General features: G+C 41.6%; 7 protein-coding genes across 9 annotated transcripts; 5 read left to right on the top strand and 2 right to left on the bottom strand.

The window, feature by feature from the left end:
* Positions 1–981: 981 nt before the first annotated feature.
* LOC138609140 (ras-related protein Rab-25-like) lies at positions 982–5650 on the top strand. The gene is made up of 5 exons (XM_069681775.1): positions 982–1238; positions 1766–1961; positions 2065–2258; positions 2703–2783; positions 2865–5650. The coding sequence occupies exons 1-5, from the start codon at positions 1202–1204 to the stop codon at positions 2990–2992; spliced, it is 636 nt and encodes a 211-aa protein (XP_069537876.1). The 5' UTR covers positions 982–1201; the 3' UTR covers positions 2993–5650.
* A 7040-nt stretch (positions 5651–12690) lies between these two features.
* Positions 12691–29493, top strand: LOC138608953 (zinc finger protein 385D-like). The gene is made up of 8 exons (XM_069681550.1): positions 12691–12798; positions 16768–16883; positions 22792–22899; positions 23239–23407; positions 24354–24602; positions 24683–24864; positions 26952–27053; positions 27360–29493. The coding sequence occupies exons 1-8, from the start codon at positions 12789–12791 to the stop codon at positions 27603–27605; spliced, it is 1182 nt and encodes a 393-aa protein (XP_069537651.1). The 5' UTR covers positions 12691–12788; the 3' UTR covers positions 27606–29493.
* Positions 29494–35126: 5633 nt separating this feature from the next.
* On the top strand, positions 35127–38642 carry sgo1 (shugoshin 1). The gene is made up of 9 exons (XM_069681856.1): positions 35127–35311; positions 35643–35851; positions 35979–36031; positions 36119–36183; positions 36302–37171; positions 37257–37385; positions 37654–37815; positions 37977–38166; positions 38250–38642. Exons 1-9 carry the CDS (start codon positions 35167–35169, stop codon positions 38404–38406), a joined length of 1980 nt encoding a protein of 659 aa, XP_069537957.1. The 5' UTR covers positions 35127–35166; the 3' UTR covers positions 38407–38642.
* Positions 38643–39592: 950 nt separating this feature from the next.
* kat2b (K(lysine) acetyltransferase 2B) lies at positions 39593–49831 on the bottom strand. Its single transcript, XM_069681180.1, has 18 exons — positions 49528–49831; positions 48444–48570; positions 48157–48302; positions 47972–48058; positions 47700–47881; positions 47424–47615; positions 47139–47242; positions 46890–47015; positions 45280–45413; positions 44911–45119; positions 44706–44832; positions 44501–44611; positions 43120–43263; positions 42885–42999; positions 42762–42792; positions 42549–42612; positions 41560–41644; positions 39593–41012 (listed from the first exon to the last, which is right to left on the bottom strand). Exons 1-18 carry the CDS (start codon positions 49726–49728, stop codon positions 40819–40821), a joined length of 2379 nt encoding a protein of 792 aa, XP_069537281.1. The 5' UTR covers positions 49729–49831; the 3' UTR covers positions 39593–40818.
* Positions 49832–50355: 524 nt separating this feature from the next.
* On the bottom strand, positions 50356–57649 carry LOC138608560 (ras-related protein Rab-5A). Of its 3 annotated transcripts, none has more exons than XM_069681165.1 (6): positions 57477–57649; positions 54080–54300; positions 53456–53607; positions 53141–53263; positions 52908–53001; positions 50356–52722 (listed from the first exon to the last, which is right to left on the bottom strand). In XM_069681165.1, exons 2-6 carry the CDS (start codon positions 54243–54245, stop codon positions 52607–52609), a joined length of 651 nt encoding a protein of 216 aa, XP_069537266.1. In that variant the 5' UTR covers positions 54246–54300; positions 57477–57649; the 3' UTR covers positions 50356–52606. The 3 variants fall into 3 exon arrangements, with proteins under 3 accessions (XP_069537266.1, XP_069537267.1, XP_069537268.1); XM_069681166.1 differs by having other exon boundaries at positions 54080–54297; XM_069681167.1 differs by lacking the exon at positions 57477–57649 and adding an exon at positions 57173–57465.
* Positions 57650–58643: 994 nt separating this feature from the next.
* On the top strand, positions 58644–62550 carry otud6b (OTU deubiquitinase 6B). Its single transcript, XM_069681636.1, has 8 exons — positions 58644–58902; positions 59260–59408; positions 59633–59728; positions 60064–60264; positions 60369–60483; positions 60569–60630; positions 60722–60828; positions 62016–62550. The coding sequence occupies exons 1-8, from the start codon at positions 58827–58829 to the stop codon at positions 62098–62100; spliced, it is 891 nt and encodes a 296-aa protein (XP_069537737.1). The 5' UTR covers positions 58644–58826; the 3' UTR covers positions 62101–62550.
* A 1266-nt stretch (positions 62551–63816) lies between these two features.
* lrrc69 (leucine rich repeat containing 69) lies at positions 63817–65694 on the top strand. Its single transcript, XM_069680880.1, has 8 exons — positions 63817–63990; positions 64121–64247; positions 64330–64402; positions 64510–64705; positions 64849–64920; positions 65025–65126; positions 65240–65419; positions 65587–65694. Exons 1-8 carry the CDS (start codon positions 63817–63819, stop codon positions 65692–65694), a joined length of 1032 nt encoding a protein of 343 aa, XP_069536981.1.
* The last annotated feature ends 3773 nt before the right edge of the window (positions 65695–69467 follow it).

Below are 69467 nucleotides of genomic sequence, written 5' to 3'. Positions count from 1 at the left end.
AGAGAGAATTGCTACATCGCAATGGCGGATCATGGAGCATATTGGACCTCCACTGATGTGACTCTCTGTCTATATGGCTCTGGATACTTTAGACAGAAGGACGCTTTTTTTGTTTTTTTAGAGAATACTAAACACACATGTAGAAGACAGTATCGTCAAAGAAATTACATGTACTGCTTTGTCTACAGGGGTCGCCAAATCGACACATAAAGGTTCACAGTTCCTCTTTTATAAAAAATGCTGAAATGTAACATTTAGCCTCTGTTCTTTGAGGAACATGGTAATAATGAAGTATATACAAGACCCAGTTCGTTGGGTGCAATGATGGGAAACACTTTATTTAACACATATTTACCTATATATATAGATATATATATATATATAGAATTGGTATTCATTTCAGAAAACTTTACAGAACCATAAAAAATGCAAAAAAACCAAAGAAAAAATGTCTTCAGGGGAAGAGCTACAAAGTCTTGATTTAAACAACCAGTTCGTCGAAGGTTATTCCTTTGGAAATAAACAACCAAATAAACTCAAACAGCTGGAACTGTAAAATCAACAGTTAACCAGTTTTATATTAAACAATAATGTAACAGGATTAATTAGTCAGTATAACAATGGTGTAGTATGTTATCCTTGAAATAACCAATATCCTTGAAGCTGCAGCAGCTGTTTTGTATTCATACATTCATTTTTGGGCTTAATGATGTTTACATGTACCTTCACCCCTATAGGCATCAGACAGGTGGCAAAATGGCGTTCACGCATCCACCTGTTTGGTCTGCTTTATTGTCATACAAATGAACCGCGTCTCTGAGTTAAAAGGAGACTGTAGGAGAGGGTGGAGTCACTTCCCGGTGACACCCTGCCAGTGGTTCTACCTGTTCCACCTGCTCTCCTCCCCCTCCAGCCCTCCCTCGGGTGTCAGCTGACGAGGGATCGGCAGGCCACAGGACTGCTGCCCTGCCTGCCTGTCTGTCCTCAATCAAGAGTCACCACTGTCCACAGATAAAGAAGCGAGCCGGTGGGTGCAGCTCGACCTGTTCTCTTCCTCTCCATTTTCACCTTTTTACTCTCCCTCTCTCCACACTGGGGAGAGAGAAAGAAGAGTGAAGTTTTTTCCCAGTTTTTCCTGCTCTTTGCTTAATGTGGCTTTAGGATATTTTCTAAAGAAGAAACATTCGCCCCTGAGTGCAGCATGGCGTCGGACGAGTCGTATAATTATGTCTACAAAGGTGAGTCCTGTTTGCTTAAACTGTGATTGTGTGAGAAGGTGTAAAACATACATAGTGTGTAATGCTGTCAGTGTAACCTGCTGCAATTTCCAAAGAAGACAAAGAAGGAAATAAAGCAGGAAGTGATAGCTTTCTGTTAATTTGGCTGTAAAAGATTTGACCTTTGACCTGTTATCTTACCTTAACTGCTTCGATAAGTTACTGTCTGTAGTTTGTATACTTATTTTTCTTTGTTAAAATAAACCACGTATGATTTTCCATTCCATTCATTCCAAAGTGAAGTCAGGCACAGGGTAGATCTGCTGTTTGTGTGATGTCACGGTGTCTGGCGTCTCGTGAGGGGGACAGGAAGTCTACACGTGCTCAAGGAAATAAAGGATAACTGATTGATTTTAAGAAAATTACAGTTTTGACTAAGTAAAAGTTTCGTTTTTGGACTTGATTTGTCGAAAAACTGTCATTAAAAACCCATAATGAGGTGCTGCAGTATTTATAATGATGAACTTGTCTCGTCTGTGCCTGTCTAGTCGTATTGATCGGGGAGTCTGGTGTAGGAAAGAGCAACCTTCTGTCTCGCTTCACTAAGAATGAGTTCAATCACGACAGTCGCACCACCATCGGTGTGGAGTTCAGCACGCGGACTGTTCAGATGAACAACTTCACTATCAAAGCCCAAATCTGGGACACGGCGGGGCTGGAGCGCTACAGGGCCATCACCTCAGCGTGAGTGCACACACATATCAGTCACACCTTCTCCACACACATCATAAGCAAGCCCTCCCAGTTTGAATTCAGATCTTAAATCTTTGGTGTTTGGTGGACTCAGGTATTACAGGGGAGCAGTTGGAGCACTGTTGGTCTATGACATCACCAAGCACCTGACCTATGAGAGCGCAGACCGGTGGTTAAAAGAGTTGTTCGAACATGGAGACCCTCATATTGTCATCATGCTGGTGGGAAACAAGACGGACCTGGATACCCTCAGGACGGTGCCCACAGAGGAGGCGAAGGACTTTGCAGGTCGGTTCAGCAATAACACCTGAGAGGGAGTGCTGTTGTACTGAATATTAGAACGGCTGTGATTCGGTTATTGGCCAGCTGCCAAAGATAACTAAACCCGTGCTGATATTCAGAACAACAGCATGGCCTTGAGTGTGATATTGCTTTTATACAACGGGTCTACAAGCCACATATAGTTGTGATCATCAGCTTTGTTATTTTTTGAGTCTTAAAAGTAAAAAGTCCCAGTGCTGTTGTACTCTATATCAGCACTCGTGGAATGTCTCTTGTCCAATCAAATAACTCGGCCATTACTAACTGTTGTATATAGTCCTTGTTTTACAGCTATAATCCCCACTTTATTGACAAAGCATTTCTTCCCCCTACTTCTATTAATGAAAATGTATTTATGCCCTGTATGTTCATGTTTGTCAAATGTGATTGTTGTCATTTCTTCCAACCCAGAGAAGAGAGGTCTTATGTTTATCGAGACATCAGCTTTGGACTCCACAAACGTTGAAGAGGCATTCAATGATATCCTCACAGGTACACAGCCTCTTTCAGAGAGTCTAAACACACATCCTCAGTTCAACTACCTTCTGATCTATGCGTCTCTTTTCTCTCCAGCGATCCACAAGAAGGTTAACAGCAGGGAGGTGACCCGCGGCTCCATCAGTGCCGTCACCCTGTCCAGCCCCATCGGACCCATTGGGGAGGCGCAGCAGGAGAGCAGCGGCTGCTGCAAGGGCTCCTAACCGACCGCTGCCCTGCAAACATCTGCACTGTCCAATCTGACTGCACTGTCACACCTGACTGTCGCTCAAGCTTAAGCACGACATCATTCAAACCTCATGTGAGGAGTGAGGTACTCGACACTTGAGAAGACAATTTATAACCTTCTTTTATTGTAAAAGATGTACAGTATATAACAAAAAAACATTAAGAGAAAAAATCTACATAATATATTTTTCTTTTGGTGGCTTATTGGCACTTTTTTTTTAACTTAAGTTAGCTGTGTTTGTTCTTTCCCTTTATCTTCAGGTTTTTAAAAAGGAATTGTAAAAGTTTTATTGTTTTTATAAAGGAAAACGTGGGATTCACTTGGAATAAATTATTTATATTATTTTGTCTGCATGTAATTACAGCACAAATACCTGAATTTATTGTTACCTTAGATGTACTGTCTAAGCATGAGGAGGGAATAAGAGAGAGGCCATGTCTGCCCACAGATATGTCAGGGCCCCTGACAGGTCAAGTAAATCCTAAATTGTCTTTATACAAACTCATGTGCCTTCTCTCTTAAGATGACCCCAAACATAAACACATGCATGTAAGACTCATGTGAGGAAAAGGTGTTAACATTCTAAAACAAACTACATTTTTTTTAAGCAACAATAATAATAATCAAGGGTGAGTATTGAGGTTTGAATTAAAAGGTTATTGTCGTTCCTATCATTGAACAAGTTGTTGCTGTATTGCTGGCCTTTATGGGCCCCAGAGGGCTTTCTCCCTTTTCCCCCCTTTTGGGCGGCCCTCACTGAAAGCATGCTAAAGGGTTTTAGTCTCAACGGATCTGACACCTCCAAGAACTGATTCTTTGACCACTTGGGGCATTCTATAATTTAGGCTGTTAAAATAAAACTGAAATATTCACTTTATAAAGTCCATATTGTTAAATGATTTATAACAGAAGTTGCAAAATCACCAGCAGCAAATAAAGAAGATGTTTCTCTTTTAATCCAACACTGTTCCTGCTTTTAAACCCTTGAATTTCAATGATTTCTTTTCCAGTGTGATAACAGTTTGTTCCACTGATTCATAGAGGTGACACATAGTACAGTATGTGTGAATATCTGAGGGGTTTGAGAGAGAAAGACAAGAGATCAGAACAGCGACAGAGGAGAGTGATAGAGCTCTGATGGTCATATCCGGATCAGCCACGAACATGCCACGGTCTTTCACGTTTACTGGGTAAAATTCAAATGATATAATCTATAATATACCATACACAGCATACAGACAGTGTTGGGATCTCTTGGCAGGAGGATTAACGGTGTAAGAAGAGAGTTCCTGCAGCATCATGTCACAGTTTTCCTTTTGCACAGAGATAAAAAACAGCTAGATCCTTTTAAAACGTGCCCTGAAATACAGAAGATCACAACTACATCTCCTGAACTCGACTCTGTCATGAAACCGTCTGCTGTTTATTAGAGGAGCTGCTGTGATTGAAGCTCCGAGGCGTCACTCACCTCCTGCTGTTCTCAGCAACATTTCCTCATTATGGCACAGGATTTGTTAGGATATCATTATTTGATTTCAGTGTGTATTTCCACCCCGTCCCTCTAAACCCATCAAAGCATTGCAAATACGCACCAATGCAAACTGAGTAATGTTCAGTGCTGAAGCTTTTTACTAATTGAATTAGTCAAGTATGAAATGAGGTTAAATAAGAGCTTGTAGATGCACTGCAGGTACTTGTTACTAATGAGGTGTGTGATCAACACATAGTGTCACTTTGTAGTTACACAGTGAACCTCATGCTGAGCATGCTGACAAATGAAAGGCCCCTTTGGAACGACCATTCTGTATGTGTCTTTGCAACCATCTAAAATTACACGAACTTCATACTGATATTGTCTGAATTACCAAAAAAACTAGTGATATCCCAAAAAACTGCTCTGTTATGAGTAGAAGTTCACAGAGCATTATTAGCACTACTGCTAACTCACATTACAGCAGACCCTGCATGTCTACATTGATCAAGCTGGCACCCCTGTTTCACACAGCAGACTCTTATTTTACTGGTTGATGATAAATTAAAACAAACAGATAAATGTACATGATAAAACAAACAGCTGATCTGTGGTAACCTGTAGACTAGGCAGTAGAATGTTTGGGTTGCTTGGCAACAAAAGTTCAGTTTCAGTTAAGTTGTGGAACCAGTTGAGTTGGTGGAGCAAAAATAATCTGTTGTTGATTGTTAGTTTTTCCTACTATTTGCCGCTTGTATAACTGTTGTATAAAAGCACACTCGAGGTTATGATGTTATACTGAATATCAGCACTGCTGTGATTATCTGTGACCGAATCCCAGCCTGGGACGATATTCAGTACAAATCTCCCTCTCTTAAATAAAATGCCCATTTTCAGGGTATGATTCAAGATTCAAGAACGTTATATGTCACATACACATTTGGGATGTGCAGTAAAATGAGAAACAAAACTCTGAAAGGAAATGATAAAATCTTACTAATGCATGTATTTCAGTCCAACACTGTGATGTTATTATTGATGCATACACATATAAAAAGCACATATAATGAGTTGGAGTTGGGCAGAATTTTAACTAATAAAAATGCAGTATTTCTAAGTTTATTTGTTCATCATAATTTTTGTATATGGACCCGCAAAGTAACCAGCAGTTAGATACTGATATAGAAGAATATAGTGTTGTATATAATTAAAATATTACTTCAAGACTGTGTTTATTCTTATGGTGGTTCTCTAACTGGGGATTAGGACGCCCTCTGGTATTATCATGATGTAAAACACAACAAAAACTTTGCTACACGATATTTGAATAGTTTTTTGTTCTTCTTTAATATAGCATAGAAAAAAAGTTTTAAATAATGAATCAATTTCTCCTCTCATAATACTTAGACGAGGGCCCTGTTGAGGTTTCTTAGTAGACATTGCTTCATATTTTGGTTCTAAGTGGTGTGAACATGATGTGAAGGTGTTGTGACTCTTCTCGGCCTGTAGGTGGCAGCGCTGATGTTGCAAGTTGAATTTCAAACTACAGTTGTGTTTAGTATAATGCCTTTCCCCCCCTCTTTCATTGCATTATTAACTCCAGTACGACTCATAGCGGCGTCTTGTCTTAATGTTCTGTCATTAATGATCATATTAAGCTCATGTGGTGCTGCAGTGTTGTTACCATGGCAGCGACCTCTGATGACCTCTTCAGGAGCTAATCAGCGAGCACATGAAGTGGGGAATTAATTTAGACTTTTCTCGCAAATAGTGAATTCATCCACAAATCTTATGATTTATGTGTGTGTGTGTGTGTGTGTGTGTGTGTGTGTGTGTGTGTGTGTGTGTGAGCAATGATCTCCAGACTATGTCTGTAATTAGACAGGCTCATATGGCTCGACAGAGAGAATATAAATCCACAGCAGAGGTAGTTAATGACATTCTGGACAGATAGTGCTCTATCTCTGGCTCACAGATGTGCAGAAGCAGCTTTTACTGAGGTGTGTCTTTGCATGTGTATGTGTGTGTGTGTGTGTGTGTGCGTGTGTATGGTGTCCTCAAGCAAGATTTCTCTGCCAGAGATCATTTTTGGTACAAATGGCCACAAATGCGTTTATTAAGTTTCTCTCCTGAAAATATGATAGGGAAGACTGTGCAGCGGGCAGTAAATGTTTCATTATTTCCTGTGAATGAGGAGATTTTTATGGGCTGAGTAAAAGCATCTGGTGTAATAATCCACGCAGGCTGAGCAGGCAGCACAGGTTGAAAGCTTGGTCATGGTATCTGTAAATCTCCTCCTGTCCTGGGAGAAGAAATGAGCGTTATGTTTGCAAAAAAGAAATTAAAAAGTTACAGGCCCTCTGTTTTGCCAGCATGAGGACAGTTTTGTGTCTGACCTCACCGTCGAGGTAAAGCTCTCACAGGGGCTGGAAAGACTCGGATTTAGCGCCTACATGTGGTGGCTATTACCCACCCGCTACTTGACATGTGTAGCCTGTAAAGCGTGTCTGAAAGCCGGCCTCATGTCTGCTAAAGTGATGAACGGTGACCTTTGACCCCAACGTGGAGCTGTTTATCTCCCCTTTACGAGACCCCATCCTCCTGCTCTTTGTGGGGAATCTTGTCCTCCAAGAATTTACAGTGACAGCATCACATCTGCGTGGGGATAATTGCAAACTTTGTAGTCTTATGACCTTTGACCCCATGGATCTTTCCAAAAAGCCATATTAATGGAATCCATCATCCCTGCAGCCTCGCTGTTTTTCCTCCCCTCTAAGATTCCTGATTTCTCTGTCTCCCATTTTCCGACTTTGTGTCCCGCTTTTAATTTGCTGTTTTTCTTCAGTTTTTTCTTATTCCTATGTTTTTTTTACTTCCCATATCTGTGATTTCAAGAGACTGACGTAAGGTTTATCATCTAGTACAATGGTTTTCAAGTTGTTTATTTAGCTTAAAGAGTGGGAACACTTTCCCGCAATCCCAAAAACTGCAAGCAAAATCCCACACACTGTCTAACTTGCAAAAATACAATTATTAGCAACCTTTTATTACTTGACCTTCATCAGGAAAATAATTCATTAAAAAGCCAAACTGCAACCAATCAACACCATCATATCAGAGCTGAAAGTAAATTAATAAATACATTAATAAACAACTAACATCAGCTTCCTGACTGAGAGTTACCATACCAAAGCTAAAGAAGTAATCCAGAACAATTGTAAATTCATAAATCCAAGTTAAAGGGACACTGAAGCGGGGAGCTGGGCTGCTCCCTTCCTTAGGTTGTGCAGTGGTTAGTGCTGTCGCCTCACACAGCTAGAACGTTCCTGGCTCGAATCCCGGTTCGGACCAAGTGGGCCTTTCTGTGTGGAGTTTCCATGTTCAATCGGAAGGTTGTTTTTTTTCCCCGACTGCTACACTCACATGTCGAAGTGTCCTTGGGCAATAGACTGAACCCCAAATTGCTCCCAAAGGCATCGCCTTCTGTGTGTGAATGGGCATAGGTCCTGATTGTAGATTGGCACTGAATGTGACACGTGGTGTAAAAGCGCTTTGAGTGGTCAGAAGAAAAGTGCTATATAAGTGCAGTCCATGTACCATTTGATTGGTGTCTCTAAATTGCCCGTTGGTGTGAATGTGAGTGTGTATGGTTGGTTCTATGTGTCAGCCCTGTGATCGACTGGCGATCAGTCCAGGGTGTACCTCACCTCTCGGCCAATGACAGCTGGGATGGGCTCCAGCCTCCAGGATGAGCGGTAAAGCTAATGGATGGATGGAAAGAGGACACTACGGGCTTAATTACAATCAAAAGCAAAAACGTGACGATAAATCCTGTGTCCAAAATAATAACAGCTTTGTCCACTCTAGTAAAGAATAAGTCCCCACACACGCAGTAAAAAAACAAAACAATGCAGAGGTACAGCAGGTCATTGGTGGATGAACCGGACCCACCTCTGTGTCTTTAAGTATATTTCTAATCAAAACTAGATAATCGCCATCTAGACTAAAAAAACATGTCAAACACATATATGACAACATAGAGAAATACATTAAATATACATCAAATGTTCAACAACAAGGAATCACAGTAAAATATTAATAACCCACAATCCCAACAAAATCTGGAGGCACAGAGAATTCATTGGACCATAAATAAATGTGGTGCATATTAAAAGATTATGTTAAAATACAGACGTCTTAAACCTCCACCTGTCATTCAAAGAATTATGGTTTGCTCCTATTGTGTCAGATTGGGCGACGTGTCATGTGTGGGCGTGTGTAATTGTGTGTGTGTGTGCGTGTGTGTGCCTTCATGCAAAAAGATAAAAAACACCAAAGTGTGTAATAGCCTACATTCCTCCATCACCTTGAATCTGTCAGAGCTACTCAGCGGAGAACACCAAACTTGAGATTTCCACGTCAGCCAACAAACACATAAATAGACTCCAAATCAATGCACGCTGATTACCATGGTGATGTTGTTATGGCGACCAATCAAAGGGAGAGGTGAGCTGATGGGTGTTTAGACTCTCTACTCCCCAAAATGCGCAGTGAGAGAGAGAGAGAGAGAGAGGGAGGGAGAGAGAGAGAGAGAGGGAGATGGCTTATCGCCTGCAGGTGATTGTAGAGGAAATGTTAAGAGTGTTTATCGCTCCTGCATGAAGACTTGAGCTGTTTAGTTTCAGCTCAGCTTGTTAGGAGATTAAAACTGTTTTTATAATTGTGTGTGTGTTTGTGTGTGTGTGTTTATCTATAGCTCCTCCCAATACACAAAATAGTCAATTAACTCCTTTAACAGCTTCTAATTTCATAACAGAACCTGCTGCTCTCAGCCGCCCGTGCTCAAGGCCCAGCTGGGGTCACAGGACTCCTTTTCCAATGTGCAATTAAAACAGGAAACTGAGCCAAGAGCCTCACTTAAAATAATATCACACACCTCAGTTTCCATGACAGCCGCAGTGTTTGCCTGTGAGGCTGTGATGCTAAACGGCTGCAGGTGTAAAGTGATGCAGGGAGTTATTATACAAGCTGCAACCTGAGAGCAGGAACAAGTGTGAAGTGGGACGGTCAGTAAGGTATTATCCGCAGAGTGACAGGTGAGCTTCCTGCTGAGGGCGCTCAGGTGATGACATCTGCAGAGTAGGAGGAGGCAGGTCATGTTTTAGTCAGTGATTGGCAACTTTTTACTGAACACATTAGCTTAACAAAGTCTGTAATTTGTGACAGCTGTCGTAACATTTTACCCATCCGATAAAGTTTCACTCCATCAGCTGGATTGAGAAAGAAAGAAGACACCGAGCTGCAACGAGAACATGAAACCCAGCAGCTCCCAAACGTCTCACTCTGAGAGAAACTTTTCAGTCAGTCAACTGATCTTTAATTATAGCGCCAAAATGACTTGTATAAAATCGCTAATATTAGCAATAACAACTATGATAATAATTAAATATGAATAAGTGACTTTTCAGCTGCTGCGTCCAGAGGAAGGAGGGGAACAGGCCTTAATACCACCGATCCTCTAAAACCGTTCTGCTCTTTCTCATGGGAACTCAAAACGTCTGGCAGTACAGTAAGCGACAAAAGCAGCGTTAAATTGAGTTTATCATGAGTAGATATTTCCATGTGTGTATTTTTCCCTCCTCGTGCAGCTGTTGTGCCACGTGGCTCGTGGATGGAGGTAGAGTCCAGATGAAGAGCTAGACCAGGAGATTTGCTCTGAGTATGAAGATACCGTAGTTATTCTAATAGATGAACTTTATAGTATATATATAATAGATGAAATTTTACCACATTATTTAATTACACTGTATTGTTTTATTGTGTATGGGTCCTTTAAGAGAGCAGGGGTGTCTCTAAAGGGTGGCCTGGGGTTGCAAAGGTCCCCCCTGAAATCTGATCTGCCACACAGGTGCCACCACATAGTCCTAAACCGTGATTGGCTATCGGCCTGGTCAAGGCAGGACTTAAGTTCACACCAATTAGTTGCAACAAGCTGATTTCAGGCACATTTTCTTTTTCTTTTTCTGTATACCATGATTTTCTGTGATACATCTTCTTTTATGAGACCTTAAAGAATTAAGCATGGGGGATTTATATGTTGCCACCATCCTGTGTAATTATATGCTTCGACTGATTAAAGCCTTAGCTTGACGCTCTGGCGTTTCCCTCGTTCATATTCCATACCATAAAATTGTGCAAGTTTTCCGGAAAAAGAGAGCGAGAAAGACCATAAAACTGTGTTGCTCCACTCCGCTTGCTGCCTTATTATCCCCAACCTCCCTCCTCTCCCCAGATCAGAACCACTTAAAGGGGCGGTTACTAGCAACAATAAACTACTAGTGACATTTTACGTATTTATATGCTCCATGTACATTAGAAATGTAAGGAATCAAACACTTCACTTAATGAATCTGTAAATACAGTACATAATGTCAATATTCCTTCCAAATTCTTTCAAATGAATTAACCATGTAAGTTACTGTTTTAAAGACCAGCTCCAGTCATGTTTTAAGACAAATAATACATTTTGTCTGATACGCAAAATACATTTAATTACCTGTAAAAATCCTCCCAAGGCATCTCCTCCTTCTCCCTCATTAAAAATTCCTGAATCTGCATAGGCCCTGCCCACTATGCACAACTACCATTGCCCCCTCTGTCTCAAAAACAAAACACGTCTCTGCCATCGTTTAGTAGTAACTAGTTGAAACTTAGCTAGCTTGAAATGTAGTCATTAGTAGTAGTAACGTTAACGTTAGTAGTCAGTAGTGAGTTTGCAAAAATGACGATTGACGGTTACAGCTGGCTCAAGCATCGCCGAAGTGGTTGCCATCGGTCACACAAAATGATGTGCTTAGGGTCACCCCATCCATCAACGGGATCGGCTCCTTAGGTTTGTGACGTCTCAAACCTGCCAATCTGAAAACGTGTTGTTCAGCCTGTCGTTGGTAAACTGCAGTTTAATAGCAGACAGGCCCAGCCATGGAGATGACTGCTTATGTCTTGTAGCACATGAAGAACACCACATGGAGATGTTTACAAGGTTAAACACCTGTTAATATTAACTTGAATTATTGCTCGCTGTTTAACGCTTGTTTAAAGTAGAGACAGAAATGGTTAATAAATGCTATTTGGACATGCGTCTGAGCGCACACTTCATGCCCCCCCCTTCATAAGTCAGTGCCCCAGTAAGGCCACCCAAGTCAAAAACATGGATACGCCCCTGTTAGAAAGGGCTTCACCTCTAATCTGTCCTGATTCTTGTGCACAGCTGATTGAAACACTTCTTAGCTCAAGTAGAAAAGCACACACAGACACAGTTGTTGAATTGATAGCCTTCCTGAGCAAAATCTCCCTGGAGTTTTGGACTGTGGGAAAACACATGCTGTTGTCTGCTTTCCTGACACAGCGGAGGGAAACATGCTCTGGCTGCAGGAAGAAAGTTGAGCCAAGGTCGCTGCAGAGAGATTAAGGAATGTGTAAACTCTCTGCAGATACAGACATGAACAAGCTCAAATCCTCCTCGGTGTGGGTGAGGGCATGCATATATGCATCAGGCTGCAGAAATGCGTGACAGTGTGTGATGTTTTTAGCTGGACTGTGAATTATGTGTCGTGTGTACTTGTCCTCTCCATGCAGTGAAGAGCTCCGGGATGCATCTAAAAATATCAGGCAGGCCCCGGAGGAAAGTGAGGATGGGAAAACATTTAGAGAAGAGGAAGAAGTGGGGGGTCCTTCCTAAGACAGCAGCCACAGAGGGAAACCCACAGTCAGCAGCCAGAATGTGCTCTGATGGGGAGGATATCCCCTAATTTTGTGTCTTATATTGATTTGTATGTTCCCTGAGAGGATCAATTTGTTGCTTTGTAAAATATAAGCTGACTTTCTGTCTATGTTGTGGTTTTATTTTGAAATACACACTTTGTGAAACCCACCCTCTGTGTATGTTGGCGTTCAGGTTTGTTGCACTAATCCAGGGTGGTGCTTTACACTCATTACAGCCATTTCCGTCTATTTACTGACTTAAAAACTGATTTCTGGGAGATGTAGATACAGGGGAAGACTTCATGTACACGAATCGTGAATAGATAAGGAGTACATGAGGAGGAGGAGGGGGCGGGTAGTTAGGAGGAGGAGGGAATCCAGATGGGAAGGAAGGAGCAGCCTCGTCGCCGCAGGAGAGAGATAGAGAGGAGAGACTGACTGAGGAGGAGAAGACCCAAAGCTTCGCCTCCGCCTGGAGATGAAAGACACTTTGATCTCACGCTGAACACGAGGATTTTCTCTTCTTGTTGCCGCCATGTATTTCGGTAGGTAAACAACGCGTTTTGATCTCAAAGAGTTCTTTTGTTGTTGATATTAGCGCAGAGGACTCACTTGTTGCTACGTTGAGATGAGCTTTTTGAAGTCAGACACCTGCTCAGTGCTCAGACAGAGGCGGGAATACAGCAAATTATTCTATGTGTATTTTAGAATTAAAAGCCTGCATTTTTGCATGTGTAGATTTTAGTTTAGAGCGTTTTAATCACTCGACTGTCCAAAAATCCTCGTGTAAAATAACTAAAGCATGCAGAGAGAAAGACAGATAACACTACTACTGCAGTACATTACAGGCTCCATGCATGCTTGTACGTCAGTGCGTGATTTCTTACAAGTTAACAAGGCTGTAGGGAAAAACTGTTCATAGACTGAGTGTTATATCTGATTATTAAATACAACTTACGGAAATTATATTTCATGATGATCAACTCTAATTTTATTTTAAGAAGAGTCCAAACATTTTCATGGCATTAAATCTCTGAGGAAAACTATTATTATTAACCGTCTCTGTACAACCGATTGTAGATCGATTATTCTGAAGTGGTTCAAGCATGAAATGGTGTTTATCTGAAGGATTAATTAGTCATGGTTTCCTGTCCTGACATGCAGCTCATCCTTAAAGTTTAGAGAAGTTGCATAACATGATTAGTCATAGTACACTGATGGCAATAATGAGGCTATAACCAGATAGAGTAGCTTTACTAAAACATGCGCATCTATACTGCTTTGAACTGTCTGCAGGCTTTTATTCTTTATTCCAGTGTTTTCTTGTTATTTTGTTACAACTGAACCTCTTGCTCTATTTTGGTGTCGGCGCACGCGCACCACCTAACTGGCATTTTCCTGGGGCGCACTGAGGTGACATCCTGCATTTGGTGACTCGCCGTGCGCCCCCGTAGGATGAGGAGGAGGGCGGGGTGGAGGGTGTGACGATGCCAATCCAGCGGTGTACTGTTATGTTGATGCCAAGTGTGACCTTGTTTCCCGCGCTCTCAGCAGGTCGACAATCCAGCCCACACGAGGGTCATAATACAACATTTATACACGTTTTTGCTCGCTTTTTCCACTTTCACTTTACAAGGCTCTTCCAGCTGACATGAGATCACACACTAAAAGTCTTTTTCCGATTATGGCATCACAGTCATGCGAGCCAGACCGAGTTATGACTGTTAGGTCTGCGATGCCCGACAGCCATAGTCTTTTCCTTTACTTGACTCTCTTTCGAGCCATCTGAGAACAGCAGGTATCGATCCCCTCCGCCGACTCTAACTGGAAGTATGTTGCGCAGCAGTCAGACAACAATTACGCACCAGATCTGCTGGTTAGATCTTGTGCACCACGCTGTAGCAAAATAGCCGCAGAAACCTCCGTGCATATGTGCAATGGGTAAATATGATAAAGTTTCTTCTACAAATTCACACTTTCCCAAGAGGAAATGTGGATCACTTACAACTTCTTCGATAACTCAAACATAATCTGTTATACGCGTGCTCTTGGCAGTAGGCATGTGTGAGCTGCTGAATTCATCTGTACAACTCTGCAGGTTCCAGTCAACAACACTCGCCATGTTAGTCAGTCTCTAACACACAAATATATGTGGTGAGTTATTCTTTCTGCTCCTAACCCGGATCCAAGTGTGCCGCAGGTGCGCTACACGAACCGTTTGACACAACCCAGACTCATTACGCAGAGCGCACCTGGCTGCGATCTGCAAAGGGTTTAAGAAAATAGGTCCCCATGTGTCCACAGATCAGAACTAACCCACTGTTGACTTGCGGAGGAAATTAGTTAAACCGAATGGTCAACGCAGAGGAAGTGCTGACAGCTGACAGACGAACAGTCCCTTAAACGCACCATTAGCTGCATGTTCAATACAAAACCGCAGAATAAGTACGATTTAATTAGGATTTCATGCAGTTTTGTCCAAGTCAGCATCAGCACGTGCACGGAAGATCTGAGCATTCACATATCCATGGAAACCTTACCTTTCTGCAAATGCTTTCTTTATGTGCATGTAAAAGCAAATAGTCAGGTCAGACACACGCAACAATACGCGCACACACTCACGAGTTCAGCTGGTTAAAGGCAATCAGAGTAATGGCAGAGCGGATGGGTGTGTTGTGATTTTGATTATGATGATTACTCACGCGCGCTGGTCCTGAATCAGTCTGTAATCAAGCTCAGAGAACATGCAGAGAACAAAACAAGCGACCGTAATCAGGACCCAGCAACACAAACATGATGCTTATAACAGCACTTTAAGTAATGGCCTCATTGAACCAGAAATGTTTATGTGTGTGTGTGAGTGTGTGTGTTCTTGCACCGTGCTCATAGCTTCTGCACCTGTGGAGTATTTGATTAACCTTCTGTGTCGCCCTGAGTGTGTGGAAAAGCACATTTGGCCCCATCAGTACACCAGACGCACTCCGGAGGACCTATATTTAAAGAAAGCACACATTCATGTCAAGGTGGTCACAAGAGCACAGCTTCATGCTCATTAAGATGTAAATACCCATAATAAGTTCTACATCGGGAACCATGTACCAATTCACCCAGCAGTCGATCTTTAGAAAACTAACCAGGAAGCAACTCTGATAGTTGATTAAAAATTGTAATCCTATTTTTTAGAGCAAAAAAAGGTCAAATTTAACAGGTTACAGCTTCTTAAATGTGATTTTATTTTAAATCTTAGTCTTAGTCTAATCTTAGATTTTTAGTTAAATAAATGTTAAGTCACCATCTATAGCCGAATGAGGTAACAGAATGATGACTGAGCCTATGGTCCACTGATGAAAGCCTTTGCATTTGCAGTGTATAGTATTATTACAGACTGGGTGTCTGTGGCGACATTCGCAGAAAAAATCCCAAGCAGCAGCGACCTGTTTTCCATCAGCCAGCAGTGGTTGGTCTGCCAGAGAGGGTAGGCGGAGCTAAGCAGCTGCTTTTCCGGTCTCTGCAAGTGTTGCGAGTAAACAGTAATCTACTATGGCTGAACAAACAAAGAAAAGATGGATGACTACAGATACAACTTCTAAAAACAAGTGAATATCCAAAGAAAAAGAAACAAATTCGACGCTCAGATGAAGGCAAACAGTCTAAAAAGGAAAGCGACCGTCAGCGAGGAAAATCAAGAGTTAAAACCGGAGCCAACCGTGGACGTCCCACATGCAACACTGTGTGGATATCTGGGAAGTGTGCTCCCGCAATTACCGTTTATCGCCATAGGCGCCGCCAAAGAGAACGAAACTGAGATCTTTGAGATTATGCTCTGACAGCCAGGTTTCTTTTGCGGAGTGTACAGTATATGTGTGTACAGTATGTGCGAGTGTAGTGGATAATTATTACTGATAGATTAGCTCGATGCAGTTTTACTTGTTAGATCTATGCTCCGTCTAAGTTTTCATGTTTTATGAAAAAAAACAGATATGAGACGACTATTTATAAGGAGGAAGCTCAGATTTTGTGCTTTAGTAGAGAATTAAGTTTGTAATACAAGTTTCACATTTTTTTCACTGTTTGTGTGGTTGAGTGGGTGTTATACTGTCATTAAATAATAGCTATACTAATAATACTGCCGACAAAAATAATCCACTCGGGTTTAACATCATTTTACTGTATGTTTTAACACTTAAGATTTGTGTCTAATATGCTGCAGGTTACGTTTTTTATTTACTTCATGAGACCAAATTTTTGTTCAATTTCTTTTTTATATGGAAAAACAAAACGATTATTAATAATGTTAATGTAAAGTGCATGGGTTAGCTCCTGATACAAGTAAAAAGTAATGGTAAAATTCAAAGGGAGAACAACACTGAAGAAAATGTAAATAATATTAGGCTTCATCAGCATATTATTATTATTATTATACTATTTTGAGGTATCACCTCACCTCTCTTGAGTCACTTCTCCATATGCTTATGCATCTACCTGTCTCCCCCCCTCGCTGTGCTGTCTCTTAGGTAACATGTGTCACAACACACTGCCGCCGCTGGCTCGTCCCACGCTGGGCAGGACCCCGCCCTCCCCCGACGCCAAGCCCCTCCTCCCCTTCCACCTCCTGCCTGGATTCAATGACGTGAGTACTGTCAATCATCATAGCTGTCATGGGAAACCCACTGTACTCTGCTGCCTTTAAATATCAACAACCCAAATCGTTCAATTTGTCGTGCTGATTTCTGCTGCGAGTGGAGGAGTTTATTTCATGCTACAGTTTCAACGCACAGATGCATGAGCTAAAGCTGCCCACTGCTTTCCAAATATATCACCTCTGATGCACAGAGCGGTGACATTTCCACACAACCTGGGGGGTGCAGCTGATTCTTTGGTATTCCTCGCACGGCTTTTCTTGACGCTGTCTGCTCCCGGCGTTTGTGAAAGGTGAAGACGGAGAGAGGAAGTCCAGGCCCTGAGGAGGGTGGAGGTGTCAGGGAGGGCGGAGGGCTGACGTTTGCTTTGGACAAGGATCGTGCTGTATGTCTTTATATAGTCCTGGCTGTATGATGTATGACACCATCTTTTGTGCCTTATTCGATGTACTTTACACAGCCGGGATGCAATCACTGTAAATACAAAACAGTTTCTTACACCTCTTCTGTCCCCACACTTTCTCTGATACCAAACCCTTTATAAAACCTTAACTTGAATTGAAGTAAAAACAACTCTAAGGCCCATTTTTGGTCATATTTTAAAATCACTTTCCTCTTAAATATCATAACCTTCTCCCTGCTGAGTCACATCCCCTCTCACCTATTTATAACCATGTCCTTTCTTTTATTTTATTCCATCTCCAACACTTCTCGCACTCTGCAGCTGCAGGAATATTGTCACCCCGGTAAAAACTCGCTGACCTTTACAATCCCTGCAATTGGCCCAGTGTAGTTACAGAGATTTATGCCTTTTACTCTATTTTCTATATGCTGAAGAAGTGCAGCAGTAAAATAAAAATGCAACATCGAAAGCTCCTTCTGAGATCTTAAGGCTTAAGAGTTGCAACTGGCAATCAGTTAGTTATCAATAACTTTGTATTGTGTTTTTTAATGTAATAGTTAAAAGCTTTTATTCTGGTATGATTTACCAGAGCCCAGTGTAATCTCTGGGATATCTTGCTTTATCTTACCAACAGCCCAAAACCAAAAGATATTCACTTTAAGAAACCCAAAAGCACTCTTTTTCAGGAGCTTTAAAGGTTTGATTTAAATAATGGAAACCTATGGTAGCACTTATATACCAAAAACAATTAGTGTGAAGTAGATAGCGCTCCATGCTGTAAAGAGAATCTTCTCCCTCCTCTGATTTGAACCCGTGGGTGTTCAGTCAGTGAGCACCCAGCTGAACTCGTCCTCCAGGAGTGTTTCTATGTGTGTGCGAATACACAGCAGATGCTATGCACGTTGACCTCTGTAAAGCGCTCCACTACAGTTTGTTTGGTGCCCACATGTGGGTTGTCACGGTTACAACAAGGTTGCATATGTGTGGATGTTGGTCGTGAGCCAGGGTTTCAGAGTGGCACAGTGGGACTCATTGGTTTGTACTTTGACAGAGCTTTCTTTGTTCTGCTTTTGTTCCCAATCAAATAATAATTTAAATGACAAAGAACCAAAAGCAACAGCTCATTCATCACAACCGACCGCCTTCATAGGTGCTTTACGTCATGTGCTCGCATGTCGCGCTGGTACACGATAAATCCAGGAACATTCATCATCATCACTGTTGACTCTGCTCCAGGTAATTGTCTGTTTTACTTCACACAGCCATATGTTTCTGCCTTAACTCACTCCGGGGAGCTGAGTATAGGCTGAGTATGTCTGTCTCACACAGCTGCTGTGTGCAAGGAGGAGAGAGAACATGTACAGATGAATATTAAATCTATGAGTGTTTTATGTCTTTGTTTATGGTGTTGTCCACTGAATTTACTGCTTTATTCAACATATTCACAAGGCGGACATTTTCCTCTGATGTCAGGCTCGGTGTTGGAAACTCAAGGTCGTGATAATGTCATACAGCTGGGTTATAATCATATTGAATTAAATCATTATCATTTCAAGACAGTCGATCAGCAACTGAAAAGGAAATAAATATTGCAAACATTATTTCAAATTAAAACAACATAATTTATCACCCATTACCATTTGACAACAGCTAATGTTAGCATTCAATCTTGTAGCTCACGTTAGCATTTAACTACTTCCTACCTAAAGTTACCATTTGACAGTTTCAAGATACAATGGAAAAGATGTATATTTCTAGCTAATAGCTAGCTACAGGTTAGGTATGAATTAGATTAATTATAACGTTAGCTGATTTACTGTCTAATGAGTTTTCAATATGTTGTTTGAGATCTCATGGACAACCTACAGTTAAGTCACAACAACTAAAGCTAGCATTACATCAATTCTAAGATGACACTACTGTTTATAGCTTATAATACATGATAACCCATTAGCTACCATTTGACAACAGCTGACGTTAGCATTTAACCACTTTCTAGCTAAAGGTTTAATTTGTGTTTTTTGTGTATGTTACAACAATGGGAAAGGCGTAAAACTCCAAACTAATGAACGTAGCTATCTAAATGTTATGTTAGCTAGGATTGGTTAAGTTCTAACAGTGTCTTGTGGCTTAGCTGTCCTAATAGGCCTATGTTTATGAGAACTTATGACCTACAGTTAAGTCACAACATCTTATGTTAGCATTCCATCAACTCCCAGCTGACATTACTGTTAGAGCTTACTTTATCTATCAAATATAGGATTGATCAGCAACTGAAAGTAAAATAAATAGGAAAATCTGGAGGGCCATCAGGCCATATTTCAAGAAGTAAAACATCTATTTCACAACCCATTAGTTAACGTTTAACAGCAGCTAACATTAGCACCCAACCACTTCCTAGCTAGACACAATTTGACAGAGTAGTGTTACAGAATACATAGGGAAAGGCGTAAATTTGTTGCTAATGAACCTAGCTAGCTTAAAGTTAGCCATGAATTGGTTGAATTTTAACAGAAGGAAACACGTTTTTGGAACTTATGAGCTACCCACAGCTAAGTCACAACAGCAAACATTAGCATTCAGTCAATAAGACATTACTGTTAATAGCTAATCCTAACTATCAAATGTACAATATCAAATTATAATCTTTTTTTGGTCGAATGTTAACTTAAGCATTTTTTTAAGTTAGCTTATGGGTTGTAAAATGTGTTGTTTCACATGAAATATGGTCAATGTCCCGAGAGATTGTCTTTTCAGTTGCTGATAAAGTGAAAAGCAGTGAATTCATAATGATTTGTCTGATTCTCCACGTTTATACAACGAGAACACAGTAACAGCATATGAGCTTTCTACCCAGAGAGTGATGGTGAATTGTTTTTTAATGTCACACTAAGCAGTGTACGTGTAGTGGTAAATAAGAGGAGGGAGACGAACCACTTTGATTTAGCAGTTGGTGTGTATACAATTAAAGAAACAAGAAGCAATGAGTATGAAGGGCAGTATGACTTTGCCACAGGTGCTTGTCCACCCCGGAGTGCAGAGTAGGAGTCCTGTGGGAGGCAGCAAGGTGACTTTGATCAGACGGAGAAGAAGGGGGAGGCAGAGGGTTCAGAGGGGAGCAGATGGAGGGTTGAAGGGAGGATGTTTGATGGAAGGTCAGACATGGACCCTTGGGTGCTGAGGAGGGAGGGAGACAGCCTTTTAGCGATGCTAAAATGTTCCGGCTCATTCAGAGAAACTCACATTTTCATAAATCTTTTTTTACACTTGGCCTTTTCACATGTATTTCCAGGATTATTACAGACTTTCTTAAATTTGATAATTAAATTAGAATACGATACACACAAGACCTATGTTTTTTTTCATGTGTTTGCTTGCTTGAGTTTTGTATACACAAACAGCTGCAGGGAAACATAGAGATAAGAGACTGCAGAGATATATTTCAGCAGAGCCGCCTGGAGTGATGATCAAAGAAAATGACCAAAAACACACTCACACACTCACGCACACTTACAGATTCTGTTGCTCCTGTTACATTTGAGGAGCAAATAATTCATCTTTGGCACTACAGAAACGTGCAAAATCTCCAGTGCTGTGCTACGCTATGTGAGTAGGGCCTACAGCGCTAGTTGGCTGAGCCATAATAACATAAATCTTTACGTCACCTGCAGCCACATTTCCATAAAGCCTCCCTGGTTGTGGCTGGTTATATGGCACCCTACATTTCATCACAGGTAATAGGTTTGTTGTGCTCCACATAGGCCAGTATTGTTTGACTGGGCTGAGTATGTGTGCTCATTAAACATCCAGGAGGTAATGTCCAGAGATGCACAATGCTGTGTGGTCAGACTCTGGGAGAGTTATTACACAAACGGACACACACATGCAAAGACATGGGGAGGTTTACTGTCTGTTTCCTACACTCATAAAGAAAGAGAGTGTGGTGGAGAAAGCTCCCTAGTTTTCTCCTTAGTTTGTTCATGTTTCAGAACAAAACAGGATTTCCGACTAATATGTTTCCTATGGAGTGTAAAATGCATTCATTGAAGTGATTGACACCGTTTAGGGAGCGTTTCTTATCGTCTTTATGGGAAGACCTCCGCAAGGACAAAAGGACAGAAGCCCTGTGTGAGGTTATGTTTTCAGTGCTCGCTCCCCCTGTATGTTTGAAAGGTGGCTGTAAAATGTTTATAGTTTTAGCACCATCTTGGAGAGCGGAGGATGCGGTCAGGTGGGATTCATGGTGGTCAAATTGACCTCAGGTGTTTAGTGTGGAAAACAAAAGCATTAGAGCATTCATGGTAGCTTGTCAATTCTGTCTCGTTGCCCACAACACATTCTCACTCTCAACCCGTCAAATAAGGCGGCTTGGTCTGTCATCCGTAAGCTTCATCATATGACAATTGAGTTGCTTCACTAGCATCACTTCGGCTTGTGCAGGGCTCCGCAGTCAAGTTCGCATTAAAAAGTGTACAGCGTCTGGGTAGACTTTTGAAATAATGCACTTATGTTAGCGATAATAAATAAGCTCCATCCAGTTAGATTTTCAAAATAAAAAATGCTGACAAATATTTCACACTCTACGACTCATTTACATATGGTCAATGTTGCAAAACAGTCCAGGTTTGGTTATGTTAAGGAAACAAAACTACTTTAATTAACCACAAACTTACGCTCTGTATATGACGTAACTAATGCATGTTATGTCCTATCGTAAAAGCAGTCAACAATGACTTTTTGTTTCACACTGGAATCAAACCCAGTCCTGTGTTTGTTTGACCCATGCACCAACCTCAACCACCAGCTCAAACAGACTTTTGTGAAACTTAATACTGCAGCAGCTGGTTGTAAAGCCAGAGAACAGCATCTGCTAGCTCTTTGGCCACTGACCATGCTACCATATTTCACAATCTGGGAGTTCTGTTGTCCTTTGTTTATTTGTGCCAAGATGCTACTGTTCACTTATGTAGCATCAAGCTAGCCAATTAGAAAGCTAGTAATAAATGGTTCTGGTGAATTGAAGAGTAGAAGGCTCTAACCAGTGAAAAAAACAAATGCTAGCTAGCTTGAGTAAAGGCTAGTCACTATTAGCATGTTCTACTGTAAATCTAAGCTAAACCTAAGCTAACCACAGAATTTCTACCTTTGACAGCCACATTTCAAACATGCAGTGGTCAATAAATCAAAAGATTTAAGGAGTGTTTCTTTAATCCCTACAGGGTACGTCTGGGTTTAGCCTCTCTGGGGTGCAGTACAGGATATATACACTGTCTTTGTCTGTAGTGAACATGTGTATGTGCTACATGTGCTGTTGTTTTCATGCATGGCTGAGTGCCAGACTAAACTCCTCGTACAGCCTCCACCTCTAACCTGAGATACTATTAATCTGTGTTTCCTTGAGTGACGCGTATTATCTTGCTGACAGCCCGTCATGTACACCATAGGTGATCACTTTCCCTCCACAACCTCACCGTTACGCTTTCCGTTTGTTGCAGATGGATCCCGTCCACAAAGCACTGATTGGCCCCAGCTTCGGTCTGATCTCACCGCTGAAGAGGAAGCCGAGCGCCTGCGGAGTTTGTCGGCTGAGGTTCAACTCTGAGGTGGGTGTTGTCCTGTGGGAAAGAAACACTTGTAATTGTTTTTCATTCAGGTTGCTTTTGTTTCTCACACACACCCATGACATGACAGTTAAGCAACCTTTGAGACCTGCCCTTGTTTTTTTGTCTGTCTTGAGCTGCTTCACACACCTCCTATGGCCTTTGTAAAGCATACATTTCCAAGCATTGGAAGGTGGAGCAGGATTCAGTCAGAAAAAAAGCCTGGAAATCATTAAAATTCAAGTCATGTTTTGTGTCTGAATATATAAAATACAGTCAAGTTCGCCAAGCTGAATAATTGTGTGCATGAAATTCATACATTCTTGTTTGCTGTGTACACAGGCGCAGGCTACTTCCCATTACAGCGGCACCAAACACGCTAAAAGGCTGAAATATCAGGACGCCCCCGAATCAAAGATCAAGACCTCTGAACCGGCTGCCAAGGAAACCACAGCGCAAATCCTCCCGTCACTCTGCTCACAGCCCTCCAGCTCTGACACAACATCAGGAGGTGTGTCTCTCTGCAGGCACGCATACCTTCCCTGTGTGTGTGTGTGTGTGTGCAGACATGAAATGTATGACAGCTTTAGATACGGTGCAGGAATTTGCGGCTCAGACCGTCTCTCTCCAGTCACGACTTTACCTCTTTGATGTGATAAGCCTCCTGCTGCTCCGGGTTTCACAGTGCAGAGATTAAAGGTTGAGCTCCCTGCTTCTTCTTCATGTCTACATTTACTGACCTCCTTAGTGGCTCAGGAGATCCCAAACCGCATTAGCAACGCTTGGAACATGATCCATGGGTAACATGTCGACATAGGTGTGTGTGTGTCAATCCATCAACAGCTTCCCAACGTGTGTGCTAGCCCCGATGTGCTACTTCTGCACGCGTGTGGGCGTTAGGGAATGAAAATAATACATTCTGCTGCAAGCTAAAGAGCAGAAAAGACAGGAGGATTGTACTTGTCGACACTAATATGAGAGTTTGTTTGTAAGAGGAAAAGCATAAGTGATCATTTCCAGTTTGAGCTCTCGAAGGATTACTTCAGCAAACGGCCTCATTGGCCTCTAAAGTGTCAGGAATCAATGGTACCAAACAGACACCCACTCAACAAGGCAGAGCTAATCATTGTTATTAGCAAAGAGTGGATCCTTAAATCGACACGTGCTCCTCCAGGGAAGCTCTTCAAGTCAAGTCTCACAAAAGATAATAGAGCCAAATCATCTCGGTACAAAACTGTTCGTTTAAGTGCAGGGAAGCAGATCCTCAGGGGAAATCATTGATTATTAGTCCAATTAGAGAGGCTCATAATCACCTGTGGCCTGGTGAGTTTTTATTCCATTTCTGAGCATGTTGTGAAATCGCTCGCTCTTATTGTGGAAAAAGTTGTGGAATTTTAGAAGTGGCAAAATCACTCTTGCTTGCTTCATATTTTTTTGTTTGACTTTTATTTCTTCAGAACAATCAGCCTCGAACTCTTCGTCAGAGGTCGCACCGTCGAGCAGCAGCCTCACCGAAAACGTCAGAGCACCCTCCGAGCCTTCCCTGTCACCCAGCTCGACGCCAGAGAGGGAGACAAAAAGAGACGGGGAGGCGGAGGTTGCTCCAGATGAAGAAACAGAAGAGGAGAAAGCTAAACGTCTTCTCTACTGCTCCCTCTGCAAGGTGGCCGTCAACTCGGCCTCCCAGCTGCAGGCCCACAACAGCGGTGAGAAAGACTGCTGACGTCACTCTAAATGTGCTACCATTGATAATCTGTGACTCTGACGTGACTTTATATCTGCTCAGGCACTAAGCACAAGACGATGCTGGAGGCGAGGAGTGGCGATGGAGCCATCAAGTCCTTCCCGAGGACGGGGGTCAAGGCCAAGATGGTGACGCCGCCTGAGTTATCGACTGGACTCCAGAACAAAACTTTCCATTGTGAGATCTGCGATGTGCACGTCAACTCAGAGACTCAGCTCAAACAGGTCGGTAGCTAAAAGTGTCTGGTGGCTGAAGATTTTACACTGAAAGTAACACAGAAATAGTCCACTCCAAAGCTAAGTGCAGACCAGACTGAGGTAGCAGTGGCCCCTCCAAAGGGTCACAAGATAAATCTGAGGGGTTTGTGAGATGATTCATGGGAGATGACTAGGGGTGGGAATTGCAGGGTAACTCACGATACAATACGATACGACAAGATACAATACGACAAGATACGATACGATACAATACGATACAATACGGTACGATACGATACGATACGATACAATACGATACGATACGATGCAATATGATACGATACGATACGATACAATACGATACGATACGATGCAATATGATACGATATGATACGGTACGATACGATACGATACAATACGGTAAGATACGATACAATATGATACGACAAGATACGATACGCTACAATACGATACGATACAATACGGTAAGATACGATACAATAAAATATGATACAATACGATACGATATGATATGATATGATATGATATGATATGATATGATACGATACGGTACAATACAGTACGATACCATACCATACCATACCATGTAATACAATACGATATGATATGATATGATATGATATGATATGATTAGGACTTTGCATTTGAAAGTGGCTGGCTCATCTTTTAACTTATTTTCACCGCTGTCAGACATTATCCCGCTGTCTTCTTCTTCTTCTTTTACCCTGCTGTCAACTTCTTCTTTGGCCAATTAATTTCCGTCAACGTTACCCTCATTCACGTCACGAGTGCCACAGCGAGGAGTCATGAAGTAGTGACGTGATGAGTTGAAAATCTGTTTGAAGCTCAGTCTATTTGTGAATTAAAACATGGATATTTGGTGCCAGATTATGCATAAGTCAGGATGATGATATATTGCCATATCGATATTTTGTCCTCGAGAAAGAAAATATTTTGCTACACAAATTTCTGCTTATTGACTTGAATTTCCTCTTGTCTTTGCTTAGATCATTTTACTGCCTTAGGCTTTAAACAGTTTTTTAAATGAAACCATGTGAGAAGATCAGAGGGGAACGATTGGGAACAACTGGTTTAATCCTTCACAATGTGTAGCCATTCGAAAGCTTATCTTTTTTGTCAAATCTAGCCAGTAATTTGTAACTATAAAAAATACAATATTAACCTCTTAACTGTAGAGAGTAGAGACATAAAGGGGAAATACTCATACAAGTGCCTCAAAATTGAACTTAAGCACAATACTTGGGGAAATGTACAAAGGCTATTTTTCTCCACTGTTGTTTTGTGTCTTTTACACTAAATAACTGACCATAGTTGCTGCTATGTGATAACACTATGTGTGCTAACACTATGTGTGCTAACACTATGAGTGCTAACACTATGAGTGGTAACGTGCGTAGGTGACAGGAGAAGCTGGCTCATCACACCTCCTGCTGCTGAGTCCCTCTTACGAATGTGAAGCTTTGAAAAGGTCATCTGTCACACAGATTTGCCACTTACACAGTGGAGCCGGTGGAAAGACTCTCTCCATCATGCTTTACAGGAAAGACACTGAGGACCGTGCATGTTGTATTCCAAACCATCTTACACCTGTCAATGCAAATGTGTTAAATACACAGATCCCTCAGCTCAAAGCTCCTAAACCTGGTCTACATCAGGGAGCATCTGAGTCCGACGTTAGCCTCTCTGTGCGTGACATGAATGCACAGTGTCGGTCTTCATAACTGTTCATAAAAGTTTACTTCGGCCAGGTGCTCATGAATATTCAGCTCTTCGCTGCTGACTGTGTTCAGCGCCAGCTGTAGCCATCTGTTTGTGCTTGTCAATCAAATCAAAAAGATTTCCAAACCCGCCCCTTATGAATATTTTGAAGCTCAGAGTCGGAGCTGAGAAATTATCAACAGTCTGCCTCAGTCGTCTAAAATGAATTTTGATTAGGCTCCCATTTAATTTCCTCTTTTATTCAAACTTCCAAGCAAAGGCCACTGACGCGTCTTTCTTTGTCCGCTCGTTCTGGTCTTTGTGCTGCTGTGTTTTTCTATCTGTTTATCTGTGTTTCCCTCCTCCGCTCGCAGCACATCAGCAGCAGGAGACACAAGGACAGAGCTGCAGGTAAACCAGCCAAGCCGAAGTTCAGCCCTTACACTCCCACCCAGCGTCACCAGAGTTTCCAGGCAGTGAGTCCTCCTTTTGATTTACTTTCATCCCTCATCATTGTGCATGTGTACACGACTTGATTCACCAGACCCTGCACTCCCTACTTCCAATAAGACAAATTGTCAGGGATACGGGTGGAAGGAATCTTATGTTTTAATCCGATGACGTTATGAGAGGGACAAAAGGGCAGATCACGTTCAGACTGTTGGGACAGTTTGTACTGCTTTTGCCAAGTAGCGACTAAGACTTTACCTCCGCGCCCTTCTCTGGTTTCCTACTTAAAACGCTCCATTTCCTTGATTGCATTTTGTTTGTTTCCCTCTTAGATTCGTCTTGCTCTACAGAAGAACCAAGACATGACCAAACCGCTGGCCTCGTGTCTACTCCAGCGTCAACTTTCTGTTGCGGCTGCTGCCGCCATGGCATCGCTGCCCTCTTTCCCTCTCCGCCCTGCCTTGAACTCGAGCCCCGCCCTTTTTCAGAGTCCACCCCTCCCTCAGGCGCTGCTGCATCCGGCACCAAGACCCAGCATCTGTTCAGCACACACGCCGGTTCTGTTTTCACCTTACTGACCACGTCAAAGTCTCAATCGGATCTGAACTACAACTGACAGCAGACATGAGACCTAAAGGAGATCTAGGTAACAACAGATACTGTGGGTGTCAGGGACCAGGACTGGGGAATATGCCCAGGGGCCAAATCTACAAGGCAGCTTGGGATAGAGGAAGAACAAAGCAGCAAATGAGCAAAAACAGAGTGTTTTCTGATTTGTGTGTGTGTGTGTGTGTGTGAAAATATGCGCATATATAGCCATCACAGAAGTGCAACTTCAACAGCTTCACTTCTCCTGTACTAAACACGTCTTTAAGATGCTGATAATCAAAATGTTGATCAGGACTGTCCCTCCCTATATGGACAGTCTAATGTAGTAAAGATGCAATGACTGTAGATGGTCGACGCGTCTCCATCTGCTCTCACTGTACGAAATTGAAGCCAAAATGCCCCGGCGACAGATGCTGCTATCTTGCAATGGTGACGTCATTTGGAGCCAGAGCTGCGCAGTAGAGATCAGCGGATGGAGCGGCCGTAGCCACTTCCGCTAACCAAAACACACACTTAACTTACAGAAAAAAACAGCAAAGATCCTGCACGTCTGTGTGTTTAACAGCAGAACAGCTGCTTGTGTTGGTCTGAGGTTAATGTTCACAGATATGGAAACTTCAGTGACTGTAGTGATTGTTTTAGTTACGTTTCCTCTCGCCGTTCCTCCTCTACTCGGCTAATCAGGAACAGATCGACTGCAGGAGCCGTATTTGTCAACAGAGCTGTCAATCATCCTTTTTACAGCATCAAATAACTAATGAAAACTAAACTTGTCAGAAAAAAGAACACTTGGACGTAAATCAGCATGATAAGAACTAATTATAATGACAGAAAAAATGTTTGAGAAAATTTTATGTATTTTGATTTTATAGTTTGACTCATGTCCCATCTGTTAACATGGAGGAGGCGGGCTTTATGTCCTATACTGCAGCCAGTCAGCAGGGGGCTTTCAAAATATTTTGGCTTCACTTTTAGGGAGCTGTCATGTCGTCCATCTTTTTATACAGTCTATAGCTGTGTCCCAATCCAGGGGCTGCATCCTTCGAAAGAGGCAGTCTACGGAGGATGCTCTGTCCGTGGCCTGTGTAGGCGTAAAAGCCGAACTGAAATAAGACAGCCTGGTCTGTGGAGCATTACCTGTTTGCGTCACCAGCTGTTCCCGACCTTACCCTTGCGTCACCAAACGCTGCTTCTGTCGCCTAACGGCTAACATCACGTAAAATTATTTGTTTCAAGGGCCCTTTGTTTTTGTAAACACTGACTAATTTAATTTTTTTAAACCAAAAACGTTCATATTTAAAAGTTTATTCTATGGCTGCGTAAGAGTCCGCCATCTCGTTGGAATTGGCGCGTAATGCATCTCGGGACACGTTGGGCAAAGGATGCATCCGATGGATCCTTTGCATCTGAAGGAGCCTTCGAATAGGGACAGCCTTCGATGTGCAGTTGTGATGCAATCTGTCTTCAAATACGGCCTTCGAAGGCTGCAGCCCCTGGATTGGGACACAGCTCATGTATAGATGTTAGTAACAGGCATCACGGTGCACTTCCTTGATGACTATAACTGTGTGTGTTTGTGTGGGCAGATATGCAGTATGAATGCCAATAATAGAGTTGTTCTGATACCGATACCAGTATCGATATCGGTGTCCGATACTGCCGAAAATATAACCAATTAGCATCCCATAAAATCGAAATTATGTGTATTTTCTTAATCATGCTAGTATCATAGGGGTACTCGGTATCGGCCAATACTAAAGTGCAGGTTTCGGTGAGGAAAAAATGGTATCAGAACATCTCTAGACAATAAGAGCATGCTTGACTGAAAAGGTTTATTATTTTCCAATAAACAATAGCTGTGGATACTTACATTAGATTCCATTGTCTTTCTGAGTATTCATGCATCATTGGTGGAGATGTCTCCTAACACTTATCCGGTGCTCCAAAATATTCAGTAATTAAGTCCAATATCCTTTCAACATGAAGTGGTGTTTCTCTGATACATCTTTGTTCCAACAGACATATTAAATAGGATGCACATGTTGTAAACGTCAGTCTTTCTGCTCCTGTGCGTACGTGTTCACTCAGATGCTGCCAGGAGTGTAGATCCGCCAAGACGCAGTCACTCATCACCTCCTCATAACTCTCTGCATCCAGACACAGACCTAAGCCTTAGATATTCTTCTAAGAAACCAAATGAAAAGGCACATTCGAAGTTTAAATTCACCCTTGAAGAATCCAACTATTTATTACTTTGAAGCAGAGATAAACCTTTGCCTCCCCTCACTCTACATCCCCTCCAGCTTCATTCTCTGAGATCAATCACAGCAGGAATGTTTTGTTTGACTTTATTGTCTGATGAGGTTTACTATGTTGAGCCTCAAGCTATGTTTTTAAGGAAGGTAATTTTATTCTGAAGGAATGGGGGAGAGTGTCAGTAGTTGGTTTACTACCTTTTCTTTTGACTTATGTGAAAATGTAATAACTGGGAACTGTTTTATGTGGGAAAACTGATGAGATTCCATGTGGCCGCTGTCGGATTGATGGTTATTCTAACCTTTCATGGAGGCCAAAGTCTTAACTGACTCCATCAGGCCAGCTGGCAGTGCCAACACTGCTTTTAAACTTTCTATGACCTTTCACACCGTCTTTTATTTTGGTTTTTCTTCAGCTAACTGACACCAAACTGGATTAATTAGTGGGATATCTTTTCTTCTGCCTCCCTGTGAAGCTCCAAAGTAAATAATTCCACAGTCCAATTCAGAAAATTATCATCCAATCAATCACAGCCTCCTGATTCTCCAAGCAGTCATTACTATTATTATTATAAATTGTCTGGGGTGATGATTGTGAACATCTGTGTGTGGGATGCTCAATCCTCCACAGGCTGTCAGGATCCAGACCTCCTCTGGCCCCTTTAAGTCACCGGCTCATTCCCCTCGTCAGCCCTCACTGCTTTTTCTCCCTCACTTTCTGTCATCTTTCTTTCGTTATCTCTCAGAAAGTTCACGGTTGCCCCCTCCAACGCTTCTCTGTCTCACACTCCTCCATCGAACTCCCGTGCACATGCGTACACACAGACATATGTCAGTAACACAAAAGGCTTACTTGGCACACAGGGGTTTCTTCATTCTCTGCTACCTGGAGAGAGTACAAAGGTACAGAGCAGAGCTGTGCATGCCATGCGAGGGCAGCTTTGCTTGCTCTTTGCAAAGAAAAGACTATAATAAGCTCTTGGCAGTCGGATGCAGCATTTTGACTTCTACACATTGCACTTTAATTCAAATCATAAACCAACAGTGGTCAGGGATCAGCGCAATGGTGTGCAACAGAAATGAGGGTGAGAAAGAAAAGTTTTAGGAAGCTTAACTGGAAAGTAAAACTTTCAAAATTGCAAACTTTATTCTCAACCATGTCACTGACACTGTCGCTTTTTTTTTATATGCCTTCAAAAAGTACGAATAAATAAACTTTAAAATGTAAAATAAAAATAAATAACAAAATTATTGTCACTATAAACTATATCGCATGGTCAGCTGCTTAAATAGCATAAAATAACAGGGACAGGAAATTGAGCCATATTTCAAGTTCCAACAACACATTTTATAACCCATTAGGTACTGTCAGAAAACAGCTAATACTAGCATATAGCCCCATCTAAGTTTACATATTTGTTAGCTAGTAAGTACTTGAAAGCTAACATTACTTTCTGAGGTGTTATACAATACGATAGGAAAGACTTAAACACTTTTAACTTAAAGAAGAAAAAGAAAACACATTTTGTAACCTAATTTGAAAGCTATGATCAGGCACAATTAATATTAGCTTTCAAGCACTTCCTTGCTAACATTACTGTAAGCTAGGAATTTCTGCCTTGCCTCTCATACCGTACAACACAATATAAAGGTAACGTCAGCATTCAGCCACATTCTATCTAATGTTATCAGTTATCAGTAATGTTAGCTAACAGTTATGTATCTAGCAGAAATGTTAGCTAACAATACTGTTAGCTAGGAAGTGGCTAAATGCTAACATTTGCTGTTGTCCAGTCTTGTATAACATCGGTTACCCTCTAGCGACCGCCACCTTTTCAGGGCTTCCGGTGTAGTCAGCGATTCTTGAATTATGTCTGAATCATTCAAAGACGTCACTTTTGTTGACCATGTGTTAAACATAAATCTCTGCATCTTAAACCTGGTCAAAGTATGGACATAAGTACATCTTAAAGCTGGCTCTCCTTCTCAACAAGCCCTAAAGCTGCCTGTGTGAGCTGTGTTTCTCTGCCTCGCGTGGGTGGAAAAAAGGTGAGTGGGCAGAGGGGAGCTGCGGCTCAGCACCACCTGTCCAGGTCAACACACCACTACAAGTGTTCAGGGAGCAAAAGTTGAAAGTTCAGATACGGCCGTCAATTGCACTTCTCTCCACTTAAGTAGCAGTTGTTGCTCTTGTAGAACCAGACAGGATTTGTTTGGTCCCTGTGAGGCTTTCTGCTCCTGCGGAGGCAGTGCAGCGGTGTGCCATTGAGCAACACATCAGTAAACGGAGGGGATGTTGGCTGTGAAGTAAATGGCTCAGCGGGGCGTTTAAGAGCAGGCTGTAAGGCATAATGACCACACTGCATCCCACTGAGAGTTGATTGTGTGTTATGGGCTTAGTGCTGCTGTTGTTTGGTTTCAACAGGATGTGATGGTAAAGGAGTGCTTTTACAGTTAGGTTTTGTTAGTCAGACATTTGTTTTCCTAGAGAAGAAAGCAAATGTCTGCAATACTTAAATACAATGTAGGATCTTACAGTGATCATTGCATTGGTGCATCACGTTCCCCCATTTAAGAAGATGATTTATTGTGGTTTAATGTGGATCGGAGGGGACATTTTTTGGACAAAATACTCTTAAATACAAAACTGAACCAGACTGGAGCTACTGATGTGCAAGTTTTAATATAAACATGAGCACCTTTATTGTGCTATCCTTGATATTTTTCATAGATATGTGTGAATAAAAGTCCTCCCTTTAATATCAAATAAACTTAACAAATGAAAAAACATGATAATGACAAAGGTGGCGTCCTGGTTATCTTCCACTTTCCCATCAATCCAAGATCCAGAACACAAGCCATAATCCAATTTCCTGTGCTGTTTCTAACGGTTGCATTTGGGGTTTATTACACAACCTGTGTTGTGATTTCATTACCATAAATCTTGACTGCAGCACCATACAAACATTTTCCATATTAAAAAGCAGAGCTGTGTTTTCTTGGCCCCGACCGAGGCGAGTGCACAGATTAGAGTTAATACTTTTCATCTGGTAGAGACACAGAAAATCTTTTCATTGGCCGGTCAGACTGTCTGGACGGTGATGTGAGCGAAAGATGAGTTAGTGATCTCTTAATTAGGATATCAGTACATCACCTTTGTAGAGAAATAGACTTGTGCTTCTTCACTAAATAAGGCCCTAATTTCTATGGCTGCTTCAACACTCCCTGCATTTTTATTTTAATCAGTCCCTCCTTTCCTGCTCTTTTCTCTCCCTGTGATAATAAGTTTCTCTCCAGGCGTCAGACAGGTGGATAGTCAGGGGTGGCATGAAATGACTGCGTGATGCTGTGTGATGGATTTGTCCATTAAAGCAAGCTGAGCCAGAACCTGTGGAGTCCCTCTGGCTGTCTATCAGTCTACCTTTTATGTTTCTCTTCCTCCTTCTGTCTCTTTCTTTTTAGGTTTAATACAGACAGACTCAAACCTACACACACCTACACACGCAAACTATTTCCAACAGCTGAAACATTTATTTGCTTTTTGCAAGAATAATACACCTTTTAGGTAAACAGAAGTGATCATATTATTAAAACAGTGAGTCATTACTCGTACTTTACTCACACCCTCAACCCATAAGTGCACATGAGTTTAAAAATAAGAGAGAAAAGTATGATGTTATCTGCAGCTTAGATGGGATTTCAGACTGTAATAAAATTGTATTTATTTCTTTTGCATTAAAGCTTAACTGCTACATATCCATGCTTATGTAACATGAAGATAATCCTACTGAGAGCATACAAAGCAGCAAATATTTGTGAGAAAAGTCAGCTAAATCAAGAACTGTCTGTATGCTTTACTCAAGAGTCTCACCTTGTTTAACCCGCTGAGGCACCCTGCTGAGGTCATTTGTTTTCAGTGGGTGAAGCTGACAACACCCAAGCTTTAGCACACCCCTTCTGTAGCCTCAATATGTCATTCAGTTTGGGCCCTTTCTTGGTCCGTCATCTGACAGAAGGTGCAAATGTTACATTGGCTGCAGGTTACTTCCCTGCATGCTACCGAGTCAGACTGTTAAAGTTGGGAGAATAAATCATGATGTGGTATTTAGTGTAATTCAATATTTACAGAACATTTATTAAGCAAAACCTGAGACGGGTAGAAATGTGTACCTATGGCAGAAGCAAGGTGGCTTTAAGAAAGTTGTTTGTCTGCATGGAGGCATATTTGTGTAGCCTATAGAGACCTTATGTAAAAAAAAACAACACAAGATAGGCGGCTGGACGCTGGAGCATTATGCAATATGATTAAGTCGCTTAAATCAAAATCTGTATTCATCCTATAATTGACTTGCTGTCTTAGCTACTGGGTAATCTGATTTTAAAGGACCAGTAAGAGTTTTAGGAAAGCCTCAAGGAATATAACTCAAACACTGTCTGTCAGAGGGCTTTTAGATTAACACAGTTATCAGCTCCATCCATATGCAGCCGAGCACTTTACAGAGCAGAGCTCAGGCTCTTATCTTCAGTCAATTATAAATACTCAATTAGTCATTCTGGAAGGGGCTAAATGAGCCTGGCCCTAAATGAGTATTAGTCTATTTTCCAGTTGCAAATAAATTTAATTTAACTTCCATATTTCAACTTTGCTTTGTTTGTTTCCCACAAACAGACAGAAAGGATAAAGGTGAAAAGAGTCTGATTGAAACGCCAAGAATTATAATTAGATACGAGGAGTGCAGTGTGGTAGCCGACTGTTCAGTCTCAAAAGATGAAAATATGCGGACGAATGATGAATACCAAATCAGCTTCTCTGCATGGAAATATATTTCATTTTTCTGCTGTAGATTAGCGCCATCTAGCGAACAGTTAATGACCTTAATTCAAGGAAGTGACGTAGTTTTCATTTTCTACCAATCAGCAACCGCGGCTCAAAATTCGAACGTCAACGAGCGGAAGAGACGGATGAACTGCGATAAATTAGATTATTTTGCTGCCTATAGTAGGTTTCCTGTACATTTTGTTGATGTGCCGACTGACATACCAAATAGCTTTACAAAAGACGCATGCTGGTAGTTTTAAAATTACTCTATTTTCGACTCTAATGCTCGGCTGCGGTGACTTAAGATAGGTTGGACTGACGTTAACGTTAAATAGCGTGCTAACAGAGTTAGCACGTTAGCTTAGTCGTTTGTTTTGCTAAGGCTTTACATCATGTTTTGTTGTGTATTTGTTTGATAAACTATAAGAAACTTTGAACAAATTGAAATACTGAGCCATGGTGAAAGAACGGGCCCAGAAGAAGTCCTTCCAGCAGAGTCTGGAGGACATCAAGGAGAAGATGAAGGAGAAGCGGAACAAACGGCTGGCCAGTGCCTCAGCTCCCAGCAGAGGACGGTCAAGAATCATAAACAAAAGCAGTGGTAAGAGTATGAGAGCTTCTCTTGCAATAATCACAGATTTGATTGACATGTAGGTCTTTTCTCACTGATATGGCTACTTAATATATTGAAAATGTAACGTTATTTTTTGTCCATTACATGGACAGATATTACATATTGGTCATGAAGAGGATACGGTGGCCCTGAAGGTCAAAACACAACAGTATTACACAAAACATTACATTTAAAAAAAACAAACGTAACAATACTTTTCAGAACACACAAATAATTTCACAAAACACCTTCAGGGCCACCATTAGAGGACGTTTTGCCTCACCCAGGTAAATAATATTCTTCCTATGTTTTCTCCAAGTGGCTAACTCCACCCACACCATCCTGAAGGGCGTCCAGCTGAACAACAAAGCGCTGGCCGTTGCCCTGCAAGCCGAAAAGGAGAAAGTGAGGCAGAGCCATGCAGTGATCCTGCAGCTGAAAAGGGAGCAACAGGCTCTGTTCCTTCATCTGCTTCTGCTCAAGAGGAAGCTCAAAGATCGGGAGGCTCTGGCTGAGAGTTCTTCAGAGGTACATCTTGGGGGCCTTTAGTCTGTCCTATGTTTGTTGCTTGACTCATTCTGGCAATTATGTAAATGACTGAAGTACTGCATGCTGTTGTAAAGAACACATTGTGATTTTTTGTGTGTCAACTTAGACAAAACGTCCAAACATCCCAGTTGAACCTCAACGCCAAGTGAATTCGACAAGGTAACATTTTGAATCGCATGAAGTTATTTGACATTCTTTATCTTGAGTTTTTGATGTGATCAGGATTGATTATCTGGCAATTAATAGGAGAAAGCGGACCAGCCTGAACCCTGATGAGCCTGCTCCATGCAAAGCCTCACCAATTTGTGCAGGTATACACACACAAACACACACAGACAACTGCTTACCAACACCAACATTTCTTGTCATATGAGTATTTTATACTATTATGCAAGTCTTGAATATTAATGTTCGTTTGTTTCTTCACAGAACCCAAGTCTGCTGAAAAGAATGCACTATCTGAATGTGACAAGCAGGTAGCTTTACCATCTACGGTGGGTGTCAGGCGTCGCCATGTGGATAGAAGAAGCAGGAGAAGGTCTGAGCGTGTGAGAGAAAGGACGTCTATGAGTGAGGGAGATGTCATCTCAGACTTGGGTGCTTTAACAGCAAGTCCGATTCACAGTGATGACGGGAATCCAAATCAACCGCAGCAAGTAGCTGAGCCAGATCTAGCAGAGCCAGCGGACGCTGAGGAGTTCCAGCATTCGACTCCGGAAACTGCCCCATCTAAAAAGACCAACCAGCAGCGCCCTGGCAGGAAACAAGCCCCGCAGCAGCAGCAGCAGCCTCGCACCAAAACGGAGCCGGCTGCTCGGAAACCAGAGAGAGGCCGCAAACCAGAGCGTGCCCCGTTAAAGAAACCGTGGGAGAATCCCAAACCCAGAGCTCGCTCTAAGAGTCGGGACAGGTCAGCCACACGGGCCAAAACATCAGCTCCATCACAAGGGAACAAACTCAACACCTCACTGGGATTTAATGACACGTTTGATTTTGACTGTGAGGAGGCGGTTCACTTAACGCCATTCAAGGCAAAGGCGGAGGACAATCCGCCGGCCACGCCCATCACTGAAGAGACTCAACACAGAGGACAAACTGAAGCTTCACCTGTTCCCAAACAGGGTGAATCCAGCTTGTCGTCACCATCGTCTGAGTCGGAGGACAGCCTTTACGTCCCTCAGAAGAGCAGACGGAGACAGACATCCCCCGACAAAACCAAAGCGATCACCACCCGCAGAGGCCGGCCCTCTAAAGTCATCAGACAGAAGGAAAACATCCCTCCAAAGCAGGAGATCTCTGGTGAGCTTTCATGTTTTCTGTTCTTCATGTTGTTCTATAAATAATAAAAATGTTCTATAACAATTTCTTGTGTTGTGTTTTTTAGTCTTTAGAGATGAGGAATCAACTCCTAAAGCTGTAGAGCCTGAGAAGAAAGATGCTCATATCCAGTCCTCCCCTGACTCCAGCTTCTCTAGCAGCCCAGACCCTGTAAGGTTGGAGGAAAATCACCAAGGTGGGTAAAAGTGAAGCAGCGTGTTGGCTTTATGTCTCTTACAACAGTGCTGTAATACTCAGATTCTAATGGCCCAGAGTGGGTCATTATGATCTACAGTGTTAAGCAAAAAGCTCTCCTGGTGTATTTCTGTCTCAGCGTGACATTCCTGTGTGACATTTTCTGTGACCTTTAACAAAGATGTCAGGTTAAATTGTGTAACAATTTCAGTGTTTGAATTTTCAAATAATTGATGGTTGAGTGCTTCTGTCTGGTCCTTGTTTTTCAGAGCCTCACACAGAGGTTATCTCAGAGGACTGCATGCTCCCCGTCAGCCCTCTGGTGGAAGCTGAGATGATGCGAATAGACAACGTCCTGTCCAATTTTGGAGATTCCTCCTGTGAAGCTCCTCCTCACCAAACGCCCCAGAGGGTCAGGACGTGCAAGAAACGTAAGTGTTGCAGTAAGACTGTAAGCTTCTTCACAACTTCCGTGAGCACTTGGGAGGCTGATTATATCCTTTTACTGTCACCTCTGTATATGTTCGCTTTACTCCACTCACCACTCCTCATTTCTTACTCCTGGATCACTTCTTCCTTCGCGTTTCCACAGGTGGGCTTGGTGTAAGGACAGGAGGGCGGGGCTTGAGTCTGTGTGATGTGACCAATCTGTCCCCTGCAGCCTATCGCAAGTTCTCCTGTGGTGGCTCCCGTCCCTCCGATGCTCGCTGCTCCACCCCGGTCATCCCTCGTAAGCGGCGCTGCACCATGGTGGTCGACTACAAGGAACCCTCGCTGAATGCGTAAGATGATGCCTCACTTTACTGTCAAAGATTTAAGAATTTGGATGTCTGAATACTCAACAGTTACATTCTCCTCTTGACAGGAAACTCCGACGTGGAGACAAGCACACCGACGTGCAGTTCCTCTCCTCTCCTATTTTTAAGCAGAAGTCTGGCAGGAGCTCGATGCAGAAGTCGAGGAAATCCATGAGCAAGCAGCCGTTTGAGAAATACAACGAGTCGTTTGTTGGATGTCGGTAAAAGCAGCTACTCTCTGAATGCCAGCAAGTTTTAATGTGATTTTTTTTTAAGATTTGAGGTTTTTTTAGCTCTAAAGGTTGTTTTTCTTTATAAAGAACAGCTCCGATCACTTTTAGATTATTACTGTATATCTGTGACTTTGTTGCTGTTTATGTTGCAGGGCATTAGTCTTCCACTTGTCCTCATTTCCTGTCTGTACATCTGCTTAAAGTCATTTCTGAAGGAGGCCACATTTCTACATGTCATCTTAATTCTGTTTTTTATTATTATGAGATACTGAATAAGAGTACATATTTTTGTCCAAATGTATCTTTTTCTGTCATAGTATCTTCTACTGAGTGACAATAAATAACAATTGCTCTTTATGGTTATGAATCGTATGATACTCTTTTTTTTCTTCTTTTTTTTAAGATTTTTTTTTTTTGCTTTTTGCCTTAATTTGAAAGGACAGCTGAATAGAGATAGGAAGTATGGTGAGTGGGGGTAACATGCGCCAAATGATCGGCAGACTGGGAGTCGAGCCTGCGCTCAGTGCGACGAGGACTGTGTCCTCTGTACACGGGGGGTGCCTGCTCTACCAACTGAGCTAAACCAGCGCCCCATTCTGTTAGGTTAACATCTGAACACATCAATGTTTAGATGGAGCTCAGTTTGTCGGGGCAGCTGCTCCAGTCACATGTCGAAGTGTCCTTGGGCGAGACACTGAAGCCCAAATTGCTCCCAGTGGCATAGCCATTGGAGATTAGCAGTTAGGCCTTTGCCGTCAGTGTGTGATTATGAATGTGACATGTAGTGTAAAAGCAGCTTTGAGTGGTCGGCTAGAAAAGGGCTATATAAGTACAGTCCATTTACCATTTGTGTCAGGGTTTTCATTTCACCTCTTGAATAATACCAATACAGAGCTGCATGGTGGTGCAGGGGTTAGCGCTGTTGCCTCACAGCTAGAAGGTTCCTAGTTCGAGTGTGTGTGTTCCCCCCTGTGCATGCATAGGTTCCCTCTGGGTACTCCGGCTTCCTCCCACAGACCAAAGACATGCTCGTTGCTCGCTGCCCCTCGCAACCCCAAACAGGGTAAGTGGTATAGAAAATTACTACTACATTAAAAAAAAAAAGTGGACCTTAAATAAAAGGAATGCTGTAAAATAATTATAATCTTTCTTGTCAGAAAGAAACCGCAGACACGTAATAGCCTCACTTCTGTTTTATTCAGTCTAGAAAATAGGCTAATACTATGTCATTAAAACCAATTGTACAAAGAGCATGAATCATTTTCCAGACATATTACAAAATGTATTTTTTTTCCCTAAAGTCTGAAAAGTACAAACACCTTTTTACAAAACAGCAAAACTACATCGTATTGCACAATCTTTTCATTTATCTCCAAAGTATAAAGTTATCAATCTCCATCTGCAGGACAAAAATAAGAAAGAATAAATTAAGACCTTGTCTTTAGCATAATTCTTTTTAAATTACAGCACATAAATAAGAATAAACTCTAGATCATTGAATTAGTCCTTAGTCAACAGCGGTAATTTTATAGGTAAAACAGAAGATGCTCTTATTTATGCCGACTAATACTTGGAAAAATAAAAAGTGCATTTCGATAGTCAAACTGCCCTATGCGGCTTATTGGGGAGAAAAGATGATCTTTTAGTTCTGAAACAGAAAATATATGTTATATACACATTTGAAATATACAGTGGGTATAAGTGCTTTGAAATAATCAGGTCTGTACAAATTAAAGTATGTATTCCTCTTTTGGCAGGATGAACTCATCACACACAAACTTTGACCTCATTAACAGAGTTACACAGACTCTCAGTCATTTCCCCCACAGGTAACACTTCTGTAATAACGACTTAATACACTGTAGATGTGGTTACTGCTTATGACAACTCTACCTGAGTCAACTGAGAGGATGAGGCAGATGTCGAAAAAGGCGAGGGGGGGGGGGGGGGGGGAGGATAAAAAGAAAGGAGGAGGAGAGATGGAGAGAGACAAAGTAAGGTGTACGGTGAATCTCCAATCAGCTGTCGTTCTGTTGCCTTTCAGTGTCTCACACAAACATAGTAATGGATGCTTCCTGCCCTCTTTAATACGTGTTACTGTTACACCTCCCGCTGTCCTGTTCTTCCAATGGACTCTGGGGATGTGATGAAATATGAAGACACGATGATTCCTTTGCTTGCGGGCCTTCCCTTGTTGCCTGTCTTTCAGTGTCAATATCAGTCCAAGCTACTGATTCAAGATCTGGACCAACATGCATCAAACATTAAAAGAGTGCTGATCTGAGACCAGTGTGCACCTTTTACGCTCAGATATGTGTTTCTGAATCCTGTGCGCTCCATCGTCAGCAGTCCTATTCCAAACTCCTCAATGCGTACAGTCTGAGGAGGGACTTCTCCTTCCTCTCTACTTCTCGATGAGCCCTGCTTCTTTGATCTTAGTGTAGAAGAATTTCTCCAGTAAGTTGGCACACTTGTAGTACTCGCTCTCCGGAGGGTTGTATTCACGACAGTTGGTGAAGATGCGCTGCATGTCGGCCATGAAGAGCTTGCGCGTCGTGTAGTACCTGCTCTTCAGACGCTCACTCATCGTCTTCAAGTCTGTGAGGGAGAAAAAGAATTCATTTATACTGCTTTTTAAATGTGACTCAATACTCTTACTCTTACATACATGCCTTTTCATAACCAGAGCTCTTCTATTCATGCACAGAGCACACACTTCATCCTTTTTTTGATAACACTTGTATAGCAGTTATGAATGAAAACCACTGGAATGTGCTGAATGTGAAGTATTTATTGCAAAATATCTGAAATGTAACTGCTCTCATAGAAATGATCTTACTCTAAAAATACCAGCGCAAACAGCTGAGTGGAGTGAGAACTGAGGAGCACGATACACACATTCTGTAAAAAGGCTCAGTTCTTCCTTCTGTGGAGACCGTTAAGATCAGCCTCAATCCCATCAGGAAGCATTTCCTTGAACCTCCTCATGTCTTTCTTTTTTCCAGAGCATTTTTTTGCTCTTCTTATTGTACATAACAAGAGTAGCTTGTTAGCAAGTATGCTCCACTTTAAATCCTCTGCTCCCATGTCAGATAACCGGGTATCTTGCATGTAGTAGTCTGTATGTGGTATACTGTATACGTACCCATGGGGAAGCGGATGACTTGGTAGTACCCAGGTGCCTCCGTTTTCTTCACCGGCTCCATGAAAGGCCAGGCGTTCTGGTGACTCTAAGACATACAGAGCAGTCTGGTAAGAATAAAGTAGGGTAGGAATTGCAGGGTAACTCACGATACGATGCAATACGATATGATACGATGCAACATGATATGATACTATACGATATACTATACGATAAAATACTATGCAATACGACACGTCACGATATGACAGGACACGATATGACACGATACGATATGACACGACACAATAAGATACGATGAGATACGATACGATACGATGCGATGCGGTAGGATACGATGCAATACAATGCGATGTGATGCGATGCGATGCGGTACGATACGATGCGATGCGATACGATACGATATTATACAATACGTTACGACATGACACGATACAACATGATACAACATGATACGATATTATACGATACGACACGACACGATGCACCATGATACGATACGATACAACACGATACGACATGACACGACGCGATACGGTACAGTACCATGCAATATTATACAATACTATACGATACTTTATGATATGCGATATGTGGCCCATGACAACGATACAGAACTATAGAACTGTGAACAAATTAGGCCTTTGGAATTGAAAGTGGCTGCCGTCTTCTTCTTTTATCCTGTTGTCAACTTCTTCTTCACCCAATTCATTTCCAATCATGATACCCTCATTCATGTCATAAGTGCTACCATGAGGAGTCATAAAGTAGTGACGCAGTGAATCAAAATCGCATTGAAATCTGTTTAGAGCGTCATATATATGTAAATTAAATATGGATATTTGACGCCAGCCTATCGATAATTGTATTGCGTCTGTATTGAGCCTGGATGGCAATATGTTATTGTATTGATATTTAGTGACACCCCTAGAATAAGTTTGTTTATACAGTATGTTAAGGGTACATTCCAGGTACGTGTGTGTGTCCCTCACCTTCACATGTTGGAGGATGGTCTTCAGAGTGCTGTACAGTTGATCTGGATCCTTCAGTTCCTTCCTAGAGAATAAAAAGTAATATTAGTGATTCTTCCTTCCTGTTAATGCAAGTCTGTGTCGCAGTGGACCTTAATTTGAGTGTTATTGGAAATGCATCATCCAAGTCATTGGGGTTGTAGTTCAAACCTTGTACGGTAGAGTCACACTTACCCTTTGCCCACAGGCTTCCAGCCAGTTTCACCTGTAAATGTAAGTAAGTCTCATAAATCGTACAAAAGACATCAGGAGATATGGTAAGAGGTAGTAATAAAAGCATACTGTAAAGGGACGTACGTATGCCAGGAATGCTCTCAATGGGAATCTGCCGAACTCCTTCCTTAAAACAGGAGAGCCCTGGGTAGACTTTTCTGATCTGAGCCTGCTTCCTCTCTATCAGCTTCTTTATGATCTGAGGGAAACAAAACCAGAATGGGTAATGAGATAACAAGTGCAGAGACAAAATCAGATAGGAAGAGGATCTGAAATGAAATGCGACTGAAGTGAAAATGAAAAATGCAACAGCACACACCTCCTTCTGCTTCTTGATAATGACAGAAAACTCTGTGTAAGGAATGCTGGGGTTGAGTTCACAGCCCATGAGTGTGGCTCCCTCGTAGTCCTTGATGTAGCCCACATACTTGGCTTTGGGAACTTTGATGTCCTTTGAGAAACCCTGCGGGGGAAGAGGTTTTTTATTTTTAGTTTTATTTAGAATGAACCAACTTAAAAAACAAACGCATCTTATTTTATGTTCTCATTTTCATTATGTGACTTTCAAGACCATGAAAAAGTGGGTAAAAAGACTGATACAAATAGTGGCAAGTGGCAGTTTTTCTTCTTGTTTTGGAGATGATTCTAGAAAGATGTCAGAATTACTTCTTTAAGTTCTTTTGTTTTGCGGGTCAAGAAAAAGATTTTGTATACACAAGTTACGTTTCCAAGTTGTCTAAGTCACCTATGGAATTTTGGAGGAACTCAGTGGACTTTCAACCACACTAGGGTCTAAATAAAGTCCCAGGAACTTTATATTACAGCCAAAAGGTCCCGGCTCTGGGGGTAGCACGTCCCCAAACGTTTCTGATTGTTGCAGGACAAGTCTGGCTTTTTTTTATCTATAGACCTCTGTGGGAACACAAATCAACCACAGGATGGAGGAACCTTTAAGGCCATCGAAAAGAATCTTTTTGAACTCAAAGTTCCTGGTATTTTTGGTGGAAACCTGGCTATAGTGAAGATTTTCCGGAAAGAAGGTGAAGAAAGGATATTGCATAATCTCTGTTTTTAAAAAAAAAAATATTTGTGGAGACTGTGTCTGTGTTTGAGTGCGGGTGTGTCCTCTGTTTGTGTGTGGATCTTTGTTTGTCGGTCCGCAGGTGGAGCATCCTGAGTGGCTGTAGTTGGGGGTGCGTAAAGGGGGAGAGACTCTGCAGGATTGCTCCATCCTCAACATCCTCAACTTTAAAAAAAGACCTGGTTTTCCTGAGTTGCTGGCACTCCACAGTCAGCAGCAGAGCATTTCGTCTGTGTGCTTGTGATTTAGTGATTTTCTGTAAATTGTTAGCATAAGCTTTTATGACACTCGTAGTTTTTAAAAAAGTCCACAATTAGAGAGTGGAGCGTGAACTGCCGTTTTCTTTTGTATTTTTCTCATGTTTTTGCTTTAAATTAGGGAGTTAGGTTAACATTATGTCTTTTGGTTTGATTTGTACCATTTAGAGTAAGTTAGTATTTAAAAGGTAATATTTTCTTTTGTTTGTTGTTTTAGCCTCGGTTCACCCTGAGTCATTTGCTTAAGTTGGAATTTAGTTTTCACCTTTTGGTTGACAGAGGAGGGAACATTTTATTCACTTTTATGTTGCGCATCTACCCCCCTGCATGTAAGCATGTAATAAATGGACATAACACGTTACCTGTTTCTTGAAGTAGCCGATGGCGTACTCATCAGCGTAAGTGAGGAAGTTGAGGATTTCATGCTTTATGTGATACTCCTTCAGGTGGTTCATTAAATGAGTCCCGTAACCCTGCGAACACAGCCACACAAGGAGAAAAAAAGGTTACAACCTAACCAATCAGAGAGCATCAAAATAGCAAACTGGGACACAGAAGCACTCTCACCTTGACCTGCTCGTTGGACGTGACGGCGCAAAACACGATCTCCGTGAAGCCCTGTGAGGGAAACATCCGGAAGCAGATCCCTCCTATGACACGGCCATCTTTGATCAGTGACAGCGTCTTGTGCTTCCTGTCAGGAAAAAAAAGCGATTGGAATTGTAGTCGTGCTACTACATCTTTTACAATCATCAAGCACGGGTGCACTCACGGATCAAAGACCAGCCGTGTGATGTACTCTTTGGGCATGCGGGGCAGCTGGTGGGAGAAGACGTTCTGGAGGCCAACGAGCCACATGAGGATCCTCTTATTGGGCTTCTGGTTTAAAGAGTTACCGATGACGTGGAATTCAATCACCCCCCTGCGCTCCTCGAGACGGGCGGCTTCGTCACGTGCAGAGTGAGCCGACAGAAGACTGGTCTGCACAGGAAGGAAGGTACGAAATCACGATCAGCACAAAATAATACAAATCTGTTTAATATCAGTTATATGATGTTTTATATACCTAACTGTAACTGCAAATAAATGGGACAATGCTATTAATTAAACGTCATGCTACTGGGGATTTTAGGGATGTTACCTCTGGAATAGCGGCAGGGTCGGCGATTGTTGCCATAACTTCGTTGATGAGTTCCATTGGGATGTCGCCCACCACCCTGGGTCTCTTGTTTTCCTCATGTGGGAGGGGCTCAGAGGGTTTACGCTTTTCTCCAACTGTGAAGCACGGACACAGAAGAAGTTACACATAACATTTCTCCTCTACAGTAGTGTAACTACATCCAAAGAAGAAGTTATCTAACATTAAAGGTCAGCTCACAGCTGTGGTGAATACTCGATTCTGATTGGTCGAATATGGCACTCTAAGGTCTGCTATTTATTCAATATCACACTCGAGGTTGTGATGTTGTACTGAATATCAGCACTGCTGCAGTTCAGTCGTAGGCACGAGGCCGCACACTCATGATAATAAATCAGGTCTTCCATAGGTTAGTTCACCAACTCGGCTAGTTCCACAACTTAACTGAAACTGGACATTTGTTGCCAAGCAACCCAAACATTCTCCTGCCCTTTATGTCTGCATGTTACCGCAGATCAGGTATCTTTTATCATGTTTTAATTTATCATCAACGAGTAAGATAAGAGTCTGCTGTGTGATTCAGAGGTACCAGCTTGATCAATGTAGACATACACGGTCTGCTGTAATGTTAATTAAAAGTATTCAGAACACCTGGCTGAGGCGGAGTGATACACAGAGTGAAAAGTCCCAGTGATGTTGCACTCAGCACTCATGGAATGCCTTTTGTCCAGTCAGATTACTTGGTTGGAACTAACTGTTGTATTAAGTGTAGGGAACACAGTTATAATCACATCATATCAACCTGTAGAAAGAAGTAATTTCAGCTCATTTACTGTGGGAAAAAAAGGAAAAGAGACTAAATCAGTGGAAAAAAGCAAAAAATGCTTCGACACAAAGAGCTGGGTGATAGAGGAATCGACCAAGTTAGAGAAGACACATGAAGCTTACACCTAGGAATGGTACGTGATACAACAGTGTTTGAAGACTGGTGAATCAACAGACAATAACAAGGTAGAAAACCTCAATCAGGTGCTGTGGTGATTCATGCGCTTAATGCATTTGATTTAATGCGAGTTATAACAGCTAAGCAGACTCATTTTTAAAATGTAGAAGCAGTTCTTGCAGTACATTCATAGGGACAATTTTTTGGCAGAAGAAGGGAAATCATTTATCGTTAAATCAATAAAATCCTCAAATCTATATTTTATGTCAAATTAATGATTACTTTAGTAAGTAGCTGTGCAATAAGCTATACATGTGCTATAACAACCTGCTAACTGTACCTTACTTTAGTTTGTTATGAGCAGCTCTGTGGTGTATTTCACTTCTGTTTCTTATACAGTTTAAAGGCAAAAAAATTCAAATAAGTAAGGAAGAGGAAGGGTGTTTTTTTAAGGCATCAGTGAGACGTAAAGTAGTCAGATAAACATGATGAATCTTTGTTGCCTACTGAGCTTCAGTTGCAAATGCCACAATGACACATAAATATAGTTCAAATGTAAGAAACAATAATAACTGTAACCTGGCTCAACCTTCTCCTGTAAGATGTGAGATGTTATGTAAGAACTTGAGTCATTGTAACCTTTGAATAATTACAGGTTTGACGGTAATACCTGGGTTTGGCTCGAGTGCAGAAGCTGTTTTCCTGGCTGGACTGACGCTGCCACAGGTGGAAGGATCCACCGACACAGGGCTGGTGCTGTAGTAGAGTGGCCTGGCCACAGGGGGTGCGCTGATAACTACGTCCCAACAGAGAGGAAAATAAAACTGTAAGAACAGGTTTGTATTCTGTCATATTAAGAGACATTTCTCATGTTTTCTAAGGAAAACAAAGAGGGCGTGTCTTTTAGGGTGTGTGTTACCTGTGTGGATAGGAATCTGCCCTCCTGACGCTCCTGCCAAGAAGTCTTGGCTCCAGATGGGAGAACTATGACTGTAAACCTCCTCCTCCAGCATAGACAAGAACCTGAGCCAAAGACAACAAAGCAAACACAACATAATTAAAAAAAAATTGTCAAGCATGCATGTGTGACTTCTTTGTGCTTTGATCCTGACGATGTCCGATCACAGAAGTGTCTCTGCTGTGCTGCCGATTTTATGTTACTGTCTGTGTGCAATGTCAGTTTCTGTCTGTTTGTACATCTTACTTGGGAAAGTGTGTGAGAATGAGTGTGCGTTTCTCAGGCGGCAGCTTGTCCTTTTCCTGTCTGGCCTGCTCCAGCAGTTGTTTCCTCATCACAGTGAACACCGAACGCAGCAGCGTCCGGCCGAAGATCTGAGTGGTCTCGTACCGGGGGAGACTGTCACAGAACTGAGGCACGTTGCAGTAGCAGAGCCATCTAGAGCAGACAAAGATCTTTGTTTTAATACTGATTGTAAACAGATGTTTTACATGTTAACAGGGAAACTGGTAGGTCTGCTACCTGGTGTAGTTGGCTTTGTATCCCGCTGCATCATCATTGGGAACCCTCTGGCGCCTCTGGGAGGGCGTCTCCAGCTGCCAGTAGTTGATCTGGTTGAGAAACATCTTGGCCAGCTCCATAATAGTTTGACGTTCCTTAGATGGCAGGTGGCTGAACTTGTACTGCACAAAATTGTTCACTCCCTGTTGTAAAAGAGAAAATAAATAAGTGGAAATATGGACACATTTATGTTGTATAGTGTTGCTTCTGTGTTGCAGATGACGTGTGATCACCTGCTCGATGCTGGGTTTCTCAAACGGAGGACTCTCCTGTGCTTCTAACATCGGCTTACCCATCTGTAGGATGGATTTCCTCAACAGCTGTAAAAATAAGCAGGAAAAAGGTGTGTTCACTTGTACACAATACGTGTCGTAAAATCCTGTGTTTGTATATTTTGATACTAAAAGCAGAGGCTTACTTTGAAGAGGGAAAAGTAGACCTGTTTGGTGTCTGCGTCCTCCTCTTTGTGAACGCATGTGTAGAGATACTCCACATCCAGGACGATACCTAGAAGTCTGTTCATTTCCTCCTCTGAAACGTTTTCTAGATGGGTCACGTGATCACCTAGGACCGAAGAATAACCCTTAAAATGTTTGCCCCACAGTCATTAATACAAAAGTTTAAATCTTGATTTATCAGAGGCAACATTTATACCTCATACTCATTAAATATAATAAACATTAAACATGATTATTGCTGACATACCCAAAGTGTGAGAGCAGCTCCGGCAGGGCTCCTGCAGGTTGACCGTGTTGGACTGCTGGTCCGTCCGCGGGGGTGTAGGAGGGGGGTTCTGACTTTTCCAGCCGTTACACTTACAGGCTCCCTCAGCCTAAGACACAATAAAGTTTATATTCATCAGTTTAGTACTCAGTTATCAGAATAAGTAGTATAAAACTTTTACTGGTTTTATTGAGCTTTTGAGGGTTAACACGCATATATCCCCCCCCCCAAAAAACAAATGTATTTGTCGTTTGTATGCTTCACGACTGAAACGTGGAGTTTCTATTATCAGTTACTTGCATAGTACATTATATCTGCTGTTAAAACATATCATTGCCGAAAAAGTAAACAGTAAAATGACACTAAACATTTTCCAGTTAAGTTGCCTTATACTTCGCTCAGGTTAAAGTTGTTATAACTGACTGTGTCAAACGTTAGGAGGTGAGGTGGGGTGAGAAGGCCTGTCACCGTCAGCTGGAGAAGCCAAACTGCGCATGCGCCCTGAAACAACAACAAACTCCGCCCCCCCAGCAGCTGTCACCCTGTCAAAACAAAGACCCCGTCCTTCTCTGCGGATGATTCACTGCATAAACCCACTAAAATCCGCTCTGTGTACCGCCGTGCGCTGACAGACGGCACGAGGACACTGGAACATTTCCTGGGGAAGGCATAGACCGCGCGCGCGCACACAAACACACAGTGGGATGCAGCCCTTGTGCACACAGCCAGCTACTCCCAAGTACCAGCGCCAAGCCAATGTTTACGTTCACCAACCCCCCACCTCGACAGAAACATAGTAACATTGTACAAACAGCGCGCAGCTTGCAGCCCTGCTCAACAGTCCAGCAGTGATAATAGCGCTTTTATACCTATATTATTAATAGCGCTTTTTCAATGATTGGCTCGTGCATGCAAAATGAAAAAAATGAAGTGCGGCAATGGCTTCCTTTGCTGCGCTTGCATTTTGTAAACTATTGCAACCAAGCCCAGGAAATACAGTTCATATAGAAGAATCCCCCCAAAACAGCAGTGTTGACAAAGTCTGCTATCTGCAGATACAGCATACTTTGCAGGATGAATACACTCCGAGTTTTTCCAGTTTCTTTGGCCGAGGTGAGGAGCGGAGTTGCGCCTTCTTCACGGCGATACGTGCGGATCCTCCAGCGGCGCCAGAGCCCTCCGTGCCCCCGGCTCCAGGAGCGGCCGGAACCAGGCCCGCCGCCCCGATGGCCGGCGAACCTTGCTGAATCCCAGCGCTGTCCGCCATGATTCACACCGAACCCCCGACGGGACCCCCGGCCCGGGAAATTTTCGCTCTGCCGTCAGCTCTATTCCACAAGCGGAGGATCAGACATGGCGCTCATCCTTATTTTCAGTTTCTCACTGTAGGCCCATTTTCCTCCGCTAGGGGACTCAGATGGGATAGGCCAATTCCACTACTATTCAGAGAGGAGAGGTCACAAAATGCAACCGTTTGTAGCAAAATTTCAAGGTCAAATGTAATAGAAAAAATGTGGCTTTCTATGCAGAGCCTTATCTGAGGACACAGTGACTCCTGAATCATGTTAATTCCGTGTAATATAAAGGCATTGGGGAAATGAATACCAATAACCCTTATTTTATAGACTATATTAAAATAAATGACACATAACAAAAAATATAGAAATTTAACATTTGTTTAAACCCATGTACAAGGCATATAATCAATTTAGACATTACAGAAAAATTGTCAGGTTAAAGATCAGGTAATAATCATTTTTATTAAAACTTGAGGATTAGAGGTGGATGATAGTATATGTTTTAAGCTATAATAAACAAAAACAACAGACGAAAGTTAAGATTAAAAAAAGTCACCACGTCCATGCACACACACATACACATACACACAGCCTGATTACAATAATAAATGTTCAAATTTATTTCAGTATTTATTTGGTCATTACATAACAGTACTGTAAAATGCTTGCATTTAAATGTTTTTTTTCCGGCTGTAATTAAGTGTTCACTGCAACAGAAAAAACAAACATACAATTTACATCCTCATTATGTGTTAATTCATTTATTCAGGAATCACCATCGTGCCAGCTGATAGTTGTTACACTGTTCCTACGATATCTTCACAAGGTTACTGAGATGTTATGCAGGGGGGCAGACTGTCGCTTAATCAAACTGTTTTGTGTCCGACTCCTTTGGAGCTTTTCAAACCATCTCAGCCAAAAAAAAACAAAGAATTAGTGAAATGCAAGAAAGAGATCATGTTAAAAAATAGAAACCAAAATGTTTGGATATTATTTTTTTCCTTTGAGAAAAAGGTACAAGACAGACGACTAAATAAATGCAATTTCATCTTATTTTGTTGATAACACTACATACATTTATAAAGACCACCACTGATTATAATTTAACCATTTGTGTGAAAAAAGGAACAGCAACAAAAACCCAGATTGTAGCTGTTTTTTTCTGCTAACTGTACACATCTTTTTATGATTATCTAGACAACTCCCTAGCAAGCATTAGTCCTGTCACTGGTAAATCAAAAAAAGGTAGACTACACTGCAACACCCTATTTACAGTATATTATTTATATATTTATATTTATATATATATTTATATCACACTGGCTGTAATTATGACAAGATATATTCATGAGCATCATTAGTGCAAGGCATGAGTAAGACAGACCTGTAGAGAGAGTTATTGAGCAGATGTACTGCAGTGTGTAATGTGTATGTGTGTTTGTGTGTGTGCTCAACATACGTTCGGGAGCCCTGTAACAGACTATGTGTGTGTTTATGTACAATGATGTTTATGTCGGCGTGTGAAGGGGTGAAGTCAATGTAATGTGTGTGTTCATGTGCAAATGTGTATTGAAACACACACACACACATAAATGGGCACATGTGAGTGAGTCTATGGGTGAAATCTGTCATCAGCCAGCCAGCCCAGGCCCGGTCTGTACACGCTGACACACGGCTGTGTCTAAAGCACTTCCTAATAGAGAGAAAATGACAAATTATTACGATTCAAAAAGGTGATTATGAAGCATCTTGCTACCATTTACGAGCTTTAAGACAATCTGCAAAAACTGAATCGTCTAAAGACAGAAACCGAAACACCCGACGGAGAGATGAAAAGACTATGCATCAGGACGTTGTGTGCCTGTTGTGGAGAAGGTACTGCGTGGAGCCTGGGGGCGTTTTGCAGTGCTGCATTGGTCCTTGCAGACACTCAAGTCACAGAGTAAATACTGTGAAACATTGCACAATGCCACTTGGGATAGCGAGAAGCAGGCATGGCCCCTAAATAGAGCCTTGGGGTGGTGGTGGAGGAGAATGTACACTAGTGCGACTCTGGGTTTAGTCGGGTAAAGGGCACGGGTAACAAGGGCAGGCATCGGACTACAGTTAACAAATGTTTACTAAACTTTATGATGAAAGGGTCCCAGTGACAAGAGAGAGGCGTGGAGCTTAGGGTTCCTCTCTTGTTCCCTCATCCTCAGATTCACCAGAACACCCTCCTGTTCTCTCTGAGAGATTTTCTGTGCGACTGCAGACAAAAGGTCAAACACAGCTGTTTGTTTTTCTATTTCAGGCCATGTAAGTATACAAGTATGTGCATCCATCATTTAGACAAAATTATAGCCACCAAAAAAGAACTAAATTATCAACAAAAAGAAAAAGAACAAAAACAAGACGTGTTTTAGAAATGCAGTAGTAAAGTCTTAAGCTATCCCAGAAAAGGGAAGTGAGCACTTCCTCTAAATGAAACTCGTATCTACACATTGGAAGGCAGGGTGCACTTTAATGTCTGCGATCAATAATCTATCAATCATACTTGATAGATGTAACAAGCCGGATGGCAGAAAGGAGGACAGAATGGTTTTTAAACAGGTAGCAGCAGAAACCATGATGGGGGAAAAGAGGCGGGGCTAAGTGGAGAGCTCAGTGTGATGGTATTGACTTTGTTACTGCAAAAAGAAGAGGGGAAGGAGGAGGGGGGGTGGGGCATCTTTTCTTGATTTGCAAACGAGAGAACTGGAGATAAGAGTACAACACATTGCATTAGTAACCGCAGTGGCATTCGGGGGGGGGGCATCGGCCGCATTAGTTACTGCTATACAGGCTGGTTGGGGGTCGTTCTTCACGTTAGTTACTGCAGCACGGAGCCTTGGCCGGCTGGGCAGCTTCTGTCAGGTCCACTCCTCGGTTCCGCCCGCTGCTGGTTCCTGTGGCCTGAGGCTCACTCTTCGGCAATCTCTTTGCTGAAAGGGAGAAAAAACAAAAAGTAATCAACAATAAAAGAGACTGTAGCTTCTCATTCGCAGGGTGGGAACAACTTCCAGAACCCAACCTGAAACCTCCAGTGAACCAGAGTAAGTAAAAGCTTTTTTTATTACTCTACAAATGCACTGGAGAAATCTTTAAATGAAGTGTAAAAATTACCCACCAATAGCCATAAATATCTCATTCACATTCATAGAAGTCTTGGCTGACGTCTCCATGAAAAGTAAGCTGTTGTCGTCTGCATAGGACTGGGCGTCCTGTTAACACAACATGAACACGGTGATACATCCTCACACATGAGTGCATTCAGGGACAAAAAAAGACTATAAGGACTAATCCTGGAGTTCTGGAGTAATAACATGAACAATCCCACAATGTTTGAGTGTTTGATCTGACCTGAAAATCGACAGCTCTCTTGCTGGCGAGGTCAGCCTTGTTGCCTGACAGAGCGATGACTATATTAGGGCTAGCTTGTCTTTGCAGCTCCTTCACCCAGTTCTTTGCTCGTGCAAAGGACTCCTGCAAGATGAACAAATAGTGCCATCCGTCAATACCTTCATGTGATCAATAACATCAAAAGATATTTACTTTCTAATCAGATACTTTTATATAAACAGCTGCTTTTGAACAACAACTTGAACACTGCTTAAGTAAGGTGACTTAGAGTAAAGGTAGAAGTAGTAAGAGGGACTTAGTCAGGGCTGAACGAGCCTCGTTTGTGATGTCGTAGACGACGATGGCGGCCTGTGCTCCTCTGTAATACATGGGTGCCAAACTGTGGTAACGCTCCTGTCCTGCAGTGTCCCAGATTTCAAACTTCACTGTTGTGTCATCTAGACACACTGTCTGGGTGAGAAAGGCAGCTGAAAGAAAAAGTGTTGTTAGATCATCAATATCTTCACCAAAAGAATACTTTGACAATGAAAAATAGGTCACAGATAAATCAAAAGGAAGCAGCAGGATTTTCTTCCACATATTGTACATTTAACTTTAAGCTGAAGTGGAGAAGAGCTAGCTGTTTATAAAGTTTATGATTGTGTAACTCTTGTCTAACTTCCACTTTACACACTTGGCAGTGATCTCATCGCCAAAATAAAATGGCTAACTTCTGGAAATTATTTTTACTTTAGAGTTCTTAAAAATGTAAATTTAAGTGTCTGACTTGACCACAGCAAAGCACCCAATCGGCTGTGAGGAGGTGCACCTGATTCGACTCTCGCAACATTGAGTAACCACACGATCAAAGCAAAAATGAAGACACAAACAAACCCATTTGATCTTCAACCAACTGGCAGCTCATGAGAAATGAGCCCGCTCTCTTGTTATGAAGCTCACCTCCTATTGTGCTCTCCTGGAATTCATGGAACTGACCCTTGACGAAACGGAGCACTAAGCTGGACTTCCCTACAGCAGACTCCCCCAACAGCACCAGCTTGAACTGACAGATCTTGTTCCCTGCATTGGGTCCGTTGGGTCTCGTAGCTCCTCCCCGATTGGCCATGACCTAGTCAGATCCGCTGGTGTCCTGTGGGCCAAACCAACTATCAGGACTTCTGCTGGAAGAGGGCAAGAGAGGAAACGGGTTAACTAATGAACGAGTAACATGGTGCTTAACATTTCTCAGAAGAACCATAACAAAGAATATCCTCTTTGAAAGAAATGTGGTCCAGCATTTCGTGCAAACTGTGGAATTTTCAAAAGCATTTTTAAGCCGTCAACAATTACTCAAATAAGCTGCTTTTCCTTTGCTTGTATAAGGGACTGTATTTGATCTAAAATAGAACTAAATATTTGGTTTCAAATTTGACATGTTAGTGAGAGTTACAGTAATACTATGTGCAAACTGTGTGAAAAACACAACCTACTGACAGTCATCGTTTTGTGCGGGCAGTTTGGGATTTTTTTAAAGATTCAATCTCATCTCGATCTCTGTTTTGATCTCTTTGTTGGCCCCTTTGGCGATAAACGGTACTTGCAGGAGGACACTTCCCAATTTAACCAGATGTCTACAGCTGGCTCCCTTTGTTGTTATGGTGGTAACTCTTGATTTACCTCGCTGACGGTCGCTTTGCTTTTTAGACTGTTTGCCTTCATCTGAGCGTCGAATTTGTTTCTTTTTCTTTGGATGTTCACTTATTTTTGAAGTTGTATCTGTAGTCATCGATCTTTTCTTTGTTTATTCAGCCATAGTAGATTACTGTTCACTCGCAATGCTCGTAGAGACCGGAAAAGCAGCCGCTTAGCTCCGCCTACCCTCTCTGGCAGACCCACCACTGCTGGGTGATGGAAAACGCGTAACTAACCGGGCGCCGCTTGTGATGTTTTTCCACGAATGTCACCACAGAGACCCAGTTCGTGAGTCCGCAAATGCAAAGGTTTACATCAGTGGGCCATAGGCTCGATTACCACTATGTTATATCATTCTGCAATAGATAGTGACTTCACTATCTATCTATTTATTAGCATGAAAATCTTCAGGATTATACCTTTAAGTAACATTTAAAGGGATTTTAAATATTCAACTTGCCAAAGGTCAGGTGTTAAATATGCATTTAAATAAACTCTTTACACTTGTAAAAAAGTATCAAGACTAATCTACTTTAATGTAAGCGAAGAATAGTGTAACACAACAACTGTGTAAATACAAGTTAATGTTTAAGCCGTTATCTTTTACTGAATTATCTTAAAGAACAACTATTCAATTAATCGTTACAGCTCCAGACAGAACATGCACTGTAGTTGGAGACGCTCTGAGTTATCAACACATAGCGATTGTCAGGTCCCATAAATCCCTGACTGACAATGCCAAGCAAGTCAATGCATGACACAGCCAATCCGTTTAAATTGGTGCATTTTACACGCAGATTTGCACATGTCAAAATCAAGCCTAAACCCAGCAGTATCACACACTTCACAAGTTCACAAGTGTAGCAGATGCTAATTCAACAGCAAAACTTCTACAACAAGAATTCTGTTTTTTCTGTTAATACATTTACACTGAAATGAACCATATAATGTATTATAATGTTAATTCAACGTAATATGTACAATTGTGTATACAACAATTTAATTTAAACTATTTTAAAGTCATTTAAATACAGAAATCGACTCTATGTCAAAGACACTTCAGACATGCTCAACCTCCTTTAAAAATAAAAGGTAAAAATAGCTGACGCTTTTTTCCCCCACAGTTACAAACTCAGTGATCATGAAAGAGTTACCGAAAGCCCACCAAAACCACATACAGTATCAGAAAGCAAAGGAAGCCTTGTTGAGAACCACAACAAGAGTTTCGAGCGTTTCTCCCACCCACATTACCAGAGCGTGTTAAAACTGCAAGGACCTCCGGATAAATACATGCCATGCATTTCTTTGTAATTTATTTAGGATTGAACTGCTGACAACTTTGAATACAACAGATGACTGTTGTCAGGAGATAATCACAGTCTATGTCCGACTTTGGAGGAAGAATTTATCCTGAGCCTGTTCTCTGGAATCTTATCCCTCGCCACAAAAATGACTATTATGACTTTCAGAGTGCGTCCCACACCAACTCTTATCCAGGAGACAGATATGATCCCTGCTGACAAAAACACTGACGCCATATTATACTCACATACTCACTCTAATGCAATATGGTAAAATAGCTCTGAAAAAACCCAACTACCTCTGTAAAGATCACACGTTTGATGATTTTGTCTTAGGGTGAACAATTAGTAGCAGTATAGTATAGTATTGAATGGTATCATTGTATTTATATATACAAGCAAAGAGAGGCCTTGCCCCCTGTGGTGTTTAGAAAGTGTCAGTCAGCTTACATGTTATCTCTTGTTCATATATTAAGAGAGCAATTTATATACAGCAAATTTCACTTAATTATGGTGCAAAATCAACGGCTCTGCTGATTTAACATCAAAATAAAGAGGGATTTAACTCACAAAACGGTGCAACTGTGAAAAACAGCAACTGCGTTTACTCAGACTCATGAAGGGACTGTCAACAAACGATCAGCGCAGCAATGCTCACAACATATCTAGATTAGACTGTCGCTAGTTGACTGTAAACACAGCTGCTCGTCTTAGCTGTGGCTATGTATCTGTTTTGATTTTAAGGGGGGGACGCCATTTTCCAAATTGTTTTTGTTGTCTAGCGAGTTAGCTTACTTGCTGTTAGCTAACCTTAGCTTCCTAACTGGCTGGTGCAGTTAGCCTCCCAACCACTTAATGAAAAGCACATAAAACCGACAGGCTTTTACGTGACAATGGTAACACGATGGGTTAACAAGCTAGTTCCTGTATTGCTATGTATAGTTGTCAGTTTGAAATACTGTGCAGTACGCATTATGTTATTTAAAAGGGAGTAGCCAAACCTTTAATTAACAAACACAAACGTTAGCTTGCAAGTATTGTTAGCATTCCACCCACTGACCTGATTCCACCCATGTAGCTGTTAGCTCTCACAAAGTCAACTGTAGCCTGTCATGCAGCTCGCTACACCAGACGCTTACTAATGACAGCACAGCAGCCTAGGAGAGGTACAGCTGGACTCGGTGAGACATGACAAAGGCCTGCATTTATGTATTCCCTTCGCTATCAAACATCACCGACATTAGCTACTCAGCTAGCGACAGCGCTAGCTAACAGCAGTCCCCGATGACAACTGAGCAAACGTTAGCGTTAGCCAGTCAGCCAGCTGGAAACCTCAACCTGTCGATGCATGTCAAGTACGCTACCTGAAAGCCAGACGATGTTTTGAACTTGAAATACCACGGCTGTAATATTTACACACGGAGCCCGGGACACTATGGTGAGATGGTATTAGGGAACCAAGAAAATAATTTCAACAATCCCGTCACGTCTCCTCCTTTCTTTCTTCTCGCAACTTCCCCTCAGAACCAAAACACAAACAAGCTCTTCCGCCCCGCGTGCCACGTCACACCCTCTGGTCACACCGCACGTCTGCCCTCTAGAAATGAGTTTCTCGCCAATTAGCACCCAATAAAATCAAATATCTTTAATGGTAATAAAAGTTTATGTAACAATACGAGTACATAAAACTTATCATATTTCATATTTGCTTTGTTAGTTTATTATCACTCGTCTAATATTTGCATTTACGTTTTGAATAATTTGCAGTCATAAATTCTGATTATATCACCATGGGCGCATTTTAAATTTATAAATACATGAGACAATATTAGAAATATTTAGTTTTTTGTCTCTTTCATCGAATCATTTTTTCATATCTGAACAATAAAAGTATCCATTATCTTAAGGGGGAAAAAAAATCTACGTGAGAAAATAAATAAATAACAAACAAAAAAACCCAACAAACAGCTAATATTCTCTAAAGGTTCCCTCAAAGTTTCCACTAAGTTATTAGCTTTGATGCTCCTTTAAAGATTGTACTGCAAATGACACCCTGAAATTTCCATAAAATTTTTTATGTGTAAAATATTAACAGAAACTCTTGGGAGCATTAATTTGGGGTGACCTGACGGGATTCTAGAAATATCTTTAGCAAGCATTGTTATCTTGTGGTAAAAACGTTATCGTTTGGGAGAAAGATTGTATCTTTGGGGAACAAGATATAATGTTGTGGGAACAATTTTTTGTGGGTACAAATTAATTATGGGTGCCCTGAATCAAGAACCGAATGCGTTCCCTCTCTGTATTAAGATCAGATCTTGCTCGAAATGTTACACACGGGTTCAGTAGATGTTATTGCAAATGGAAAGGTTGATAAGAATCTGTACACTCACCTGACAGCCTGGCTGCTATGACATGATTGAACTGTAGTAACAACGAGCCACCAGGTGGCGGTATGACACAACAACATTGGCTGTTAAGTGAGGCGAAGAAGAAGAAAGCTCCGCCCTGTTCCCTCGTTTCTTCCGGATAAGGCCATACAAACCATGCATGTACATCCATGATATCGGCACATTTCTTTTATTGTGGAGTTCCTATATTTATCTCTTTTCCCTGATGTGGAGTACAGGGACGTTTTAACACTTTGTTTATCTAACGGCTGTCATATATCACACTAAAAGAAAACCAACGAAGCAACTAAACAACATCCAGTCATGGAGGGAGAGACAGTGGAGACACCAGAGGAGCAGCTGGCAAAGCAGCATCGCAAGGAAAAGAAAGATATGCAAGGTAGCTAATGTATAACACACCTCTTTTCAGCATTTTTTTCTTTGCAGTCAAAATGTAGTCATTGCAGTTTGCTTGCAGCTCTTTTGTTGTTTTACGTCTTGGAATTTAGCCTAAGCTAGCTACTAGCAAGCAAAATAGAAAATACTATAACTATAATAACTGTGTTATTATTCTAAGCTTTTTTAAATGGTCCCTAATACAATACAATACAATACCCTATTGTAGTTTTAGGTGTACAATTTACATAAAAACCGAGGGCAGAAAAACTGCTGCTGCACTGATCTATAAGGGGGGGAAAAACTGTTCAGCTTATTATCATTGTAGCCGTAATTCTCTCACATTCTGTTTCATTTTCAGCTCAAATCCAGAGTATGAAAAATGCAGTTCCCAAAAATGACAAGAAACGACGGAAACAGATGACAGAAGAGATTGCCAAATTGGAGGCTGATCTCAGCCAGAAACATGAGGAGGAATGCAAGCAACTTCAGTCTACAGCTGGCACAAAGGTAAATGTCTGCATTCAGATTATTGTTAAATCTCATCACTACCTTTTTCATTTCAATCCCTTTATAATTTATTGTACAAGAGGTATTGTTATAACACATTAGAATATGTACAGAATGCATTCTCTAACGTTATCGTCTCACTGTCCATGCTGGCATGAGGTCTGTTTATTACTCAAACATCCAATTGCCACATAATTAAAGATCTCCTCATCCAATCTCACAAGGTGGAGGAGGTGTTGAATGGAGTGGAGAACCTGAAGGTGGAAGCTGAAGAAGAAGAGGTCACTCAGCCTCGTCTCACCAAGGCCCAGAAGAGAAGGGTGAGGAACAGGTTTCACATCAAATAAGACAGTTTAAGTGCTGTTTGTTATTGCCCAGAGCAGTGTAACTGTTTATTGACATAGTCAGTGTACAATGTTAGAGGCAACCTTCAGGGTTATTATCATCATCCCTATTTCTTAGAATTCTAAAAATCGAAATCTAAAGCACAAAACACACAGTTTTAATAATAACTAACTTACTGATAATGAATATTGGTTATTCCCTAAGATTTTATTTTTAATTTATGCATCATCTGTGTTTGCTCTCCTTTTTGAATTTGTTTCAATCATGGTTGCAACTATTCATTAAAAAATATTTAAATAATCCTCTCCAGGACAAGAAGGCCGCCCAGGAGAAGGAGCGGGAGAGCCGGATTGCAGAGGCAGAGGTGGAAAACCTGCAGGGTGTGAGGCACCAGGAGGGTTTGATGCTGGCTCAGAAACTCGCCCAGCAACAGCTTCAGATCAAAGAAATATCCTCTGATGGACACTGCATGTACCGCGCCGTTGAAGATCAGCTGGCACAGCGATCAAAGGTACACATTGTTGTCATAGCTCTAGCAGAAATGTAATAGGTGCTCTGTCCTCTCTGAAAACTTGAATACACAGAGAGTACATTTTCTCTTCTGCTTCACTCTAGTTAGTCATGAGTGTGAAAGAACTGCGGTCCCGTACCGCAGAGCACATGAGAAGCCATGCTGACGACTTCCTGCCTTTCCTCACCAACCCCAACACCGGTGACATGTTCACAACAGGTAACACTTTTGTGTTTGCCTTCATTAGAAGGTTATTGTGTACGTAAGGTAATGATGTTTAAGTGTTTGTGTGCTTCTTTTCCAGATGAGTTTGAGAAATACTGCAGTGAGGTGGAGCACACAGCAGCCTGGGGCGGACAGCTCGAAGTGAGTTGATAGAGTTTAGAAACAGATGCTGCATCTGTGCTGTCGCTTTGTGTACTAACTCCTTCTCTTTTTCATGTCTCATCCCTACCAGCTGCGAGCTTTGACTCAAGTGCTTCAGTTGCCAATAGAAGTGATTCAGGCTAATTCCTCAACTATAAAGATTGGGGAGGAGTTTGATAGCAATCCTGTCACTCTTGTGTAAGTACTGTGTATGTTTTGGTATGTTTGTTAGCAGTGGTTCTCAACTGGTCTAGCCTCAGGACCCTCCGCCTCCTTAGTGACAAATCGCGACCCAAATTTCAGACATTTGTCAACCACTCAGATTTATTTAATAAAAAATGTTGTTTTTACCTGAGATGGAATGAAACATCACAGTATGTCAGCTTCACAAAACATTACAGTATAAAGGTCAACCAAAATGACCAGATGGTAGCAGTGCGAGGAAAATATTCCCTCTACAATTCATTCGGTTTGCAGCCTTTTGTCAGCAGAAATAAACTGCAACATAAATGCAACCACTGTAGGGGTTTATCAAGTTTCAAGAATGTAACTGTAGCTGGGATCACCCAATCAGTGGATAGAGTGTGAATAAACTACACTACTACTGCACACAAGTTATAGGAAACACATGTCATGCCAATGTGCCGAATATTGCTAAGTGCTACTCATGGTGATTCATGTTGGGCCTCTCTTTAAATAACATAACAAAGAGTCGGTCTAGACCTGCTCTTTTTGTGAAGTGTGATCTGGCGCTATACAAATAAATTTGAAATTTGAAATTTGACATGTCCTTCAAAATAAAAGCGCAGCACACATTTCTTTTTCAAGCACACTTTCACAACCCACTGAAAACAGCTCAGTGACCCATTTTTGGGTCCCGACCCACCAGTTGAGAACCATGGTTTGTTAGGGTTCAAGTTGTATTAGCTTTGTTGTTTTACATATGCTTTATGCAGTAAAAGCAGTACAAAATAAATTGCAACAAAATACAGAGCTGAAAACATTTAGACATTACAGCTGTATTAAATACAGCTGAACGCTTCTATGACAGGCAGGCAGATATATTTATTGCAGCTTTGAACTTCTGCAAGTTTAAATATAATTTGTAATAATGTTAAATAAAGAGGCTAAAAAAAGACTCCTTTCATAGATTACGCTGCTGCTCTCATCAGTTAAGATCAATTTAAGTACTTGATATTCCAAACATCTGCAGTGCATGTTCATAAGGGACATATTAAAGGTCTTCATCTAACTGCATTCAGATGTTAAGAATGATTAAGAATCAGCTACAGACAGGCAAACTTGTATGGTTCTAATCTATGCATAAACTATATTAAATTAAAGTTTCTGAAAAGGTTCTAAACATGTTTTCTCATTGTTTGCAGCTACATGCGTCATGCCTACGGACTAGGAGAGCACTATAATTCAGTGGAGCGGCTAAAGGACCCGGTCAATGCAGAGGACAGCTGAGAGACAGACGAGTCATAGTGTGACATAAACCAGTGTGTGTAATAAAAAGAGTGTTGGAAGCACTCACACTAAGGGCCCCTAAATACAAATGTATTTGGAAAGAGCCCACCCCCTTGGAGACATGGATGTTTTCAGAATGGGTTAAATGCATAACGTTACTTACTGTTCAGAGGTGGAAACGATATCAGTGGGGAGAGAAATCTAATCGTCACTATTGTGCTGATGAAAATATCATAATAAAGAAATGAAACTTCCCCAGTCTGTCCCAGTGCTCCCCAGGGTTCTTTTCATCCCCTGTTTAGGTTAGAGATATTGAAATTCATCATTTTAATCCAAGCAGAATTGAGAATGTAAACAGAGTTATCCGGTGGGATGTTGAACTTCTTAGTGTTCCTGGAATGAACTGAATTATTAAACTTGTAAATCATATCAGTGTTACATAAACACATACAATGCAATAAGGTATGTCAGTGCTTTATTTTCAGTATTTCTAATGAAGAAAAAAACAATTCAATTGATTTTTTCCCATTCAATCATATACTTTTTGAATTGAGATTATTAAAGACATCCATATTATTTCTTTCACTTTATGTGATCATCAAGAGGCATATGCACATCTGCTGCTCTGGGCAGGAAAGATGAAGACATACTGTGATCTGATATTCCATGTGCACACCTTGTCTTTTTACATTAAGTAAGTTCAAGTTGTCAGTTTTATACAGTAAAATAGTTTAAGACATACTCAATATGTCTAACTGGTATACACATTTTTAATATCAAACACTCACTACCTTTTATTTTGTAATTAATGTTTTAAAATGCTAGTAGTTGAAAGTAGCCATATGCATTTATTTAGTACATTAATGTACTGTAAATACAAGTTTTAGCACTTCTACTTTACTTGAGTATTTTTTGAGCTAGATATTTTATTTTACTGTATTGTTTGTTAGCTTAAACATCCAAAACACGTTTAGAAAATACAACTTATTACAATCGATAGGCAGCCGATACACTATAATGTAGGAATACATTTTATGCAGCTCAAAGATTTGTAATCATTTTAAATAGTTGTGTTTTTCATGTTTTTATACTAGTGTTAAAGCAAGCAAAGACCAATGAAATGGCTCCCTCAATTCTTTGTGCCGTTTTGTCGCGCCACATTATCACTTGTGAATTAGTTTTTCACTGCGTGAGAAAATTGACTTGTGGCGTGAGAGCATGTGAAAGTGTCGACTGTGTGAGTGTCACTGTCGATGCGTGAGAGTTGCCAGCCCTGCGCTTAGCTGTTGTTTCAGAACACTTGACAGCACTGTTTGTTGACGTGTTTAAAAACACACATCAGTAGCAAGAGAGAGTACTGGAGTTTTCCTGGTATGTAGCCTTTCTATTGAAGTAGCTGGTGCCCCACCAATTTCTTACATATAAAAACGCCACATCTTATATCTGATCTGAACAACACTTATTAAGGAGGTATCTGTATTATGAGTACTTTACCAAGTGCATTTTTTCCATATTAATTGTGTGGGGTTTATTTGTAATACATTCAGACAGTAAAGGAGCTCATACATTTGTCAACAACCTTAAGCACGTGGAAACACTCTGCTATACCCAGCTGTCACCACTAGGGGCCGCTGCTGCCTGACAGCCGATCTTCATTGACAAGCCAAAAAGCGTCTTGTCGCCATGGAAACGTGAACTTGAACTTTTTTTCTGCAAATGGCCGAGTCCGTGGTCAGAGCATTTTACGGCAATGCAACTTCTTTAAATTTGAGTTCAAAGAAAATAAAGGACGTTCCCGAGTGTGTTACCGCTTTAACAAACCTGTCAGTTCTCCTGCTGAACAACAACTCCATCAGCTTCCTGCCTGCCGAGCTGCTCTCTCTGCAACACGTGAGTCTGCCTCGATTTTATACTCCCAGCTCATCTGTTTGACTGGAAAACTTCCAAAATAAATCTTTAAATGTTTTACACACCACGCAGATTTGTGATTAAATATTTTTCTTTATGCGACGCCTGCAAGCTGTCTGAGCTGAATTTGGGAAATAATGCCTTGAAGGAGGTCCCCGCTGTTTTGGGCCATCTGGAGTCCTTGAAGAAGCTGTATCTGTTCAGCAACCAAATCAGAGCAGTGCCACCTGAGGTGATAGGTATGTTCTCACTGTTTTGCACGATTTATTAAAAACAAAAAGCTAAAATTAACCCCTTTATTGTCGTATTAATGCTTCACAGGTGGCTTCAAAAACCTTGTTGTGCTCAATCTGAACCACAACCAGATTCAAAGACTTCCAGCTGAGATTAAAGGGTATCAAATATCTTTATCCCTGCAGTGATTCTCTTATTAATATTAATACATTTTCTTACACAAAGAAAGCTGAAATTATGTGTTTTTATGACCATCTTTTGCATCAGCTTGAAGAGTCTTCAACATCTCAGTGTGCTGGACAATAAGCTGGAGGAGCTCCCTGCTGAGTTGGGTCATCTCACCAGGTTGTCTGTGATAAACCTGACTTCCAACAATCTGTCTCAGCTACCTCAGCAGCTGTACCAGTGTAAAGGCCTAACCAAGCTGCATGTAGCCAGAAACAAGCTGAGCAGCCTGCCAGAGGTGGGTGTTCATAGATGTAATTTCAATATACTCACGTTAAGTTATACTGCTGTGTTTGTCTTTGAACCTCATAAACAGGAAGTGTTTGAGTGCATACTTTTTCAATGCAGCAGATACATAACCATCACTTATATTTCATCCAGGGAATCGTGGCACTGACAAAACTGCAAGTTCTCGATGTGGCTGGTAACAAGTTGTCCATGTTTCCTGTTGAGGTACAGTATCCAGTATTACATAATTAAGGAGCACAATTAAATGCTATCGTGAAATCTAAAGTATGGACTCACAACTTCACTGTGTGACTCATGACTTTGTGTAGTTTCACCAGCTGCACCTGAAAGAGCTTTATTTTGAAGGCAACCGGTTTGTTCGCTGTGAGGCGATGTCGTCAGTGCAGGAAGCAGAGGTGCTAACGTTAAAGGTAAAGTACAACAGACAGCACTACAGACAGACAACACCTATTTATCATGAATGGTGTAAAATACTCATAAAATGGCTGTTGTTGTTTTGGTCTGTTACATCTTTGTTTCCCAGGAGCTGGGTGCCAGGTTTGTCCTGCAGGAGGACAGGAACAGGTCCTCTCTGGTCCACAGGATGCTTACCCACTACCCGTCACTGACTGACCTGTTGTCCAGCAGCAGCTGTTGTGCGATCTGCCTGGGCCCCTTCCTCACCACCTGGCTGGAGTGTGTGCATTTCATCAGTCTGAAGAAGGTGTGTAAAGATGTCCTTAAAGATTCTGATTTAAACAATAAGAATTTATTATGGCACGTCAAGCATATATAACTCAGCCGTAAAGGGGCATGCATTACTAGCATTAGTCATACATCACCGGAATAGGATAAGGCTCATGTAATAAAATGTGTTCTTTTGTGTTACAGGACATGAAAATGAAGAGCTCGCTGACTATTCCAGTGCGTGCTCTTCTCTGTTCATACAAGTGCTTTAACACAGATGGACACTCCTTCTATGGTGTTGCTTCAAGATAAATACAAGCTCATTAAAAAGGTACTGTGCATTTACACAACCACTTTTCAATCTCTTTTTTCCAACTAAAATTGTGGACACCGTTCTGAACCAAAACAATTTTAGCATTTCTAGGGCGCCGGTTTAGCTCAGTGGTTAAACCGTGCATCCCATATACAGAGGCGACAGTCCTCGATGCGGCGGCCCCGGGTTCGACTCCCACCCTCGGCTTCCCTGTCATCCCCACCCTCTCTTCCCCTGTTTCCGCCACTATCCACTGTCCTCTCTCTTCAAATAAAGGAATAAAAGGCCAAAAAAATAATTATAAAACACATAAATACAATTCATTTCTGACTGCAGCTACAGATATGTACACAAGTAGATGATTTCCAGTATACAGAGGTGTGCTTTAAATGCCTCACAGATCTCATTTGACTCTGTGGTCACTAGGTGGCGTCAAATGAACATCGAAAACTGTTCATCCCTTTGGACCCAGTTTTAATGCTTTTATTAGATGCTGCAGTTGATAAACTGAAGTATATTTACACTTTGAGGCAACCACGATTCACAGTGATCGAATAAACATTGCAAAGGCTGGATAACAGCTCTACTCAGGGTGACTTTATTTACTACTGTGTACTTATGTAGCACTTACACATACCATTCCCCATCTCAATCGTATCGATGAGGGAAGGCTAAAAAGTAAACATTTCTTAGTATAATATAAATATAATTTAATCCTCAAAAATGATCATAAAGTTTTGTTTTGGTAGGAAAACTTTGGGATTTTTTGCAGGAATTTTTTTAAAAGACTGCATCAGTTCTGGCTCAGTGTCCCCTTTAGAACGAGTAAAGTCACACATCGCTGACAAACTTTAATTAATACCAGAATAAAAAAATGCTAATATATATTTTTGTTACACATATGTAGGGAGGTTTTAGATCTAGTGAGATCTTATATCTGTCATCAGGGCTCAAGCTGTACTGAGACTCCATCACTGCCCCGTCTCTATCTCCACCTCCAGCCAGTGGCATCTGCTCCAACCTGCCAGACAACAGAGAGATAGAGAGAGGGAGGGAGGGAGGGAGAACTTCATTTCTAGCAAATTAATTTCCCATCCACGCCTCCAGAGCTTGCTCGCTCGTTCACTAGCTGCTGCGGCCGCTGCTGCGTGTGTCTACTGAGTCGGAGCCTCATGCATAAGGCATCAGGTTTAATTGCAAACCCAGAAACTAATGACTTTGGACTGGTTAACAGCAGGGGAGCCATACATCTCGAGCAAACTGAATGAAAAATCAGCTCGGAGGAGAGAAAAAAAGGAGCCGAGCCCCTAATTGATGAATAATTGAAGCGGCGAGCTACAGGGCATAATTGTGACATTTTGTTTCAATCAATTTCCAAGTGGTGTGGGCGAAAGTGCACTTAAAGGGAAAAGGCAATGACAAAGAATGAGAGAGAAAAGGAGAGACAGAGAGAGCGGTCGCTGATGGAAATGGACATCAGGTCTTCGGTCATTGCATTGACATTTTCTAGGGCAGAAAAACAGACTCATTCAAACAAAAAAAAAAGTATTTTCTCTCTATCTCCATCTCACTTTGTAGGTTTAACTCCTGTTATGCCACTGTCAGGTCACCTTATCCCTCCCAGCCAATGGAGCCATATTCATTCAAAGCCATTTAATATGTTCATTTTCACTCACCTTATTTGTTTAAAAAATCCTTTTCAAAGCTGCTGTCGAGTTTATTTCTGTTTACATGGTTTTCTGTATGTTTTTAAAGCAAAACCTTAATTCCTTTTCCAGGCAGCTTACTTAGTTTTCTGACATAGTGTGGGGGCAGTGGGCCAAGCCGACCAGTGCTGTGGAACTAAACATCTCACTATGTGTCGTGGCCTCGTTGGTGTTAGGTGAACAGAGCCTCGGGCAGACAAAGAGCAACAGTCAGGGTCACGGAGCCACGATGCATTGGCCTTACGTAGAATGATATTTATTGATATTTAAGTATTCTACAAAGTGCATTTACAATACGAAGAACATCAATGCTCCACCTAAAAACAGAAACCATGTAATGCCATTTCCAATATTTGAGAATTCAGGATTTAACAGCTGCACTAACTCCCAACCGAGTAGGTACTGTATAAGATCCAACATGTTTACATTTTAATAAACGAACTTATTTACTTTTTGCAGAGAACTGGATGATACGTCTTTCTTCTGTACAGTAATTGTGAAACATGACTCAGCAGCCGTTTAGCTTAGCGTGGCGCAAAGAAACGAAAGGAAATAGAGGGAAAATTGAGGGAAAACAGGAAAAACAAGCTACTACTAACCGGCTACTGTCTATAGGTTCTTAATTAACGTACAAACTTGATAGTGGTATCAATCTTTTGGAAAACATACTTTACTTTTTGCAGAGAATTGGATGAAAAGGTTAATATGCCTCTCTTCTGTACAGTAATTGTGAAACATGACTCAGCAGCCGCTTAGCGTAGCGCAGTGCAAAGGAACGGAAGAAAATCGAGGGAAAACAGGAAAAACAACAAGCTTTAGAGGTTGCTATCAGCACTCAAATAACTACTAAGTGTCTGTGTAATTATTTGTACGTATTAAAGATACAATATGCAAGGTTTTAATGAGTGGATTTTAAAGGTACCAGTAGAGAGATTTTGTTACCTCTCACACTGCTAGGCTAGCTGTCTCCCCCTGTTTACAGACTTTGTACTTAGCTAATCTAAGCTAACTGGCTGCTGTCTATAGGTTCTTTAATGTACAAACTTGACAGTGGTATCAATCTTTTGGAAAACACACTTATTTACTTTTTGCCCAGAATTGGATGAGGCGGCTGATTCGTCTCTCTTCTGTACAGTAATTGTGAAACATGAGTCAGCAGCCATTTAGCTTAGTGTAGCATGACGACAGGAAGTAGAGGGAAAACAGGAACAACAACTAGCTTTACAGGTTATGATCAAACGTCTGTGATTTTTTTGTATGCACTAAAGACACAATATGTAAGGTGTTAATGAGTGAACTTTAGAGGTATCAGTGGAGATTTTGTTATCACGCACAGTGCTAGGCTAGCTGTCTCCGCCTGTTTCCAGTCTTTGTACTTAGCTAATCTAAGCTAACTGGCTACTGTCTATAGGTTCTTATTTAACGTACAGACTTGGTAGTGGTATCTTCTTACCAAAGTCAAGTAAAATCATTTTACCTCCTGGTTACACCACTACAGACTTTGCTCTCCTGCCTCTGGCAGTGGAAGAAAGCTGTATGTTCACACATTTACATTCAAACTTAAGACTTAATTAAATTCCTTAGCTTACACAGACACCGTTTTGTTCAAGGGTGAGTAATAAATTATGTAAACTAAATCTCTACCAGATTTACATAACGCCCTCACAATTCCAACTTGTTTTGTAGAGGCGTTTATGAACATAGCTAATAAATAGGTCACTCCATTCTGCTGGCACCACATTAATGGGTGAAAGGCCATCAGCACGTGCCTCCTTGAACGCAGCAGATGTTGGGTCCTGAAGCAGTGGAGCAGCGGCAGCAGCAGCGCCACTAGCTCTGCAGCCTCGGGACTCGTCTGTAGTCTGTCTGGTGTCTGGTGTTTAGGCTCTATGCATGTATTCACACACGCTTCTTTAACACACCGCATCAAAGCAAATACAATCACTCCACCCACCCTGCATTGATGACACATCATCAAGACAATTTTACCCCCTTTGCTTTGTTTTCATCATCACAAAACACATAGTTTCACCCCCACGTGTGCGCACATCACTGAGCTGTCCCTT

This window comes from Semicossyphus pulcher, unplaced genomic scaffold, assembly GCF_022749685.1.
Source record: "Semicossyphus pulcher isolate SPU_LCO1_2020_fin unplaced genomic scaffold, fSemPul1.0.p SCAF_5, whole genome shotgun sequence".
NCBI lineage: Eukaryota > Metazoa > Chordata > Actinopteri > Labriformes > Labridae > Semicossyphus > Semicossyphus pulcher.
This window is presented reverse-complemented; position numbering and strand designations above follow the sequence as displayed.

Coding starts and splice junctions, on each gene's coding strand:
- LOC138609140 (XM_069681775.1), top strand. CDS start 1,202: ATGGCGTCGGACGAGTCGTATAATTATGTCTACAAAG. Junction 1,962..2,064: donor TACAGGGCCATCACCTCAGC/GTGAGTGCACAC, acceptor TGGTGGACTCAG/GTATTACAGGGGAGCAGTTG. Junction 2,784..2,864: donor ATTCAATGATATCCTCACAG/GTACACAGCCTC, acceptor TTTTCTCTCCAG/CGATCCACAAGAAGGTTAAC.
- LOC138608953 (XM_069681550.1), top strand. Junction 16,884..22,791: donor TCCTGCCTGGATTCAATGAC/GTGAGTACTGTC, acceptor CGTTTGTTGCAG/ATGGATCCCGTCCACAAAGC. Junction 24,865..26,951: donor CAGAGACTCAGCTCAAACAG/GTCGGTAGCTAA, acceptor CTCCGCTCGCAG/CACATCAGCAGCAGGAGACA.
- sgo1 (XM_069681856.1), top strand. CDS start 35,167: ATGGTGAAAGAACGGGCCCAGAAGAAGTCCTTCCAGCAGAGTCTGGAG. Junction 35,312..35,642: donor AATCATAAACAAAAGCAGTG/GTAAGAGTATGA, acceptor GTTTTCTCCAAG/TGGCTAACTCCACCCACACC. Junction 37,386..37,653: donor GTTGGAGGAAAATCACCAAG/GTGGGTAAAAGT, acceptor CTTGTTTTTCAG/AGCCTCACACAGAGGTTATC.
- kat2b (XM_069681180.1), bottom strand. CDS start 49,728: ATGGCGGACAGCGCTGGGATTCAGCAAGGTTCGCCGGCCATCGGGGCG. Junction 45,120..45,279: donor ACCCTGCCGCTATTCCAGAG/GTAACATCCCTA, acceptor CTTCCTGTGCAG/ACCAGTCTTCTGTCGGCTCA. Junction 41,645..42,548: donor CCATCCTCCAACATGTGAAG/GTGAGGGACACA, acceptor TGTATGTCTTAG/AGTCACCAGAACGCCTGGCC.
- LOC138608560 (XM_069681165.1), bottom strand. CDS start 54,245: ATGGCCAATCGGGGAGGAGCTACGAGACCCAACGGACCCAATGCAGGG. Junction 53,608..54,079: donor CCAGGAGAGCACAATAGGAG/GTGAGCTTCATA, acceptor TTTTTCTTTCAG/CTGCCTTTCTCACCCAGACA. Junction 53,002..53,140: donor AGAGAGCTGTCGATTTTCAG/GTCAGATCAAAC, acceptor TTGTGTTAACAG/GACGCCCAGTCCTATGCAGA.
- otud6b (XM_069681636.1), top strand. CDS start 58,827: ATGGAGGGAGAGACAGTGGAGACACCAGAGGAGCAGCTGGCAAAGCAG. Junction 59,729..60,063: donor CCAAGGCCCAGAAGAGAAGG/GTGAGGAACAGG, acceptor AATCCTCTCCAG/GACAAGAAGGCCGCCCAGGA. Junction 60,631..60,721: donor CCTGGGGCGGACAGCTCGAA/GTGAGTTGATAG, acceptor CATCCCTACCAG/CTGCGAGCTTTGACTCAAGT.
- lrrc69 (XM_069680880.1), top strand. CDS start 63,817: ATGGCCGAGTCCGTGGTCAGAGCATTTTACGGCAATGCAACTTCTTTA. Junction 64,921..65,024: donor TGTCCATGTTTCCTGTTGAG/GTACAGTATCCA, acceptor GACTTTGTGTAG/TTTCACCAGCTGCACCTGAA. Junction 65,127..65,239: donor CAGAGGTGCTAACGTTAAAG/GTAAAGTACAAC, acceptor TTTGTTTCCCAG/GAGCTGGGTGCCAGGTTTGT.